The sequence below is a fragment of the Anastrepha obliqua genome, chromosome 5 (assembly GCF_027943255.1).
Source record: "Anastrepha obliqua isolate idAnaObli1 chromosome 5, idAnaObli1_1.0, whole genome shotgun sequence".
Lineage (NCBI taxonomy): Eukaryota > Metazoa > Arthropoda > Insecta > Diptera > Tephritidae > Anastrepha > Anastrepha obliqua.
In genome coordinates, this window is record NC_072896.1 from 34,674,399 (window position 1) to 34,746,487 (window position 72,089).

Here is a 72,089-nt window from a genome sequence, read left to right on the forward strand (position 1 = left end):
AAATCATGGATTTACTCTATGCCACCGAAGAGTCTGCTTATCACAAATAGAGAAAACAATAAAGGAGTTAGGTGTTACATCACTCTGATTAGACCCATTATTATATACACCTTCGGAGTCTGGTGGAAGACTACTATGGCTAATTCCAGAGTTTAAAGCCTAACCAGACTGCAGAGAAATGTGTGCTCGGGTAACACAGGTGGGTATCACATATGGCGATGTGATCTTCAAATATGACAGGAAGCGATGAAGGCGACGTACAGGCTCAAGCCAGATATGCTACCAGTTGTTGGAGCGGTGCACACTTTTCTCGATGCCAGCCGACAATCGGGTGCCTTACGTTAGCTTCGGTAAGAAGCATGATATTTTGAACCCAGATATGCATCAATGATTAAATCCAGAGAACCTATTTCAAACTTTTTTTCTTCTGCTGATCTTTTAAGATTCATCGATGAATCCAAAAGTGCTGCTAAAGAGTGGCCGCAAACCAATTTTTCCGTCGTATCATCCATACTGTATTTACCCTGTCGGTCTATTCTTTCCACTGTTATCTATCCGTATGTAGTGCAATGGTATTCGTGACTGAGTGCTTGGACTTGTCCAACTCCCTACAAATCTAATCTAATCTAACCATGGGTGGCGTCAACTAATCGGTTGAATCTTTCAAATTTACTTTCAAATTTATGAACCGTTAGAATACGTAAGTATTGGGATGGGGAATTAATTCATAGCGTTTTTACCGAAGACTTTTATTTGAGCAAAAAACAGTAATTATATCAATAAGTTAATAAATGATATATTCGCCGTTACTGTTCACAAGCCCTTCCCACCCCTCGACCAATTTATTGACGCCGTTCCGCCAAAAATCGCTTGGTCTGGTGTCAAAGCAATTGTTGAGTCAGTTTTTAAGGAACCCTTTGTTACCGATGGTTACACCCTTCATATGGTTTGACAGGGAGCGAAAAAGATGGCGATCGGTCGGTGTAAGGTTCGGAAAATACGACGGATGCTGATGGACCTCCCATTCGAGCTCTTGGAGTACGGCTTTGACGACTTGTGCAACCTGGAGCCTGGCGTTGTCGTTAAGGAGTAGGGTTTGACCATGTCGATGAGGTCTTTTCAGTCGAATAGCCTCTTTCATGCGGTGCAACTGAAAAATGTAGAGCCCCTTCATGACCGTGGCATTCCATTCGGGCATTTCTCAGTGCACCATGTCCTCCCAGTCCCACCAAACACATATCATGATCTTCTTTGGATGAAAATCCGGCTTAACTCTCGGCTTTGGCGTATCTCCTGGAGCCACCCGCTCCTGTCTTTGCTTCATATTGATGTATAGGCACCTTTTCTTATCTGACGATTTGGTACAAAAACCGCTGTTTATGACCGCGTGTTGTTCGATGGCGGGCGAGATGTTGAGAAGCAATTTGAAGGCGACTTTCTTTCTCTTTTCCATTGAGCACGTGAGTCCTTCAGTCTTTCAATTTTTCGGTAAATCTCATTGAATGAAGGTGATTGAGAATCGTTTTATGATCGCAGTTAATTTGTATCGCGAATTCATGTGTGTCATCGATATCTAAGTCACCAGTTTTGAACTTTGCAAATCATTTCCGTGCTAAAGACTCGCCTTCTCCATTCACTTTGCAAATATCTCGGGCTGCTTCAGCAGATTTTTCACCTCGATGAAAAGCAAAGAGGAGCAGGTGTAGAAAATTTTGATTTTTGTCGTCTGGGTATGCCATTTCTAAGCCTTAAAAACAATAACGAATTAAATAATTCAAAAATACAATTAACATGGTTTTGTAGAGCAGGAGGAGTTCTATCGAATGAATAAAATAAAAGAAAATATAAAAATGGCATCAACTCGTTCATCTACCCAATAATGGCTTAACAAAATACCAAAAACAAAATCCGATTATTGTACTAAAGGTGAAAATGTGATTGTATGTGCATCCTACCAACAACTATTTAAATTTTCTGAAGCTCAATAAAATACAATTTGCATGTAAAGTAGCTATCCAAAAATTAACCGGAATTGTGGTGCGCATTTTAATTACCTTTGATATACATAATTACAAAATTATAATGAATTTAATATTTTTTCTTTGCACACGAAATTAAATAGGCATTATCGCTGAGCGCTTAATTTTGCAATTTTACTCGCAACCAAAATCCTATTATTGTAAATTGTGCGGCTTTCGTATAACTTTTTCACCCGCAACCCGCAAACCAACTGAAAACACTTCCCCGACAAATGAAATGCTTAATTAAACACCTGCCACCACAAAGGAACAATCAAAAGGCAAAAAGCAGGGAATAAGTGATTATAAAGATGGTTGATGATGAGCAGAGAAGGGCAGGAATTTGTCTAACGTACACTTTTGACGCGCTGACCACCCACTTCAGCACACACTTGAGCACTTGAGCGCTTGAGCGCTTGAAGTTTGTCCCGCAAAGAACTTTGCACACTTATGTTGTGACACACACACACACACAAAGTCAAATACAAGAAAGTTAAATGAAATGTGTGTATATGTATAATGGAGTATATGAATGGCATGGAGCAATACACCAACCAATTTCTGAAGCCGTTTAAAGTCGTATTAAATTTAGCTTCAGCCAGCAGCTTTTTCCACTGCTTCTCTTTTTCCATAGTTACTCTATTATTTCCACTTTTCCACCGTTAAATGCCACACTTTCACTAACCTTTTCTTTCATTCATTTAGCATCTTTTCTGTTTGCCTTTTGTTTCATTTAACTTTGTTACAGATTTTCACTTTTTCACCCGGAGCAGCCATCGCCAAGCCCCTTCTATGTCAGCTCAACTCAGATTGCCAATATTGAAAACAAGTTTGTGTGCTTTTTTCGTTATTTCATTTTAATGTGTTTGTATATGTATGTATGTATGTACTTTTGAAGACATCGAGGAGGTGAAGTTATGTCGTTATTGAAAATTTATGAACAACTTTTCACTTCATTAAATGTAAAGAAAGAACAAAGCAGCGAATTGTTGTGTAGCTAAGTAGAAGGGTCTTCGAAAACTTGGCTAATAATAATGTCATTTAGCCTCTTCCCACTTAAAACAAACTCTTAACTTAGATTTTCTTAAGGCACAACAATACAAGTACGAGTCGATGGAAAGGGAAAATTGCTTAAGAGAATAGTAACGATTTTTTTTGCTCTTGTTTTTATGCAAAGGGGTTTGTAGGGTGAGTTCGCACAGGCTAAGATTGTTTGAAAAGGAAGATTTTCAAGTTTATACTCTGATTTTTGGGCTTACAGTGGCGAGAAGAGCGGAGTGCATGATTCTTTCTGATTTTTCTAATAATTAATTCACGTAACTTAGCCAAAACCAAGTAAATCAAAGCTACAAATTTACCTATATGTAGTAAATGTGGAGAAATCCTAAAATTTTGCATTTAATATTTGAACTTCTTAATCCAATTTTTTTTTAATGTTGCCTTTCGCACTTTATTATAAGGTCCTTCTTTTTCAGATCCTTAAGGGCCATAGCGCATTAACCATACCTGCGCGCCATCTTGTGCGATTTTTGGCCATGTACTTCAGTTGGTTCCAGCTCTTTTCCATGCTTCCACCTTCCCTTTCAACTGTTCCCCTCCAAGTTTCCCTTGGTATACCAGGCTTGGGACCAACATCAATGAGACTTTCGTGCATCTTTTTGCGTAGAGTGCGGCCCATTCATCTCAATATTTTGGAGTTTTATGAGCATTTCGAATGGTTCAATTTGTACCTTGTAACTCAAAATTGTTTTGGGCAAGTTCTTTTGACCTGATTCATTCATTGAGCCAGTGTGCGATGCTCTCGTAAGTGAACCGCTCTCCAATAGGGGCTGATTACATTAATCGGAACAGATGGTAATCCGAAGTTGCAATGTCTGAGGAATACAGCGGGTGGAGCAAGATTTCCCATTTCAGTTCTTCTAAATATTTCTGGACTGGTTTAGCAACGTGTGGTCTGGCAATGTCATGCAGCAAAATCAGTTTGTCTTGTCTACCGTCCCATTCCGGCGGCTTTCCTTTGAGAGCTCAGAGCTCGATTCAATTGCATTAGCTGCAGTCGACAACGATTACCAGTGATGGTTTCAGATGATCTAAGGGGTCCATAATAGATGACACCCTTTTGATCACACCAGATACACAACATAACCTTTGAAGCATAAATATTTTTTTTGTCGCTGTCGATGGCTTGGTTCACCTGGTAGGTTTCAGCATTTTCGACGCTTAGGGCTATCATAATAGATCCATTTTCCATCGCCAGTGTCGATGCGATGCAGAAACCCTTTTCTTTTTTTCTTTTCAACGTTTACCACATCATCAATAATAATTGTTGTAGTTGGGTATCTTCCAATTTCGAATCGATGCCCCTTCGCGATCTTTATCACTCACATCAAAATTTCCATTTGGGAAGCGTCGAAACTGCTCGTTACAAGTTGAATTAGATGGAGCGTAATTACCGCAAACACTGATTAAAATACGACACACTTCAGCTGCACTTTTCTTTAAAATGTAATAAAGAGGCATGACTTCCAGCAAATGCTGTTTTTTCGAGAAGAACTTAGACATTTTTGACGTCAGAGAAAAAAGGATCTTCACGCTTCAAACGAATGTCAACCTCTGTTCCGAGACCTCACAAGTACACCTTGAAATCACCAGTATATTACTAGAGCGAACACAAAAATAGTATCAGCAGCGACACCTCTTTTACGAGGGCGGAAACTTATTTACATACCCAATACTCATTCTCATGACATCGGCACCTAAAATTCTTAGCCTTGCTTTAGCAAAGGTAGGACAGTCACATCAAAAATGCTCAGTGCCGTCCGCCTCCTCTAAGCAAGACAGGCAAATCGGATTCTCAATGATTACAATGGTGGTCATATCCTATGATCCCATGAGTTGTGTCGAGCAATAATACCGACCATCAACAAAACGTCTTTAATACTAAGTTTTAGACGAAAGTTCGACAATTTTCTCCTTGAAGTTCTCATAAAATACTTTGAAATTTTGCGGTGTTCTAGACTAGGGACGGGCAGCAGAGTGGCACGCTCACAGCAGAGCGTGCTAGCAAAGTGCTAGATGGAGGGGCGACATCAGAAAGGTAAGCAATAGGCGTGTACGTATATTAATCACTTCTGAGCAACGCATATGTGTTTGTAAAAAAGAGAGTGAAGCTTCGCCAATAGCAAAGTTACCAGATAAGGGTACTTCATTCCATGTTAGGGGATTTCGAAGTGTTGATCGTTCATATTAAATAATAAAATGCTTTTGGTTTTTTTTATTGGAAACGCTTCTTTGAATATTAACATCATCTTTGCAAATTTCTATTTTATTTACTTTTATAATTTTTGTAATCAAGAAGCATAGGCGATTTTATAATCAAGAAGTTTGAACATTCGCATGTCAAAGTTTCATAGTTGCTAAACTATGTGGAGAAAAATTTGTACTGACAATCGGTGTATATTTTTCTGAATGAAAAAATTGTCTTCGTTTACATATAAGTATGTATGTATATCGTATGTTTTTATGTTAGTGCATTTTTTTAAAGAATGCTGGTCACAACAGCGAACAGTAATCTCAACCAGCCATATTTTATTTAAACAATGCATGTTATACATTTTATTTTGTTAAAAAGGACAATTCATACATGTTTCCATTAAAAAAATAGAGGATTTTTTCAAAAAACATTGAGGAAATTATCATAGCAGAGTGGATATTCTTGGTGAGTACTTAGTTGCTCTCAAATTCAAATCACACGCATATGGCAATGCGCACAGTATGACAAAATACACAAAAATTATTAGAGAAATTTTTTTGCATCCGCTCATGGATTTCGCACCATCGGTGGCAACGCAAACCACTTTTCGCCATGAGACACCCATGCGTTCAGTACATTCACTAACACATTGAAATAAATCTTCACCTTTAGTCGTCCCTTTCATTGGAATAATGTCCAAAGGTTCTTCACATATATTTAGGTGGGCATCAACTCCTCGGATAAAAATCGCTAATTGGGCTATGTCAGATATATCTGTACTTTTGTCAAATACATAATATACAAGACTTCACCAATTCGCCATCCGAAAATGCACGATTCTCAAAAGAAAGGTTTAACGCGATTTCATAAGTTACACGCTTTGCATCTCAGCGCAATCTTCGCTTTCCTAAGAAATTAAAAAAAAATTTTACTAATTTGAATTTTTCCGACCTTCTGTAATTTGGCACATCGAATCGGGCTCTTCGTTTAGACTTAAGGATTTGTATATACTTTTCCTTTCTTCTCCTACATATTCATCATATTCACTCCTGTGCAGCTCATAATGTCTCTTTATGTTAAAAACCTTACACACCACACGTTTTTCACATGCAAGGCATTGTGATTCTCCGTCTACATATTTGCATAAAAAAGTTACACTCCACTTCGGCTTCAAATTAAACAATGTTCTTTTATTTTAGCTCATGCTGAACCAAATGTTTTATATTTAATATTTTATTTAACTTTGCTTATCTAAATTAAAAGTTAAAACAGAATAATGTATTACACATTAGAAATAAATTTATGTTTTTGTCGGCAGTTGAACACTGTGCACTTTGTTTTGACGTTCGCCGTTTCAAATTTTTAAATAGAATTTTCAGCACTTTCACTGCATCCACACCATACAAATACACTTAAAATTAGTGGTTTTTTATGCGACAATAATATGTAACTTACGGTCTCAAAAAATATCGTCAAAAAATGAAGAAATCACGAAAAAACTGATTTTATTTATGAAATGTCAAAACTTATTTATCTTTAAACGCGTTCCCCCGAAAATCGTGTTTTTTAAGCATTTTGGTCACACTTTTCATAGTAGTTATACTCCGATTTCAATGGTTTTGGTCTTAAAAGGTTCGGAAAACTTACCGCTAAGTTTCCCCGTGTACGATTTTTGAAATTTTTTTTCATTCCATTTTTATAACCTTTTAAAGTTCAAAAAATGAGCAAAAAAAAAATTTTTTTGCAAATTGTTGCATAACTTTTGAAAAAAATTTAAAAAAAAAAAATCTGTCACGGGAAAACTTAACCAGGGCAACTCTGAAGACAACGCATATCTAATTTTTGCTTTCTGATTACCCAGGTGGAAAAACCGTGACCAAAATGGAGACCTGTTTCGTTTGGAGGTGGACGTCTTCAGCGCCATTTCAAGGTCGTGGGTGTTAATTTTTTTCAAAGTCAAAACCATTTTTTAAAAGCCAAGACATGTACCTTTAAAATAAAAAAAAATTTTTTTTTAAATATTTACAGGATTTGTCACAATCAATCCCCAAAAAAACCCTTCATTTCAGGGCCTCGAGACCAGAAGACCCCCTTAAGTAATCATAAGATAAGTGTAAATAATTTACAGATTCGTCAGTATATGCAGTGATCAATATTATTGAAGATTTAACTGTCATTGCTTTCCAATATGTAAGATCTTAATTTAATCTCAAATTGAATATTTTCAGAGGTCTTAATCTTCTTTACATATAGCAATTAAAAAACAGTATTACGCAAACTTTTGAAATGTTTAATTGCTTGTTTATTGTGCTTCATTATCTTAATTCATTATTATAATACAAAGTTTAATATGTATTAAATTTAGTTATTGAAGAAAAATCTACCAAAAAAACCTATTTTTTTAGAAATTTGTTGATATGAAGTTAAAAGTTGGCATCCCTGGTAAGAATTCATGAATAATTGCTCTCTCATTCAGGATACAAACACAGACACAACTCGCTCAATTTTTCCGTTTCTTCCCTGTGCTCTGTTATCCCCCTTCACCTAGCACTTTTAAGCACGTAGAAGCACATGCTGCCGCACAGTGCAAATGTGCTGAGTTTGCCCATCACTATTCTAGACTGAACCAATGCTCTTATGCACAATCACAGAAAACTATTGGGCTTTTGTTCGCTTAGGTTTCGGCTCGGCTTTAAAACTCGATGTTCGGTCTTTGCGAAAACACTTTCTTTACCGCAAACACTTTGCAATTTTTTTACTTTCAAATCCGAGGAAACAAATTTTCTTTACTTATTACATCAACTGACGAAATTCGTTTTGAAGTTATTTTTTCTGGTTTTCCTTCAACAGCTAAAATACTTTTAATGCATTTATATATTTTTTTAATTTTACTCGTGGCATTGCCATTTAAACTCGCCAATGCATATTTTTATTGTGGTGCAGAAAATGAGAAGAAATTATGTAAAACAAAGAAACATATTATCTGCCATCCTGACACTTTGGTAGGTATGGATGTGTCTAAGTGTGTATATTTAAAATAAAGAACAACCCAAATTATAAATTTACTTAAAATCAAAACCTTAAAATATTAATATGCGCACCCTTTGCAACCACAAGCCTCTCGAAGGTGAAGTAAAAGCTTTCGCTCCTATGACAAACAAATTGAAACGTATGTTTCTTGATCACCACAATGAGTTTCGCAACAAACTGGCTGGAGGGCAGCAGGAATTCAAGGGAGGTGAAAAATTTCCTAATGCCACTCGCATGCGTGAAGTTCTGTGGGACGATGAATTGGCTTATATAGCTGGAGAGCATGCAAAACGCTGCCATATGGCGCACGATGAATGTCGTTCCACCGAAAGATTTCCAAGCGCCGGACAAAATCTTCACTCAAGATATCGTGATGATGAGAGGTACACTAATGTGCCTGACGTAGTACTCAGCGCTGTGAATGATTGGTGGGGTGAATATAGTCTTGTGGAGGATGGCAATAAGTTGACAGAAGAATTTCCTGGAGGGTGAGTAAATATGAAGCAAATAAAGAGTTTGTTTGATTTTGGAAATTTTTAGTCTAAGTATATTAGATTGAGTCGGAAAATTTTGTTGTTGGTGTACTACAAAAAATAGATTTTAAGCAATCCAACTCAGCTCCATACTGACTTAAAATATGGTAAAGGATATGTTGGACCCCTAAGCCTTTATTCTGAAAACAAAAGAAAAAAATCAGCCTAATATACAAGCGGGCCTCGAAACGTTTATGGAATGAAAGAGGAACGAATGTTAGCTTGAAGATGTTGTTTTTTTGTTTTTTTTTTTCAACAAATTTTTATTTTCAATCTATTGAGTGACCATTTGCTTTATTTTTGGATCGTATATGAGGAAGTTTAAATGTCTAATGCATCATCCATGCAGCCAGCGCAGTCGTGGTATGTCATGAGACGTTTGGCATCGTCGCCCACCCTGGAACCGCTTTCGCATTACTTCAGAGTGGCGTTCCATATTTCTCCCTACACTAGCTCTGCAAATATTTCTGAAAGTTACTAGAATTTTATTTCTTATAACTCTTATACCTACTTCTTTTACTTATTATGAGATTTCCTCCTCATTTCGGGTATTTTGAAGGCAAGCTGAAATGCCTTTAATACAAATATAAATAAAAAAAGAAAATGTATGTCTTGCGTATGGGAATACGTTACCGCTCTCGTAAAAGAGGTGACGCTGCTGATATTACTTCCCGCTCCATCAAATACAATTTGTAAAGAGTGGTCTCCACGCTTTCAAAGTGGCATCGACGTGCGTGATAAAGATCGCGAAGGGGCATCGATTCGAAATTATAAGCTACCCAACCACAACAATTATTAGATGAACCTTTGATGATATGCCTAAGGAGTTGGATGTTGACAGGTCAACCGTCGGTAAGCGTTTGCACGCGAGGGGAATGGTCCAGAAAGCATGTAATTGGGTGCCAGATCAATTGAAGGAGAGGAATATCGAGATACGTTTGTGTGAGATGCTTCTTGAACGGCAGACAAAAAAAGGTTTTTCATCGCATCGTCACTCACTATGAATAATGGATCTATTGTGATAACCCTAAGCGTCGAAAATGTTGGAGCCACCTAAGTGTATCTGTGTCGATGGAGACAGCGAAAATTATATTCATTCTTCAAAGGTTATATTGTGCGTCTGATGGGATCAGAAGGGTGTTATCTATAATGGGATCCCTTAACCATCTGAAAACATCACAGGTAATCGTTGCCGACTGCAGCTAATGCAATTGGATCGACATCTCAAAGAAAAGTGGCCGGAATGGGACGGTAGACATGACAAACTGAATTTGCTGCATGATAGTCTGGCGTTATCACGTTGCTAAATCAGTCCAGAAATATTTAGAAGGGCGGAATTGGGAAATCTTGCCTCACCCGCTGTATTCTCCAGACATTGCACGTTCGGATTACCATCTGTTTCGATCAATGCAGTCAGCCGCTATTGGAGAGTGGTTCACTTCTTACGAGAGCAACGCAAACTGGCTCAATGAATGAATCAATTCAAAAGAACTCGAATTTTCGTCAGAGGAATCCGTATGCTGTCTGAAATATGGAGTAAAGTTGTAACTTCCACTGGCACATATTTCACATAATATCAGGTGCTACATAATTGTTTAAATAGCTCGTAACTTCGGCTACGGAAGGACGGAAACTTATTCCCAACTCTTTTTTATAACGAATGTATTAAGAGGCTAAAAATGTATGAAACAAATCACACTGTGCGATACTTCTAATGCGCAAGTAGTGACCATTTTACAAGGTGGCGCAAAATTAATCACTCCATCGGAAAATGTATCATGTTTGCAAATAGCGTTGTGCGCCAATCACATTTCGCACTTATGAACTGGGCATTACAGTGTACAAACAGATAAGCACTGGAGTGCATAAAGATCAAAATAAAGATTTCTATCTCAAACTCATTTTTCTTTTTTGTTTTTAATAAAACACAATTCAAGGAACAATTGAATGATTAATTTTGGGCTGCTTTGTAGAAGCATCCGATTACCTCACACGCGTTTCGCTTGTTTGCCTCAACAACGCAAGGTAACTCCAGAATTCGAAAAACAGCTTCCAAGCTTTCAATTTACTATGGCTCCCTAAGCAAGCAGAATGGCATAAGCGTTCCTTCATAGATCAATGCTTAATACAAATAGAAACCACTATGAATTTTTTACGCAAAATACTTGTAAATGAAATATTCATTTCTGCTAACTTACATTCCTGGCTTTAATTCAGCAAACGCGCGCTATTTGGTATTTATATGAAAGTCATGAGCTATTGCTTTACACAGCTGAAATCACTGAAATAGGCATTAACCTAAAACAATGTAATTTACATATGTCAATCCTTATTTCTAGTGTGGCAGACTGGCACAAAATCGGTCATTTCACGGCGATGGCAAACGAACGCGCAGCATTTGTTGGCTGTGGTGTGGCATTTTGTGATAACTGCACTAGGCGAAAGTATTGCGTGATGGTCAGCTGCAATTACTCAAAGACAAATGTGCTAAGAGCTTTTATGTACAAAACAGGCGATAAACCAGCATCAGCATGCGACTACTATGAGACTACACCAAGCCAAAGATATCCGAATCTCTGCATAAATAATGGAAAATTTTATAACAAAGTCAGGTAGAATTGCAGATGTACAAATGTTTTGCTATCACATCAATAGAATATGTTTGTGAAATTGTTTGTATGAAGATTAAAACGAAAAAGAGAAATATTGAAATACCTATTATTGCGAGATAATTTTTTATGTTAAATGTGATATCGCTGGTTGAGGCGTGGGAACTTACCAAAATGCGGTAAGTGGCTTGGAAAATTGTTATGCATACATAAAATTGTGTCTGTTTTAATTTGTTATTTTTGATCTTCATTATTTTGCTTCTTTTCCATATAATAGTAATTAATTTTAAACATTGGTTGAAAATTTATTTATTTACTTATTTATTTAATAAACAAAAAATAACAATAAATTATTATTTTAGAATAAAAGCAGCATTAGCTGCCAGAGCTTACGGCTCACTGCTCTAATAAGATTATTTTTTTACTAGAAAAGTTAACTTATTAGAAAGCCAATTTTCTGGAAAGGATTATTAAGCACTATTGACAAATGAATTACTAAAGAAATTAAGTAGTGTGGGAAGTAAATTCAGAAGATACACAAAGTGAAGTCCAAAATATAATATACAAGACTGAGCTAAAATAGAAACGACAGGAGCTTTGTTCTGATAACTTCAAGTTTATTTATTCAAAGTAGTCTTCTCTGGCCTCCATACACTGTTTTGCGCGATATAAAAGCTTTTCGAAAGAGGTTTTCAACCATTGTATTTTTGAGCGTTTGCAAGAAAATGACGTGATTCTGGTGTTTCGCCACAAAGCAATGAATGCAATGGCTCAGGTGGCGGAGTCAATAATGGCAATTTCACTCTTTCACTATGGCAGCATAATCCGGACGTTTATCCGGAAAACTTCAATGCGCCACAATACTCGCAAACAACGTTCATTGGCCCATTGCAAACTCTAGGATGCAAGCAGTAATCAGTGTTGTAATCATATCGAAACGATGCTCGATTAAAATCAGCACTTGATAATTCTCTTCTTGATCTACTTATTGATCTCTGTTATTCGCTCGACAATTTCGCATTGCCAACCGAGCCGTTTCACGGGCTGCCTCGCTTTGCTCTTGTGATTGAGAAGCACGAAGTCGAGCCATACTAACGCGGCGCTCTTCACGGCGTTCTTGTCGGGAAAGATTCGATCGTCTTGGTCGCGGCATTAATAATGATGATTCAAATAGAATACAAATTACTGTGAATATATATTTCTGATAAAATTTATATTATCAAATTTTCTACTTAACCATAGACAAAACTACGTTTAGCTGTCATTTGCGTTTTGTTATTCCATATCAGGGTTTCAGGTCATTGACCGGAATGGCTTTCAGGATGTCGGTACAAGCCTTTTAGATGGTCTCCGCGGACGCAAAAAATTTTCCTTTCATAGCCAAATGCACTTTTCCGAATAGGTAGAAAACACAGCGAGCCATATCAAGTGAATGCGGAGAGTGACTGATAGTTAAAATGCGATTTTTAGACAAAAAAAAACAGTCACGAGAACGGATAGATGAGATGGTGCATTATCATGCAATAAGCGCCAGCTTCTAGCTTCCCAGTATTAAGGGCGAATTCGATGCAATAAACGCTTCAAAACGCCAATATAGAAAATTGCAATGACGATTGCTGCGTAAGCACGAAATCTTTGAGGACAATTCCCTTGCAATCGTAAAAACAAATGAGCTTCGACTTGATTTTTGACTTCCCCAAACGCGATATTTTAGGTGGTGTCTCGTCAGGTTCATGTTGGAAACACCACGTTTCATCAGCAGTTGCAGTGTTGTAAATGAAGTTCTCGTCTCTTCTCGCCTCTTTAATGAGGTCTTTCGGATGTTGAGTTCTGAGCCATTTTTGGTCCTCAGTTAACTTGTGCGGAATGAAACGTGCACAGACCTCTCGTAAGCCGAAATGATCAGTTAGTTATGCGATAAATCGATGTTTTGGAGATATTTAACTCCGATTCCATGAATTTCCACAATAATTTTGGTTAATTTTTTTTAAATTTACGAACAATTTCGATGGAGTTTTCGGTGATCAGTGATTTCGGACGTTCGTTCATTTTCTTTTATGTCCTCACAACCCTCTCTCAAACCAATCATGGGACAAGATAAACAATCATCGCCATGCACTTTTTTCATAAATGTTTCGGTAAACGTTTTAACCGATTTAAAAAAAAAATGATTTTAGGTCGTTGAAACTCATTTTTGTAACTTCGCTTCCACTGAATCGAATGTCACCAAACTTTCATTGGAACTCAGCTAGGGATGTAATTTTTAACGCACTAACTCGTTAAAGAGATGGCGCCATCGAAAACATTTTTACGACGCCAGTCTTGTTTATTTTGGACTTCACTTGTACGAAAGCTTATTTAAATAGATATTTAGGTAAAGAGACTTATAGTACCTTGTTAATTCGTGGTATTCTGAGTTAAGTTTTGTAAATAACCAGCGTATTGCTTGGGGACAGGAGCCTCTCGATTTGCAGCAAGGTGAGTTTCTTGCAGAGAAATACCATTTAGTGACTGTTCTTTGATGAGTATTTCAAATACTGTATAGTTGTTGTATAACCGTTCAGGTTCCACTGTACAATTTTAAACGTAAAGAAAAAAGAATGAAAGAGTGAGAAGAAATTAAAATTCTTCCTCTTCCTCAATCGAGTTGAGTAGGTTGTTGTGTTGATGTTGAGTTAGTTAGTGTATTGCTGAAAGTTGAGTTTAGAGTGTGGTGAGATTAGAATTGCAGTTCGCTGATGAATTGTGGTAATGTGTTACTTATTTATGAGCAGGAGTTGATAGCCATCATTATTATGAATGTTGTTGAAGGTGGACTGGAGAGAATCAAAGACTTGAGGTTGAGAGATGGATCGGAGAGGAAGTTTGATGATCTGAATTGATGTTGAATTGTCGAGTAAGATTTAAAATAGTATTTTTAGGGTTGGTAGCATGATGGAAATAATAATGAGATAGCGCCTATCATGGTGCTGTTACTTTGCTCTCAACGAATTTGAGAATGAGTGACGTCATATTAGCACCAGTATGCCCAGATTGCTATATTCGTAACTTGATTTAGCATTTGTTTTTTTGTTTTTTTGTTATTTAGTTTCGGAGTTTTAAAACTTTCTTCACGACATTTTTCTAGCCTGTTCTATTTAAAAAGTAATGTTTATTATTTTATAAAATATGCATTTGTTTAAATTAGTTCAATAATCCACTCAGTTTTATTTAGCTTTACTTTTCTTAACATCTGGACACATTGCCCGAGTTAACGACGTTAGTCACATATACATTTATATTTAATGATTACTCATCATTGTCTATACCGACAAATAACAATACTCATATGCACTTTAACCTTGTGTGATAACGATGCACAAAACAACAAACTTATCTCTTATCTTATGATTCACTAACGAACTACGGACAAACAACATAACAATAGAAATACACTATCCCTAAGACAAACAATAATAACCTCGACTAGTAAACAGATAACGACCTATGTACGCATATCAATGGTATAAATAGTTCTAAGATTCATGTAAACTAGTCAGTCTAAGATTATAAATAAAGAATGCACATCATAGTGCTCTAAAAATAGTCTTTTACTCAAATTATCGATCCAAGATAATAACTGGGGGCTCAACCGATTTAAGCCATATCTATTTTTTTTTTAAATAAAAAAAGATAGAAAAAATCCCACGGGGAATAAGACTCCCAACACTAAATTCTTGAAAAAAGTGTATAAACAAGCAGTAACAAAAAAGTTTCTAAAAAATTTTAGAAAAAAATTAAAAGAAACTGGATACCGTACGGAAGCTCCGGTTAGCAGACAAACATAAAACCCACGACGCTCTCAGAAGACTAAGTAGAGCTACAATGGAACAACAAATGGCCCAACTAACTGCCCAAATTACCATGCTGAGGGACCAGATGCAGCAACAAATAACGGATTTCACGGGGAGAATAACTATGCTGGAACAACAAAATGCTCCACAAGAATTTGTTTTATACGACGAAGTAAAACTAAACATCACCGACCCCAAGGATATCGACCTTGAGTTATTCAAATCTCTCCCAAAATTTGACGGAGATAAGGACCAATACCGATCATGGAGATCACAAGTCTGGACCTTCATGGAAGCCATAAAGACCTTCCAGAATCATCCTAAATACTATAGCGCCCTGGGAATAATGCGAACGAAAATCACAGGACCAGCTGCTAATATCCTTACGAACCACAACACTAAATTGAATTTTTATTCAATCATAAACAGATTGGACTACACGTATGCGGACCAACGCCCACTATATGTGCTTCTTGACGAATTGAAGAAAATCACACAAGGAAGAAAAACTCTTGCAGAATTTCACAGTGAGGTTTCTAAGGCCCTTAACTTAGCCTTATCGAAAATTGAGATGTCTAGTGATGACAATAGCGAAGGAATGAAAACATACGCTAATCAAGAGGCAGTACGAACATTTATTCTTGGGTTAAACTCCAAATATACCAGCGGTACATTGTACAGCCATAACCCAGGGAATTTGGAATCAGCATATGCAACAGCCTGTACCATTTCCCACGACAACGTGAACGAGGAGTTTGAGACGCAGTTCAGGCCTCTAAATCAACGCCAACACTATTCGAACCAGAATCGACATAACTACCCACAACCACATAAAGAAGAGAGGGAGTACAAGCCGAACATAAGGTTACAGAGGAGCAACTATCAACCAAGAAATTTTTACCAGCAGCAACAACAACAACCACCACAACAACAACAACCCACGCCTATTCCAATGGACATAGATCACTCCAGGCAGTATATGCAGACAACCAGGTACAACAACGCGGTAAGTCGAAATCATTTTAAACCAAACAATGCGTATAAGAGAGATAAGGCATCTAACTACAATAATACGACTTCCATGCAAGATAGGAAGTTCCAAAGAATAAATCAATTAAATAGAGAAGATCTAGAGTCAGTAGATGTATCAAATTACGAAGAACAATATGAAACAGGCAGTACTTTTTTAGGCGAGTAAACGGGTTGCCTTGCTTACAAACAAAATGCGGCCTAACCGGCACACCCGTTACCTTATTAATCGACACAGGCTCTACTAACAATTACATAAATATAAATTGTAATATAGGGAAATCTATTAAATTGAAACCATTTAAAACCAAAACCTTGCATGGCTACTCAATTATTAATTCTAAAAAAATAATAACGATGTACGGACATCATTTAACATTCTATGAAATTAAGGAGTTGAACGATTTTGACATGATACTTGGAGAACAGGGATTACGCCAAATAAAGGCAGAAATTAGTTTATTTGACTATAGTTTGAAGTATCAAAAAAAGAAAACCTTAGAAGTAAAACCAAAGATTAATTATACAATAAATAATGAAAAGTTTAAAGATCAAGTGGAAGAGCTAATGAATAGAAATAATAACACTAATGGGAAATTGCCCTTTACAACCACAATACAAGCAACTATCAAGACTGAATCAGAAGACCCCATATGGACAAAACAATATCCATATCCCATGTCCGATCACGACTTTGTCAAGAAAGAAATTGAGAAACTTTTAAATGACGGTATAATACAACCAAGCAAAAGCCCATATAATTCACCTATATGGACAGTTCCAAAAAAAGGCACCGATGACCAAGGGAAGCCCAAGCGAAGAATGGTTGTTGATTTCCAAAAGATAAATTCTCATACGATTACGGACAGATATCCAATTCCAGATGTCAATATGACAATACAAAACCTCGGAAAAGCAAAAATTTTTTCCACAATAGATTTAGAATCAGGCTTTCATCAGATACTAATTAAAGAACCTGATCGAGAAAAGACTGCATTCTCTGTCAACGGCGCGAAGTATGAATTTATAAGGATGCCATTCGGATTAAAGAATGCACCCTCAATCTTTCAACGATGTGTTGACGACATACTAAGAGAATACATTGGAAAGTTCGCATATGTTTATATCGATGATGTGTTAATTTATTCATCTACTGTAGAAGAACATATGGAACACATCCGAATCATAATTAATGCCCTTCACAATGCCAACATGAAAATTTCTGACGAAAAGTCACATTTTTTCCAGGATTCAGTTGAATACCTTGGACATATTATAAAACATAATAGAATTACTGTAGACCCAAAAAAAGTCGAAACTATAAAGAACTACCCAAAACCAAAAAATTTGAAAGAATTGAGATCTTTCTTAGGACTCGCTAGTTACTACAGGAAGTTTATAAAGGATTTTGCTAAAATCACGAAACCTTTAACTATTCATTTGAAAGGAGAATTGGGAATGGTGTCAAAAAATCAAAGTGCTAAAGTACCGATACAATTAGATGTAGCAGCAGAGGAAGCCTTGGAAAAAATAAAAAACTCCTTACAAGAGCAAGTTGAACTTTTCCAACCCGATTTTTCTAAACCATTCAGTTTAACAACCGATGCTAGCAATTTTGCTATCGGGGCAGTTTTGTCACAAAATCGCCACCCGATCGCATTCATTTCACGCACACTAAATGAAACAGAACAAAATTATAGCACTAATGAGAAAGAACTACTAGCAATCGTTTGGTCCTTACAAAAACTTAGAAATTATTTATATGGTGTAGCAAACTTGACAATTTACACGGATCACCAATCCCTAATATTTTCGATTTCTGAAAAAAATCCGAATGCGAAATTAAAGCGTTGGAAAAATCTAATTGAAGAATATGGTGCCAAACTTGTTTATAAACCGGGTCACCAGAATGTCGTTGCAGATGCGCTTTCGCGTCAGCAAATCAATAATACAACAAATTGTTCCGATCATTCACAACAAAGTTCTCCTGTCGAAACTATGAAAAAAGTTAAACAACCACTTAACTCTTTCAGAAACCAAATAATTATTTTACAAGATAATGAAAGGAATGAAGTCCTCAATCAAACAATATTTCCCGGTCAATTTAGACACACAATATTTTATAGAGACACCCCGGATTTACTATCTAAACTTAAAGATGTAGTTAATCCAAAAGTTACTAACGCGATAAAGGTAGATGAAGAAATACTGTTTCACCTAAAACAAGAAATTATCTCCGCCTTCCCAAATTATAACCTGGTACTAGCCCAAAATAAGTTAAATGACGTAACATCTTTAAACGAACAAAGAGAAATTGTCACACAAACACATAAACTTGCACATAGGAACTACAAAAATAACACACAAGAAATATTGTTGACCCATTACTGGCCCAATATTAAGGAAATGTGCCGTAAACTAGTCATAGGCTGTGAAATTTGTTTACAGCACAAATACGAAAGACAACCAAATAAACAACCGATTGGAAAAACTCCAATACCAACACAAGTAGGAGAATACATACAGATGGATGTTTTCCATATTAATAACAAACAGTACCTTAGCTCCACAGACAGATATTCCAAATATTGCTTCTTACGAAAACTAGACACAAAGATAAACTGTCATGAATACATTGAAGAAGTACTTACACAAGTTTACCCAAATGCCAAAAATCTTATGACTGATAACGAAAGCATATTTATCGGAAACATAGCAAAATGCTTGTACAGCCGGCTACAAATAACGCACTCCGTTACGCCTATACATCATTCGACATCAAACGCCCAAGTTGAACGGATACACTCTACTCTAATTGAGCTCTGCCAAAGTTTAGCCGCAGAAAATCATACAGCTCCCGGCGACGAATTATTCAACGCAGTTCGCCAGTACAATAGAACAATCCATTCTTCAACAGGACATAAGCCCGAGGACGTATTTTACAATCGCGAAAAATATCCTGATATCAAGAACATACTTGAAGATAAACAGAAGAAACTACTCAGGCATCACAATAAAGGGAGACAGGCCATAACATACAAACCAGGCGACACAATTTATAGCCGAACGGATCGGCGTAATAAGCTTGCAACCAAGTACAATAAACATAAGGTAAAAGAAGATCGTGGGGACACAATTTTAACAGTGAGGGGGAAAATAATACATAAAGACAGCATTCGAAAAAATAGCACACCATGCAACGAATCGGCTTCCTAATTTTAATGATAGTTACTTGCGGATTTTGCGATAAAATAACAGATTTGACTGGTAAAAAATATGTACTTACTGAAGTAGATACTGTGTATACCTACGAGAGCTCATCCTTTCTTTACCACGTATCGAACTTACCCATAATATTAGAACCATATGAAAGAATAGTGCGAACTAAGTATGAACCAAGTCAAAACGAGGAAGAAAATATACTAATTGATAAAATAGAAACTCTGAAGTCACAATTAATACCATCCGAGTATCGTGCCAAACGTGCCCTTAATTTCTTAGGTTCTGCGTTAAAATTTGTAACAGGAACACCAGATCACGACGATCTTGTTGAAATTAAAACAGGACTGAACCAGCTTATTGAAAATGATAATCAGCAAAGGAAAATAAATTCCCGGTTTGAAAAAATTTTAGCAACATTAAATCCAGAATCAATTTTTAATCAGTCAGTACTAACAGAAATATATAACGAATTAATAACTATTACAAACACCATTAACTTTGCAAAAACCGGAAATTTCTTCTCTGGCACACTTAATTTTGAAGACGTACAGCAGGTAATAAAAGGCGAAATATATGATATTCCAATAATAAATATACTAGAGTATTCTGATATCCACATATGTACTTCTAATAATGCTATAATTACAATTTATAAATATCCCATAATAACAAATAAGTGTAAAATGTACAATGTAACCCCACTAGCCTTTAAATACGGAAAATACCAACTTTATAATAAGATTGCTTTGTGTAATAATAATTTCACTAATTTATCAAAATGCAAAAACTATGTAGGAACACATATTTGTAAAAAAGAACCAAATGATAATTGTACTATCCCTTTATTATTGAAACAAAAAGCCCATTGTAATATTATTCAAGAAAAAAACTTTCCCTTACAAATATTAGATAATGGCAATATACTTATCGACAACGAACACACGTGGAACGGAATTAGGATAAATGGCCCACATTTAATCCAATTCCATTTCAACACAACTATTGATAATAAAACATATATTAATCATAATCAAGAAATAAAAAATGTAATACATGCTCATCAGAACGAAAAAGTTAATGTACTGAGAATCTTAAACTCTGAATCAGATTATAAATTTACCAATATTCAAGAAATGTATAAATTATTTTTACCAATTGAAGAACATCCTTGGAAATTTACTCTATATTTAACCATAATCATAATTATATTAGTTTTAGTCACGTACTTAATTATAAAATTATATACATATCGACAACTACAATTAAACATCAGACACCAAAGAGAGTTCGAATTGGCTTATCTAACCGAGTTACAACGACTACAAAACCTGAGCCCTTAGAAATGAGGACATTTCATTTTTAACACAGGGGAGAGTTAACGACGTTAGTCACATATACATTTATATTTAATGATTACTCATCATTGTCTATACCGACAAATAACAATACTCATATGCACTTTAACCTTGTGTGATAACGATGCACAAAACAACAAACTTATCTCTTATCTTATGATTCACTAACGAACTACGGACAAACAACATAACAATAGAAATACACTATCCCTAAGACAAACAATAATAACCTCGACTAGTAAACAGATAACGACCTATGTACGCATATCAATGGTATAAATAGTTCTAAGATTCATGTAAACTAGTCAGTCTAAGATTATAAATAAAGAATGCACATCTTAGTGCTCTAAAAATAGTCTTTTACTCAAATTATCGATCCAAGATAATAACTCCCGCGATTGCTGTTATTGTTGCTGTTCTTCTCCTTCCAGCGGTCAAATCTCTCTCTCGCTGCTGCAATGTTGCCTAGCTTTGGATATAAAAACGCACTAAAATGCCCATTTAAAGAAAGTAAAACACCAAATTTGTATTGAATTACTTCAAGAGCATTGTATGCGTGTCTTTAATATGTGCGTTTTTTTTTAAATAAATGTGTTATGGTTATGTACAATTTAATTTATAAGTTTTTTGTTAAGAGAACAACTTTGTAAATATCTGAACTGGAGAGAATCAAAGGCTTGAGGTTGTGAGTTAGAGATTAAGTTGGTGTTGTTGCCTCGTATGAGGTGAGATTGGATCGGAGAGGAAGTTTGATGATCTGAATTGATGTTGAATTGTGGAGTAGGATTTAAAATAGTATAAATAGTATAGGGTGGGTAGTTGTGTTGCAATGAGAGACCTGCTGAGAGTTACTCCCAAGTTTGGAATTTGTAGGAGAACTAGAAAACGTAATTGTGTTGCTAGAATTGGTCTGCTTCTGCTACTCACAGCTTTTTAAAAGTTGAGCGAAAGAGGTATTAGAGAGAGAGAGGGAATTTAACATTTGTGTATTTTTATAGCTTCCCGCGTGGAGCATTTATTCTCAGTCTTTATTTTCAAAACCTCTTTTATTTAAAGGTATTTTGGGCAAGTGTTCAATGACAATGGATTTTCTCCGAAATAGTTGGCAAATAAACTACGCAAACAGTTCTCTTCGCCGTGAGGAAGGAAATTTGCTAGTGACACAAGCAGGATTGTTGTTGTAACTTTTGATGGCATGACCTTAAATTTGGCATGATTTGCAACTCATGGGATTTGGAAAATGCGGTTTTACACGTGCACTGCCCCATAAAAATTGAACTTTTTCTGGAAGTTTATACAGATCAAACATCAAAAGAACAACGCCATTTGGTACATGTGCTTTATTTATGATGTTTTTAAATTTAAACACTGGTGTAGTAAGTCTTTCATATTTTCTAAATTGTACCTTTAGAGAATTTTAAATTTTCCTGAAAGTTTACCTTCTCACATCACAAATTTCGTTCAACCGCTTGACAGTTTGCCTTTTTTTTGCAATCGAGGGAGTTTTCACTAGCAGAAGTATATTTCCGTCACATAATTCGGTGATAGAAATTATTTCTTTGCTATTATCTCAATTGCTTTGTGTAGAACAGAAAATAGTGATCAATTTGGGGTTATCTTGTTTAAAAATATGAAACGCTTCACGATTTTGCGTGCCATCCTTGCGCAGAGCCATGCCAATCTTCTCTTCCAATCTGCCGAAGCAAGAACAGCTTGGGAACTAATCTCAATCAATGGTACAATTTGGGTTTTCATAAAACAAAAGAAAAAAATGTCCAAACTTAGAGCCAATTTACGCGATGCTTTTTCACCCTGGGGTTTTTCAAGAAATTTTCGAAAATCTCCGTGCATTTATACGAAAATCTTTCTGAATTTATCTTGTGTGTTTTTTCGATTTTCAAATGGATAATCTTTTTTGGTCATTCATTCGTTGAGCGCGAGCCCAAAGTGCGCTTAAATAAAACCATGAAAATGTCAATAAAATGCGAGCGAAATGGCAAAAAAAAACCCTCATCCCTACCTCGTTTTACCCAGGGTGAGAAGACATCCTGTAAATTGGCTCTTAAAACATAATTTTTTTCCTCAATCAATCAAACGAGACTCAATATGGCCGGCGTTGGTTAGAAATGGAGTTCCCGCTAAGATAATCCGCCTCGTTAAAGCCCTTTCCGAACTGGCAGTGCTCCATAAAGTCAGCTACCCATTCACCACCACTAATGCAGGCGTAAGGCAAGGCCTGTCGCCCTTTCTCTTTGCCATCGTCCTAGACAACTGGGCAGATCAACGATTAGGATACTCATCCTATGGCAAATCAAACGCAGAAAGTGGCGATAGATAGATCACATGCTTAGGAAACCACCAGATAGCATCACGAGAATGTAAATGGACGGAAACCCGCAAAAATCACTTGGAAAGCGCAGATACGAACATCACATGGGACGGCGCAAATACAGTAGCCCCGACCCATGTAAGATGGGCGAAATTTGACATCTTCATCCGTACCGCCAAAACCATAACGTTGAACTAAATACATCGTCGGCATAATCAAAATGTACAAGATAGCGAGACATGTCCGCAGTTTCGATGCTGTAGCAGGGCAGCATTCAAGACGTCACCAATAATAAGCAAGAACAGCACAGGTGATAGAATACCCCCTTGGCGAGCGCCACTTTGTGTATCAAAGGGGTCAGACACTTTCTTCTTATGTAGGACGCGGCTGCAAGCATTTTCGCATGTTGTCTGTATCAAAGATATACAGGGTGCGGCACTCAAAATGTGACCAATTAAAAAGGCCATAAATTTAGTTTGGAAAATTACTTTTATTCAATTTGAAGTAAAAAAGTGTGAAAATAATACTAAATTTAGAATATTTACTGTTGCTCGATATGACCACTTTTTGTCTCGACTATGGCCTTGAGATAGTCCAGAAACGAATTACAAGCTGTCCGAATGTGACTTGCAGGTATATTGGCCCACTCTTTTTTCAGCGTCGCGAGACTTATTTCGGATCTTGCTCTCCAAAATGGACCAAAGAGAATAATTTATCGCATTCGCGTCTGGTGAATTTGAGAGCCATTGTATGGGCGTTCTGAAGTTTGGAGCGTTGTTTTTTAGTCATTCTTCGTTCACTCGAGCTTTGTGAGACGGTGCCGTGTCCTACTGAAACGTCCATGGCCTCCCACCGAAATGTATGTCGGCAAGCGAAGCAACTCCTTCGATCTCTCAAGTCTGACTTATTGCTGCTTTGGTGTGAGATCATGCGCCTTTTGCATCTTGTACGGCTTGACTTTGAGATCATTTTCCAGTATGCGGCGAATGCTGCGATCAGATATTTTCAGTTCTTTTGCCATTTTATTAGCACTTCGTGACGTTTCGTGATGTTACCAGTATTATTGTAACGAGTAATGGTGCGATAACCGAACACTTTATTTACTTTAAGGTGCTCGGGCTCATGAACAATCGCTGGTTGCGACTTTCCAGGAGGTATTCGTAAGGAGACTCAAATTCAGATTACCGGACTACTGCAGTGTAAAAAAGCAACTGATTCACTGATCACTTGTGTAATAACTGTCACGGAGGTTAATATCTACTATGACAACCAAGCGGCAACTAGGACCCCGGGCTCGATGATGGTGCTCTCGGAACTTGTTTGAGTATGCCTGACTCATAAAGAGTCTAATCTAATGTCTGATTTCATTTTTGTTCATATCCGAATTCTTTGATATAAAGCTCATCTGGGTATTTGGTCATAGCGACATTGCAGAAAACTGCGAGGCGGATGAGCTGACCAGACAGGCGACCTGTGCGAGAGTTTCCCTGCGAAATGAGAGGATTGGGATCCGTTGACTACCCGCCGTCTACTCTTGGAGAGATGAGCCTCACGTCAACCCAACAAGGACTGGCCAAGTACAAAAACATGAAAGGTCGCGAAATCTCTCTTGCCACGTGTGAATCAGGGGCGCTAGAGCGATCGTCTGAGGTTAGAAAAATATTAGCTCCCAAATTTTGTGAGTGTCCTTACGGAACACTGGTTGCAAGGTATAGATGCTGCGAAATTTGACATTGAAATTGAAACTTGAAAAAAAAGCGAGCCACGAAGCACCTAGACAATGGTAACACCCAAAATACTCAGGCTAAAAAGCCCATTATATTCAAAGCACTGAAAAGTAAAGACCGAGATAGTCAAGTGGGAAAGGAGGAAAGTGATAGAGAGAAAGAGAGAGAAATGATTGGAGACAGAGGCAGATATAGCTTGAGAATAAACCAGATTCTTTGGCAAATCTGAAAATATGCTCCAGTTTGAGAGAACGAATTTTACTTGTTCTGAAGATATCGGCACCTAAAATTCGTAGCCTTGCTTTAGCAAAGGTAGAACACTCACATAAAAAATGCTCAGTGCCGTCCGCCTCCTCTAAGCAAGACTGGCAAATCGGATTCTCAATGAACACAATGGTGGTCATATGCTGATCCCATGGGTTGTGTCGCGCAATAATACCGATCATCAACCAAACGTCTTTTGTACCAAGTTTTAGAAGAAAGTTCGACAGTATTCACATCACGAAAGACTTTGAAATTCTGCGGCGTTGTAGACTGAACCAACGCTCGTTATATAAATTGCATGTATAATCACAGATCCAATTCATGATTCCTGCATAACTGATTTCAATTAATGAGTCTGGTTGCTGTGTGATAAACGCTAATCCGCAGTTGGCCAATTCATCGGCAATTACTTAGAGTATTTTTTGCATAACTTTGTATTGAGGTAGAGGTGGAACCATCTCAGTGCCTTCTACTTAGGTGTTCGCTTTAAGGGGGGTAAGTTATAAGTATCTTGGTTCGCATCTGCTTGCAACGCTTACTAATATAGCAGGCATTCATATTAAAAAACTGATAGACTTTGGCGGCAGTACGAAGCGGTTAACATCACCGTAACTCAGTCATCGTTCGGTCGTCAGCAATAAATACACATCCAAGCCCCCCTCTCTCTTTCTTTCTTCCTTTCTTCCCACCCTTCTTATGTAAAGGAGCATTGGTATCACAAAGGATGTATTTTTTTATTTCGCCCTCTATGGGCAACCATTTCAATCTAACTTAGTTTTTGTAACATTGGTTTGATAACATGAATAATGTCCTATAATTTCTGTTCAAAAATATTTGCTTTGAAATATCTAACTGCTCCTCCATCGATTGTGGTTTATGCTCAAAAGTTCAGTGTTGCAGGTCAGCTCTAGCGCGAACAAGGCAAAAATTCCAAAAACTATTGGGCTTTTGTTCGCTTAGGTTTCGGCTCGGCTTTCCGAAAACACTTTCTTTACCGCAAACACTTTGCAATTTTTTTACTTTCAAATCCGAGGAAACAAATTTTCTTTACTTATTACATCAACTGACGAAATCAATTGGTAGTTATTTATTCTGATTTCTGATTATTCAACAGCTAAAATACTTTGAATGCATTTAAATATTGTTTTAGTCTTACTCGTGGCATTGCCATTCAAACTGGCCAATGCATATTTTTATTGTGGGGAGGAAAATGAGAAGAAATTATGTCAAACAAGCAAACATTTCATCTGCCATCCTGAAACTGTGGTAAGTAGAGATGCACGTGTGTGTGTCTATGTACTTAAAATAAAGAACAACCAAAATTATGCATTTGCTTAATTAACTTTGCAATCACAAGTCTCGCGAAGGCGAAGTGAAAGCTTTCGCTCCTATGACAAACAAATTGAAACGTATGTTTGTTGATAACCATAATGAGTATCGCAACAAACTGGCTGGAGGGCAGCAGGAATTCAAAGGAGGTGGAAAATTTCCTATTGCCATTCGCATGCGTGAAGTTTTGTGGGACGACGAATTGGCTTATATAGCTGGAGAGCATGCAAAACGCTGCCATATGGCGCATGATGAGTGTCGTTCCACCGAAAGATTTCCAGGCGCCGGACAAAATCTTTTCACAAAAAATCGGGATAGTGAGATGTACACTAATGCGCCTGAAGTAGTGCTCAGGGCTGTGGATGCTTGGTGGGAAGAATGTGCTAAAGTGGAGGATGGCAATAAGTTGACAGAAGAATTTCCTGGAGGGTGAGTGAATATGAAACAAATAAAGAGTTTGTTTGATTTTGGAAATAATAAAAACCAATAAATAGATTTTAAGCAATCCAACTCAGCTCACTGCTGGCTTAAAATATGGTAAAGGATATGTTGGACGCCTAAGCCTTTATTCTGAAAAAAAGCCTAATATACAAGGGGTGCTCGAAACGTTTATGGAATGAAAGAGGAACGAATGTTAGCTTGAAGATGTAGTTTTTTTTGTTTTTTTCCCAACAAATTTTTATTTTCAATCTGTTGAGTGACCATTTGCTTTATTTTTGGATCGTGTATGAGGAAGTTCAAATATCTAATGCATCACCAAAGCAGCTAACACAGTCGTGGTATGTCATGAGACGTTTGGCATCGTCGCCCACCCTGGAACCGCTTCCGCATTACTTCAGAGTGGAGTTCCATATTTCTCCTTCCTATTTAGATCTATGCGTGTGTCTCTCTTTTTCATCTGGAGTATATTTTCCGTAAATCCGCTGATGATTTCCCACATTTCTTCACTGCTTAGCATCTTCGGGATTACATTTTCAGTGCTTAAATGACTGACTGCATTCTCCAACGTTCGACGTTGCTTCGAAAGTGCGAATTGGAAAAAGGTGTGTTCAGCATTATCGTCGGCTACATCACCGTATATGCCTGGGAGTGTTAGAATTTTTCTATTTTGAACAAGTATTTCTGGAAATTGGCCTATACAATTGTGTACTCAAAATTAAAAAAAAAACCAGAATTTTATAAAAAAGTGCGAAATTTTTATGAAAATTTAACAATTGGTACAATGTTTGAAACTGAGTTAAAGAAATGCCGCGAATCGTTTTTTCGCAAAACAAAAAAATTTTTTGCAGATGATACCCGGCCCTAATAGCTGAAACTAGGGCCTTGTGGTCTTTGTTAAAGGATGAAATATATTTTTAGAAAAACTATGTTAAATTAAAATAATTGCAAAAACTTACTCGACTCATTTACTGTCTCCGAAAATATTTCTGAAAGAGACTAGAGTTTTACCTCTTATAATTCTTATACTTCCTCATTCCTTATTATGAGACTCAAATGCCTTTAATATAAATATTTAACTAAACTTTATTAAAAAAAGAAAATGTATGTATTCGGTGTGAGAATAAGTTTCCGCTCTCGTAAAGGAGGTGACGCTGCTGATACTATTTCAAGCACCATTAAATACAATTTGTAAGGAGTGGTCTCCACGCTTCCAAAGTGGCAATTTCGACGTGCGTGATGAAGATCGCGAAGGGGCATCGATTCGAAATTGGAAGATACGCAACCACAACAATTATTGGATGAAGACGCATGTCGAACCTTTGATGATGTGTGTAAAAAGTTGGATCTTAGCAGATCAACCGTTGGTAAGCGTTTGCACGCGATGGGAATGGTCCAGAAAGCAGGTAACTGGGTGCGAGGTCCATTGAAGGAGAGGAATATCGAGAGACGTTTGGTGACATGTGAGATGCTTCTTCAACGGCAGCAAAGAAAAGGTTTTTGCATCGCATCGTCACTCACTATGAATAATGGATCTATTATGATAACCCTAAGCGTCGGAAATGTTGGTGCCACCTAAGTGAATCTGTGTCGATGGAGACAGCGAAAATTATATTCATTCTTCAAAGGTTATATTGTGTATCTGATGCTATCAGAAGGGTGTCATCTATTATGGGCTCCTTAAACCATCTGAAAACATCACAGGTAATCGTTTCCGACTGCAGCTAATGCAATTGAATCAAACTCTCAAAGAAAAGCGGCCGGAATGGGACGGTAGACATGACAAACTGAATTTGCTGCATTATAGTCTTGCGTTATTACGTTGCTAAATCAGTCCAGAAATATTTAGAAGGACTGAATTGGGAAATTTTGCCTCACCCGCTGTATTCTCCAGACATTGCACCTTCGGATTACCATCTGTTTTGATGAATGCAGTCAGCTCTTATTGTATCACAGTTGACTTCTTGCAAGGGCATCGCACACTGGCTCAATGAGTTGATCAAGTCAAAAGAACTCGAATTTTCGCCAGAGCAATCCGTATGCTGCCTGAAATATGGAGTAAAGTTATAGCTTCCAATGTCACATACTTCACATAATATTAGGTACTAGCAAACCCGGCCCGCTTTGCTGGGCAAATACACGGTGGATCCACGTTTTGGCATATATTTCGAGACCCTAGTCATCAATAAGTATGAAAATTACCCCATATTAAAGCACTTATCAACAGCTTTCATTTGATACCCATATTGTACATACACAACCAAAGGTTACCCGGGTCCACGTTTTGACCTATATCTCGAGACCCTAGTCACGGAACGGTATGTAAAATAGTCTATACTATAGAAATCATTAACAGCTTCCATTTGCTACCAATATTGTACATATACGTCCGAAGGTTACCCGGGTCCACGTTTTGACCTATATCTCGAGACCCTATCTACCAATAGGTATTCAAACTATACGGAAACCATCTTCAATACCTACTTAACAATGTGTGTAAGTTTGGTTTAATTCGGTTTAAAGACACGTCGGGTCCACGTTTTGGCATATATTTCGAGACCCTAGTCATCAATAGGTATGAAAATTAACCCGTATTAAAGCTCTTAACCACAGCTTTCATTTGATATCCATATTGTACAAACATATTTTAGGGTCCACGTTTTGGTCTCTATCTCGAGACCCTAGTCACGGAGCGGATGGAAATACTCTGAACTAAAGCATTCACCAACAGCTTCCATTTGATACCCATATTGTACATACTCATCCCCAGGTTACCCGGGTCCACGTTTTGACCTATATCTCGAGACCGTATCTACCAATAGGTATCCAAACTATACGGAAACCATCTTCAATACCTCCTTAACAATGTGTGTAAGTTTGGTTTAATTCGGTGCAAAGACACGGCGGGTCCACGTTTTGGCATATATTTCGAGACCTTAGTGATCAATAGGTATGAAAATGACCCCGTATTAAAGTACTTATCAACAGCTTTCATTTGATACCCATATTGTACATACACAACCAAAGGTTACCCGGGTCCACGTTTTGACCATTTTCCCGGCAATTATTCGAATTTTTCTCACCTTTTAAACCTTCCCTAGACCTCCACGAATAATTCAAGACCAAGATAAGATAAATCCGTTCAGCCGTTCTCGAGTTTTAAGCGAATATAGGGACAGATTTTCACATTTATATATATAGAAGATTATTTAATTGTTTAAAAAACTCGTAATTTTGGCTACGGAAGGACGGAAACTTATTCCCATACCCAACACTTTTTTGTAACGAATGTATTAAGAGGCTAAAAACGTAAGAAACAAATCACACTGTGCGATACTTCTAATACGCAAGTAATGACCATTTTACAAGGTGGCGCAAAATTAATCAATCCATCGGAAAATTTATAATGTTTGCAAATGGCGTTGTGCGCCAATCACATTTCGCACTTATGAACTGCGCATTGCAGCGTACAAACAGACAAGCACTGAGTGCATAAAGATCAAAATAAGGATTTCCATCACTCAAAATCAGTTTCGTTTTTTTTTTATTTTTAGTAAAAAGCAATTCAAAGAACAATTGAATGATTAATTTTGCGTCACCTTGTAGAAGCATTCGATCACATCAAACGCGTTTTGCTTGTTTGCTTCAACAACGCAAGGTAACTCAGGGCTAAACAAGAATTCGAAAAACAGCTTCCAAGCTTTTAATTTACCATGGCTGCCTTAGCAAGCAGAATGGCATAAGCATTCCTTCATAGATCAATGCTTAATACAAATAGAAACCACTATGAATTTTTTACGCAAAATACTCGTAAGCAAAATATTCACGGCCACTTCTTGTTAACTCACATTCCTGGCGTTCATTCAGCACACGCGCACTATTTGCTATTTATATGAAACTCATGAGCTATTGCTTTGCATGGCTGAAATTTTTTAAATAGGCATTAACCTAAAACAATGTAATTTACTTATGTAAATCCTTATTTCTAGTGAGCCAGACTGGCACGAAATCGGTCATTTCACTGCGATGGCAAACGAACGCGCTGCATTTGTTGGCTGTGGTGTGGCATTTTGTGATAACTGTACTACGCGCAAATATTGCGTGCATGTCACCTGCAATTACTCACGTACAAATTTAGCAAAAAGTTTTATGTACAAAACAGGCGATAAACCAGCATCAGCATGCGACTACTATGAGACTACACCAAGCGAAAGATATCCGAATCTCTGCATAAATAATGGAAAATTTTATAACGACGTCAGTTAGAATTGTAAATATATAAAAGTTGTACTATCATTGTTTGTATGAAGATTAAAATGAAAAAGAGAATTATTGAAATATTATTGCGAGATAATTTTTTATGTTAAATGTTGAGGCGTGAGTACTAAGAAAAGTGCGGTAAGTGGCTTGGAAAATTGTTATGTATATATAAATTTGATGTAGTCTTAATTTGAACATATATTTTGGTCTGAAAAATGAGAGCTCAATGAGGTAGTCGTATGACATCCTGTAAACGTGCTCTTGGTGGGCATTTAAATGATGGCATTTTCACATATTAATTGTTAAGTGCCATATTTTGGACAAATATAGTGAAACGTGCATCTACATTTTTTCCTGTTTCATTTTAAAACAACATCTAGGTGCGAATTTTGAAAGTTCCTTTATAAATATCGACGTGAAATCGTTTGCTTTGGATATATGGACAATTTTCCTTGAATATATGGGAGAGAAAAAAAATTGTCTTCCCCTCCCCGTGTATTTTTTCTTCTGATTTTCCTTAAAAAATATTGATAGATAGAAAAAATTATATTTCACTTGCCCTTATGAGCGATAAAACACCGTTTCGAAATGCTCTAACACTGCTGTTCTCTTAGCATTCACATAACATTACGTTTATGCATATGGCATAACATTACTGTTAACACAAATGTAGGTCCTGCTGTTATTTGCATAAGGCTGTGAACACCAACTTTTAGCACCAACAAAAACATCAACCTTCCGTAACGGCACTTCATTGTCGCTGTTGCTGTTGCCATTTTCACTAAACTAAACACAGATGATGTGTGGGTGTGTGCGTATGCATGAGTGGAAGCATTGTAATCGTATGCTTAAATATAGTATTTGCGTGGCACCTTCATCCACCTGCTGTCGCATTGCAATTGTGACGAAATGCGGTCGTCTGCTTCGACTTGATTGCCTGATCTCCCAAGCGACATTTATTAGCTTGAATGTTTTCACACCTTCGCGGCACGTTAATAACACGACAGGGACATTTTAGTTTGAGTAGTCAAGTTAAGAGGCTTGTAGCGGTAAAATACTACTGTGGCAAAGCAGCAGCATTTCAAACGGCATGCTTACATATGTATGTACACAGTTACCTGTGGTTTGATGGTGCAGGTGCAGGTTCAAGTGCAGATTCAGGTGATGAGTTGTTCGCTTGTCGTACTGCTTAAAAGGTAGTTTATTGCTGTCATTTTTTGTTTTACTGCTGAATGTTGGCTTCTATCATCGCGCGCTTATTCTATTGAAAGATGGCACAAGCTGGATTCTTCCTCTTATAATTAAATTTTTTCGTTCATAACAAGTGTGTGCACAATTAAAAAAAATTTTTTTTCTCCAGCGATTGACAGAATTTGTACGTACATACACACGTATTCATAGCGAACCTACGCAAAGTGGTGTAACCAGACCAATAACATCATTTCGTACATAAGAACGACATCTCTTCGTTTTGTGCTGACATCCAGATGTTGAAGGCGAAAAACAAAATTAATCAGCACGTCCACCGACAACACCTTGTATAGATTTGGCTTGTTTGTATATTTTCTTTTAGCGAAAAGGTTCACTAAAGTCCTCCAAAAAAACTAAAAATTGGAATACGAGGGGTGCCTTTTATATGTCGGGACTAGAGAACAAAAACAAATTTTAATCATCGAAAATCACTTTATTGTTTTTCAAAATATTCTCCATGAAGATCTATACACTTTTGCATGCGTTTGAACCAATTGTCGAAGCACTTTTGCCACTCTGAGTGAGGTACCTCCAAAACATGCATTCTGAATGCCGCAACCGCTTCTTCAGGTGTCGAAAAACGTTGACCTCTCAGTTTGTTTTTTACGTACGGGAATAAAAAGAAGTCATTCGGTGCCAAGTCAGGCTAAACGGCGAATTCGATGCTTTGGGTGCTCAAAAATGCAGTTGTTTGAGCCGATGTGTGAGAGCTCGCATTGTCCTGGTGAAGAGTGATCCGTCTTTGGCGATTGGTTTTCCTAATTTCTTGGAAGACAACTGGCAAACAAATGGTTGTGTACCACTCAAAATTTACTGTTCTGCGTTGTTCCAGTGGTACGGTTGCGACATGTCCAGTTTTTCCGAAAAAACAGGCGACCATTTGCTTGGAAGTGCTTCGTGCGCGAACAGCTTTTGTTGGATTTGGCTCATCTTGAAACACCCATACAGTCGACTGCTGTTTACTTTCGGGCTCATACGCGTAAATCCATGATTCATCACCTGTCATGATGTCATAGACGTGTTTCGAAGCCCCGTGATCGCATTTTTTGAGCATTTCCTTCGACCAATCGACACGAGCCTTTTTTTGAGCAATTGACAAATTGTGTGGGATCCAACGCGAACAAATTTTTTTGACAGTCAAATGTTTATGCAATATTGGATGTATGCTGGTCCAGCGAGTCAGTCATAATTGGTGTTTACGGGTGGCTGAATTATGGCGCAGTTCCGACCAACAGTTGAAAGGGATTATCTTTAAAAAATTAATGTCATGAATGGTTCTATAGAAAAATAATAAATTTGAATTTTCGTTATTTTATTTCAATTTAAAATCTGAGATCTCTAAATTGACGCCCCTTTATATATAGTTATTAAGAAACGACTCTTAAGAATTATATGTGCAAAATGGCTGCACTTACATGTCCATCGTGAACAAATCCGCCAAATAGTCGATTCATGAATGGGCAATTGTTGAGAGCGTCAAGATATCGATGTTGAAGGCGGTATCGAAAGTTGTTCAGGTACACTTTGCGCTATAGCGACAATATTTTCAGCAGAACGTCCAGTTTTTGGTGCATCAGTCCTTTTTCTTTACTCGACAGAACCAGAACCAGTTTCTTGAATTTTTTTCACGATTCTTTGAATTGTCGACGCATTCGTATGATTGTTTCTACCAAAAACAGCAAATTTTACTCGTTGCTCCTAAAGAGCGGCGATTTTTATAATAAATTTCAATAATTTTACTGCGTTGCTCTATCAGAGATAGAGCATAAAGATAATATTGATAATTGACTTAAAGATGGCATAAAAATGGTACCGTCTAAGAATTATTCACTGCTGCTTTTCGGCTAATGGGCGCCTTTTTTGAACTAGAATCTCTGAGATAAATCCATGATTATGATGGTTGCTTAGTTTCTGATGTGTGCTGATGAATCCAGGTTTCATCAGCGGTGACAACTCGCGGCAAAAATTGCTTCGAATCTCGCTTAAATTGCTCCAAAGATTGCTTCGAAGTTAGCAGCTGCATCTGCTTGTTGTCCACTGACAATTTTTTCATTCCCAACTTATCATGTAAAATATTAACTGCCGTGCACTTTTGTTCGTCAATCAGCGAGAATCATGTCGTGGACTTTTTGAATAATTTCCTCGGTAACCACGTCTGGCGTTGGGCGTCCTGGTCGCTCCTCGTCAAAAACGGATGTTCATCCACATTTAAATTCTATCTAACTGTTGTCAAAGACGTCGAAGCGTCCCCATAGACAGCATCCAACTTTGCTTTCATCTCCTCGCATTTGTTCTCATCACAAACCAAAAAGCGAACTACCGAACGCTACTGGTCTTTTTTCAACTTAACGAAAATCACGAAACACCCGAATATCTGCCAAATCCAAACGAGCCTACCAATCAGTCTGAAAATCGTTTTGGCGTCGTTTGTTATGCCTCTGTCATCAACACGGGTACTTATTGAACCTCCCTCGTAACCAGGTAGATACTATGAGCTCATGTACAAAACAAACTTCATCAAAGCGAAGGTAAGTGGAAGTAGTCGGCCTACATGGCAATATTCCTTACGGCCGTGAAAGTACCAATACAATTTACCTTCCCTGCATATCTCGTATTAATAGATAATATTGTACAATTTGAATTTATTGTAATGAACTAAACCAAACGAAAATTAAAAAACGAAAATTTAGTAGTCACCAACAATTTTTAATTTCTACAGCAATGCTCTGTGTAGGCAAAGAGTAGAAAGCCTTGCAAGGAAGGAAAATTTTGCAGCAAAACCTTATTGCACAGAGGAAAGAATCGATTGCTTAAACATATAACAGATAAAATTGAAAACATTTACGCCAGCCATTTCAACTACATCTCGCGATATTCGGAAAACTTTTTCTACTAGCTATTTTAAATATATTCATATAAATAGCGCATACCACCTCTTTAGGTGTTTGGTCGAGCTCTTCCTCGCATTTGTAGCGTGCGTCTTGATGTTGTTCAATAGTTTTATGACGCCTCCGAATGGTAGATAACTTTTTTATGAGGAACTTCTTCATGGCAGAAATGCATTCGAAATTCTAAAACTTTTGCACAAAGACACAACAAACCAGATCTGGCTGCAAGAAGAACTCTCTTAATCTAAATGCAAGGGCTTTTAAGTCTATTTGAACGGCGATGTCGTTAGCTGGTGGCTCAAATACAGGGCTCTTATTCTTAAGGATTTCTCATAATCTGCTTGTAATTTGTTGTATACTGATTAATTTATATTTTCATTTTAGGATCAGCTTTTGAATTATTTAATATTGAAGAAAGAAAATCCCCGACTAACAACTTCTGTTCTTCTACTCGAACTACTACTTCTACTTCTACTTCTACTTCTACTTCTACTTCTACTTCTACTTCTACTTCTACTTCTACTTCTACTTCTACTTCTACTTCTACTTCTACTTCTACTTCTACTTCTACTTCTACTTCTACTTCTACTTCTACTTCTACTTCTACTTCTACTTCTACTTCTACTTCTACTACTACTTCTACTTCTACTTCTACTTCTACTTCTACTTCTACTTCTACTTCTACTTCTACTTCTACTTCTACTTCTACTTCTACTTCTACTTCTACTTCTACTTCTACTTCTACTTCTACTTCTACTTCTACTTCTACTTCTACTTCTACTTCTACTTCTACTTCTACTTCTACTTCTACTTCTACTTCTACTTCTACTTATACTTATACTTATACTTATACTTATACTTATACTTATACTTATACTTATACTTATACTTATACTTATACTTATACTTATACTTATACTTATACTTATACTTATACTTATACTTATACTTATACTTATACTTATACTTATACTTATACTTATACTTATACTTCTACTTCTACGGCTATGCAAGACGACGTTGCTCAATACCAGCAGCGCCACAGAATTAAGAAAGACCTATCCGAGCCGTTAGATAGCAAAGGGCGTTTCAAACAGATTGACTCGCTGTCGTGTGACTTCTTTAACCTGACATTGGAAAAGATCTTGCGAGCCGTAGAACTTAATCGTTCAAGCACAATTTTTATATGAGCGTACAATCGCTCGCGTATGCAGACGATATTAACATCATCGGCCTCAACAGCCGCGTTGTTAATTCTGTCTTTTCTACACTGTATAAAGAAACAAAGCGATTGGGTCTGGTGCTGGGACAAAACCAAGTACCTCCCGTCTTCAAACAAACAGTCGGCGCACTCGCGTATCGGCACCCTCGTCACTATTCACAGTTATGATTTCGAGGTTGTAAAAGACTTCGTTTATGTAGGAATCAACATGAACACCTTGAAATCCAACGTAGAATCTCTCTTACCAACAAGTGCTACTTTGGACTAAGTAGGCAATTGAGTAGTAAAGTCCTCTCTCTACACTCATAATTAACTCTCTCCAAGGCTCTTATCATGCCCATCCTAACGTATGGTGCAGAAGCTTGGACGATGCCAACATGCGATGAGACGACGCTTGGAGTGCTTGAGAGAAAGATTCTGCGCAAGATTTTTGGGCCTTTGCACGTTGGCAGTGACGAATATCGCAGGCGATGGAACGATGAGCTGACAAAGCGCAGCGAATAAAGATCCAGCGGCTAAGTTGACTGGGCCATGTCGTCCGGTTGATGACGAGAAAGAAACGACTGGCGCGCTTTGTTAAACTCGGCCAAAATCGCGTAAGCGGTTATCGTACCAATTAAGAAGAAGAAGAATCACGCACCAACCCATTCCGCTATGGCGGCCGTTAGCTCTTACAAGCTAAATTTATTTAAAAGCTTTGAAGAATTTCGCCTCCGCCCCCTCCCAATGCTGCAAAGTACAATTTGTGGCGGCTAACCGACTTTAAATTACCCCACTGCGGCATGTAATTTAACTTTCTCGCTTTTACCATTTCTCTGGCACTTTTATGCTTTAATTTTTAATCTTTCGCTGCTATAACAAACAACACTAACAAATTAAGAACGGAAATTAAAGGAACGACTTGATTTAAATTAGAAAAGTTTTGGACAATTGTTGGCGTTTTTCTAGTACTGTTGCTAATGCTTGTTGTTATTGTTTTTGAGTTACACAGACTAGGCGAAGAAACTTCGCTTAGGCGCACCCAACAATGCACGTCGAGAAAGCAAAGCGGTGGGGAGTAATTTGTGCAAGAAATATTTATATAAACGAGTAAAAGAGCTTCATAGCGAAAGTGGCAGGGCTGAGCAGAGAGGGGGCAGCTAAGTAAGGAAGTGCATATGCAGACTTAAGTTTAAAAGTACAATTACGAAAAGCATAAAATTGTACTAAAATAGAAATTAAATCTATTTTTCAAGATGTCAGCGCTCAAGCAGAAATAAATTCGTTTATTTTTTAAGTTAGTTTTGTTAGTGAAAGTGGAAAATGAAAGCATAGCATTTTTTTAGACTGCAGCTGATAATTATTTTGCCGCATTTTAGTTACGCAAAATTTTTAGTTACATTTTATTTGCTTGCACTTGCAGACACATTTTAAAAGTCGCAAAAGAAATGCTTCAAGTGATTGTCAAAGAGTTTAGGCAGCGTTGCCGGAAGGGAGCACAGATTAAATTTCCTCACTTTCAAGAAGTTGCTTGTCTGCTTGTCTCCGTTTATTCCTCACTGCTTCTCTCCTCCTCAAGTTGCTAAGTATTTGGTTAAGTGAGTGTTTGAATTTGCATGCCAGTGTTTGCCTTCAGTGATTTCTTTCAGGCGTTGCATTTTCGAATGTTTTTTTTTTGTTTTTGTACACAAAAACTAAGCTGATTAAAATTCCACAAAATTTCACAAACTGTGTGAATGCAATTTTGTTGCCACACTTAAGTGACTCTGAAGGTTAGAAAAGTCTGAGCAGAGGTGAGGTCAGCAGTTGAGGATGCGGTAGAAAGTTTTATCTAAAAACTTGCCATTGTGTTTCGAAAAAAAAAAAAAAATACATATATATATACCAGTCAGATAGCGCAAATGTCCTTGAGCTTTCAGCTCAATTAAGCTACACAAGCACTCAACTGCCTACATATAAACATTTGCAATTAACGTTTTCGAAAAGACATTCAAGTGCACTAAATTGCCCGCCTTTAATTGGACTTTAACAGCAGAGGGAAAACAACTGCTTATATTCGTGCTCACTACATTGGGTAAAGTTAGAGGTGTTGGTTTCACTTGGTGTCTCCAACTGGCGCCAGTTAGCACGAGAAAGAAATGGCTGGCGCGCTTTGTTGAACTCGGCCAAAATCGCCAATCAAGAAGAAGAAGAAGACGTGTTCAACGTTTTCCAACTTCATTTCAATCATGAAATTAAGAAGATGCCGCGGATCACATTTGAACGATGCCATCTTCCATATCTTATGGCGCACTTGTACCTTTCAAACAGAGGCCAAAAATTGTTAAGGAGGGTAAAATATTTAAACATTTTTTTTTATATTTTGTTTTACTTTTTTAAAATTCATAATCAGGAAAATAGTTTAAAAATTTCAAATTGCTCAGTGCGAAATTGTCTAAGTTCTGGGCGTGTGTGCTTCCATTTCTTCAGTACGGATCGATTTTAAAGGGGTTTTTTTCGTCCTTTTTATTTTTGAAGCCTGTATATGACATAACTGAAAATCAACTTTCTGGATTTCAGAATAGATGAACATAGAGAGAAAAGAAATTGCTGACGAGCCTGCCATGTACGGAACTGAACTGGTCTCAGAGACCTCCTGCCAGGTCTTCGGCATCGCCCTGATTGTTGTTAAAGGGGAATTGCACAACTTGTTCCCTAGAAAAGCGCAGGGCACATGAAGCTCAATTTCTTCGTGAGCTATTTCGAAAACCCTTTGGTCCCATTACAACAGACGCGGGACATGGAAAGCTTTAAACAAATTTGACCGATTTTTATTTTCAACTCTATTGTTTATTTTTTTACATATTAGTCGTCTCCATTACATCAATAGCTCTGATTAGTTGTATATATCTGCCTGTTGGAGGTCCCGCCATTGTATCAAAAAGGCGCTTTAGTGCTACTTGGGGAGTGGCCGAGTGGTACTTCAACCAATTCACCTACCTACCTACCTACTTGTTTAATTTTTCACGAGGTATGACTGGAAGCTTTTTCAAATACTTTTTAAACTTACAGTAATGGATTGCTCGATTTTTTTTACCGGTTGTTTGGCTTCCAAGCGCTACGAAAAATTAAAAAATTTGAAGAAAATCCGCTCAGCAGTTCTTTGAGTTCACATGGTTTCCTGTTCATAGATTTATTGCAGGAAACTGCAAGGCTAAGGTAGACTAAGTTGATTAAGGAAGTTTCTCTGAGCAAGGTTAGTATTGGCCTCTCTTGGATACCTGTTACGGCTGCAAAATCGGGCTACATATCAACTTAGCGAGCGCTCAGGCATGCAAGATGGTGGAATCCCTCAGGATGTGTGGATGCTGGAATGGAGGTCCTGGAGAGAGCTGCTAGGCCTAACAAAATTTGAACTCTTCATTATGATGGGAGTACTAATCAGGAACTGCCTCTAGAGAGAGTCTTAGCATTACTTGGATTTCCATTTGGTTGAAGTGGAATCGTCTCAGCCCCGTCCTGCTTTCGTGAAACTTAGGTTTAGTTATCTTACCTCTGATTGTTTAGACACGCCTGATGAGGCAATACCTCTGGCTGGCTGTTAAATTTAATCGTCAGCCCACATCCGAATTCTTCGATATAAAGCTCATCTGGGTACCTGGTCATAGTGACTTTGCAGAAAGCTGCAAGGCAGATGAGCTGATTAAAGAAGGGACCTTTGAGATAGTTAACCCGCGAAACGAGAGGGTTATCATCCAGTTTACCACTTATGGCCTGCTCGTGGAGAAGTGGGCTTCGCGGCAACTCAGCGAGCAGTGGGCAAGTACACAAACTTGTAAGGTCGCGAAATCTTTCTGGCCACGAGTGAATTGGCGGCGCTTGAGATTAACAAAATCTCAGCTCTAAAATTTCGTTGGTACCCTTACAGGACATTGGCCGCGAGGTATATATGCTGTGAGACTCGGCATTACTTCGAGTTCTTTTTACGTCAGTTGTGTGGAGGATGAGGTGGAATCAGCTCAGCACCTCATCTTGACTCTCATCTCTTTGCTATGCCTACTGATATAGTAGGAATTGATATTAAAAACCTGATGAATTTGATGATGATGACGAAGCGGTTAATACAACTGTAAATCAATTAACCTTCGGTTCACTTCACCAAACACATAGCCCCCCTCTCCTTCTTCTTCCCTTCCGAACCTTCTTATCTCTTTTCCAATGGTATCAGTAGGAACGATATTTTGATTTTGGTCCAATTGTGCCCCTTTATGCGCAACCATTTCAACCTACCTTATCCTGAAGTGGTTACCAAAGCCATTACTAGTCATCGTTTAGAAGATACGAAGTTTTGATATGAGAGTCATCCAGTTTTCGATGTGAAGAGAATAAGCAGGGCTCTTAGCAGAGCTCGCTTCAATGTGGTCAATATTAAAATATTTATTTAACTAAAGTTAAACTAGCGTCAGCCGTAGCCGAGTGGTTTGTGTGCGACTACCATTCGGTTGGGCCCGGACGCGAAACCCACTATGTGCATGAAACACAAAATAATAACAACAACAACTAAACAACAACAACTAAAATAAATTTAAGAAAAATAACTTTAGAAAAAAATCAGTACACAAATATTTTCGATCAACACAATGAATTAGTTCGGTTGTTTAAAACCGCCATTCAACGAATGCCAGCCGATAACTACGCAGTTGTAATTCGAGCAGACAAAAGACCCGTTAGCCAACACGAGAGACACTTCAATGCACCAACAATCGATGAAGTGGCGATCACGATCGAAGTTGCCGAAGAATTTTAATCGTGCGACTTAATTCTTCATCGCAGAAGTGGTGACATTCAGCGAGTCTCCGAAACGCATCTCTCATACGACGGATTGCAGTATCCGATTCTGTTTTGGCAAGGACATGATGGATATCATTTTAACATCAAAATGAGAAATCCACAAACAGGTGAGGGAACGAATAAGAAAGTCAGTACCATAAACTATTATTCGTATCGATTGATGATTCGTCAATTGTTCCATCAATATATCGTAGACATGTACGCGAAGATTGCGTTCTGATCGTTATATTAATGATGGTAACGTCACTCCAAACGAATTGGGAATAATGGTCATATTACCCTCTACATTCACGGGGAGTCCACGGCACTGTGAACATGTTATATTCAATTCCTCTGTGTAAAAATTTATGGTCATACTAATTTTGGTGGCGAGCGGCAGCAATTAGCATATTCTACAAACATTCTCCGTGGAAAAATACATATACCTACCAAATTTTGTAATAATCGGTCCAGTCGGTTTTGAGTTCATCGAGAACATACAGACAAACATACATTTTTTTATATAAAGATTAGCCATTAAAAAAACAAAAATACAATCAAAAATTCAATAAAGAAAAATATTCTTAGGGTATGAATATTTTACGAAATTTTATTGCGTATGGAGAATTTTTTTAATATACTGTCTAAAATGGGCAAGTAGTAGTACAATTTACTATATATATATATAAATATATATATATATTTATACATTAGTATATATAATTTACACACTAACATTTGTATACAATTTTGTGAATCATTTCAACATCACTAGACTTACGCCTTTCGCTCATTACCTTCATGCTCGCCCACGTCCGTAATATGTCAAGTGCGCTTTTTCCGATACCGGCTAATCATTTTGATTCAATAAATAATTACATTTATTAGATTTGGTCGAGTTGGCTTGGAGTAATGCCTAATTATGTGCTCTTGTAGCATAGCAATAAGAGGCCTGTAGGAAAATGCACTGTCATACAAATAATGATGCTCTACAACTCCATCTGTAAATTAACATCAATTACTCTGAGAATCGATTAAATTATGAGCAAAAGAAACAACTGTGCTTCTTCGAATTGCTGAGCTAAGATTAATGACTATTTAACAGCTATTCTTCTGAATAGGGCTTAATCCTCTCTGCTAAGGACGGATGTGCTAAGCGAAGCTCTACTGCACTTTAACTCAAGGGGATTAAAGTCCATTTGCGTAGCCAGACTGTTATATGATAGTATAGGTACAGGATGATTCAAACGGAAAGCAGTTATTTGTGATATGCTAATTTATTTAATTTTTTTTTTCGACAATTGGTTCTTCAGTCTTTTGCAAATTTAGTCATAGAGAAATATTCATTCGAATAATGCGTTAGAGTGATCCAAATCATAGGTCCGAGCATTAGAGTTTTGTTAGAGGATTACATGCAAACTGAAAAATAACAAATTCTGAACATTATTGTAACCTTTTACACCAGCGGAAGGAAAAAATTCGTAAAAAAATACCCAGTTTGCAAGAGAAAAAAACTCCATTCATCAGGACACTCCACCGCGTCTTAAAACAATTTTGGCATAGGCTAAAATCCATAAATTAAAGATCGAATTGTTGGAGCCGCCACCGAATTCACCTGATTTGGCTCCTAACGAACTTCATCTGTTTCCAGAGCTAAGAAAAATCATGCGTGGAAAGCGTTTTTCATCAAATGATGAAATCATAACAGCTGTGGAAATGTAAAGGGTGGTTAAATTTTAACGGTCGATGTTGAATGTAAACCACCCCTAAACGTTAAGTTTTTTTCTGCATTTCAATTGATTTTTTTTTAGATTAATTCAATTTGAACCGTGAACCATAACAGGAAATGGCTACAGTGAATGACCAATTATCGAAAAAAATCATCTTCAGTAATTAGGCACATTTTCACCTCAGTGGATTCGCCAATAAGCAGATTTGGCCGATATTTTGTTCCATGCGTAATTGAGCCATATCAGTTTTATCATAATAAAGAGAAATGGCAATAATTTCCTAAACAAACTGTATTTTATTCAAAATCAACACCGGCCTTTGAAACTTGACCACCCTTTATTTTGCAGCTCTTCCAGATTCACATTTCAGGGATGGAATTCATAAAGTGAAATCTCGTTAAAATAAGTCTATTGATCTTCAAGGAGAGTACACGGAATAATAAAGTGTTTTTCTAACCACAGAAACTTATTGAACAAAATAGTCCTTGTGCAAAAAATGCCGAAGATCTTAATCAAAAATCGCCCATTTGCGCCCACAACGAATCACGGTGTAGTTTTCGTGCTGTACCCGATGAGTGCGGCCGTAATACTTCGAAAATACGATGCGTGGTTTTTAAAGTAAGTACCGTTTTGACATAAAAAAATAGCAAGTAAATTTTTTCCACAAATAATTTATTCTTTTGAAAGGCCATACTTTACTTTTCTACATAATTCCCATTACTATTGAGGCATTTATCGTACCTTGGGACCAGCTTTTGTATGCCATCGGCAAAGAAGATTGCCGCCTGATTAGACAACCACTGCTTCAAAGTCGTTTTCACTTTTTTTTTGGCACCAGCGTGAACACAATTTCCGATAATTTAAATGTTCGTACACAATTTCGTAAAGAGCGTAAGAGCTAGGGATGAAATCGTGAATAGTCTGTTCTCATGCGCTAAACGGCGACCGCAGCGCTGGGGTGGTGTAATTTAAAAACGTTACATTGTTTAAAAACACGTCTCGTAGTTATTTTCATTATACGGTTTACTCTAACTAATCTTGTTGAGTATTGTTTGAATAAACCATATTTTAATAGGTTGTTTAGTTTTAGCATTCCAGCTAGACGTGAGTTAGTTGACAATATACGTGGTCGGGAAAACTGCTTACGGTTCTTTACTAATGGCTCTAAGTTTGACGTCTACTGTAAGAAGCTAAAAATAAGCGTTTTAGCTCATTTTCCTCATCACTGAAGCATATCCGACTGAAATTCTAAACAGAAATGAGGCAAAAATGTGACTACATTTAGAGAAATCTATATTTATTCTGATAGCCAAGCGGCAATTAAGTCTCTGGGTGGGCTTGTGACTAATTCCGAGTTTGCTCGCAAATGCGGGGCATCTCCTAATGAGGGAGCAGAATATTTCCGCAACCACCTGGTATTGGTGCCAGGGCATAGTGACATACAAGGGAATTATAAGGGCACTACCACTCGCTTCCCTCATGACATGGAGATTGTAGGTATACCCATCTCATCCTATAGACTGCGTGGTACAAATAGCAATATCCCTTCAGCCTACACGAGATATACTGATAGGCTGACATGTAACACTACAAAAAAGGAAAGAATGGAACGTCGAGTGCTTAAAGGCGCTACTTCATCAGTCAAGAAAAAACGTTTCTACGTTAGTTGCTTTGATCAGAGGCCAGTGTCTCCTAGATCGACATGTTCAAAAATTCCACGTACCTATAGTAATTTCGACTATTGCAGAAGCTGCAAGAATAAGGAGAAGAGTGTATGTCAGACATATACGTATTCTTTGTCACTATTCTGGTTCAGATTATTTAGCTCACCGTTTTTGAATGATACTGGTAACCTTAGGGATATAAGTGTCGGCCAGATCAATTGATTTGCATTTAAAACAAAATGGTTTAACGAGGCGTAGCAAGTAACCAACTACTGTGGTATCACAATAGATCGGCAAGGGTCTAAGTGAATTAGTTGAAAGATCGACTGTCGCTTATGGTACTTCGGTGAACAGTAAACGTTATCGTGAGTTTTTCGTGAGTTTTTTATGACCCGAATTACATAACATGAACTTGAAAAATATGTGTTTTCTACAGGTCAGCGTCAATAGCTCCAAAGTACATATTAAAAACGAAGCACCCAGAATGCATTAACTTACGAAACAACAACGTCGAATGATGAAGTGATTTTGCGAGTTGACACCACTGGACTTTTTTTTCTGGGACTAGGTGAAAAGTATGGTATACAGGCCAGTAAGCTCGATATTACGCCAGAGCTGAGAATCGATGTGTTATGATATGCCAAAAAGGCATGGGAAATTTTGATATGTGCAGAGGAGCTGTGATGGGCATATAGTGGCTTGGGCGTCAAACGTTTTGCTTCATACATAAATGCCATATACTAAAATATAATTGAAATAAAAAAATATCATTTTGGTTAGCTTTATTGTACCTTATTTCGGCCGCCGTAGCCGAATGGGTGGGTGTGTGACTACCATTCGGGATTCTCAGAGAGAACGTCGGTTCGAATTTTGGTCAAACACCAAAATTAAGAAAAAACATTTTTCTAATGTCCCTCGGTAGGCAATGCCAAACCTCCAAGTGTATTTCTGCCATGAAAAAGACCCTCATAAAAATGTCTGCCGTTCGGTGTCGGCTTAAGTTAGAGCCACCACACTCTACACTCTTCAATACAAGGTATCTTTGCCTTCGAAAACACAATCTCAAGCTGTTCTGGTTTCAAGAGCAAGTTGTGTCCTGAGATATGAGGAAGGCGCGAGCATGAATGGAAAATGTGTAGAACAGGAGTTGATGAACCCCTTCAAAGCATAGAAGTTATTCTGGATTTTCTCCACAAGTTTTTCCTGTTTCTGCCATGAAAAAGCTTCTCATAAATAAACCATTTGCCGTTTGGGGCAGCATAAAATTATAGGTCTCTCCATGTGTAGAACAACATCAAGACACTCGGCCAAATGTTCGAAAAAGGGTGCTTAACTTCTAGCATATCACGTTGACCTCAGCCAAAACGCAATAATTGGAGAACACAAATTTGGTTGAGGTTCTAATAATAAAAAACTTATATGTTTTCAGAACATTTTAGTTAGTACTGAGGAAATCTTTTCTGATCAAAACTTGAGCCTTTGTGTTTGCCAAGTGGGTTTACCAAGTAAAACATTTTAGTCAGTTCAAAAAGCCATTAACGGAATTATTTTCTTATTTCAGTTTTTCCCTACAGTGCCGGCACTCCCACGCACACATAAAAATCGCTAACAAGTGTTGACACGCTCTCCTCATTTCACTCTTTGCATTCGTCAAATTAAGATTAATGTTACTAATACCATAATAAAATTTCCTGCTAACATCAGACAGCAGACAAATAATTGCCTCTTTATGCAATAATTACTATAACGAGATGGGCTATAATTAAAGTTGCTTAAGCAGGTCGCACTTAATTTCCTTACCCCCTATAAGTAAGCAGAATCTCTTAAGGTAGAGATAAAGAATTATCAGTTGTCCCATTCGCTTTAAACTACTCAGAAGCTGTGGCGTCGATTTAATTATATTTTTCAGATTAAAAAGAACAAGTTAGAGGGAGCCTTACAGTCTAAAAAATATTTCATTTAAATTTTGGCTTCAGCTATCGTTGAAGATCTTCACATCATTCAAATTCATGCAAGCCAAATTATACGATGATCGGGGGGTAAAATGGGAGAAAAATATACTGAAGGTTGACGTCAATCGAACAATTTTCCAAACAACAGATATTCAGCCTTGTGAATCAGATCCAACGATCCTTTTATGTGTAAATGGGCTGATATTTTCTATAAAAATGTTCCTCGTGAAGCTTTACGATATTCACACGAACTATGGATTTTGGCCGCCATAGCCGTACCTACCATTCGGGAGTTCGTAGGTTCGAAGCTACGATTATGTAAAACCCAAATTATTGAAAAAGGTTTTTATAATAGCAGTCGCCCCAAGACAAGCAATGTCAAGCCTCCGAATGTATTTCTGCCACGAAAAAAAGCTCCTCATAAAAACCCATTGCCGCTCGTAGTCGGATTAGAACTGTAGGTCTCTGCATTCTGCATTCGGAGGCGGCATATAACTGCCTCCATTTGAGCAACAACATCAAGGCGTACCCCATAAATCAGTCGAGAAGCTTGAACACTTAACAAAGGATGCATATGAATTTCAATCAGATATGCGTTTTGAATGATTTGAATTTGAACAAAATCGAATTGGAATCAATCGACAATGACTCAAAAAATATTGAAATAAAATGCCGTTTCCAGCTGAAAGCCTCCGTTGCTAGCGCTGCGTTATCTTTTTGTTTATTTAGCAATTCTATTCTTATTTAAGCTTTAAAAAAAAAAAATATATTAAAATAAAAAAAAATGCCGTTTTTGAAAATTTTTAGAGAGAGAGAGAGAGAAAGAAAGAGAGAGATAAAGAGTGAGAGAGAGAAAGAGAGGGAGAAATAGAGAGATAAAGAGTGAGAGATAAAAAGTGTGAGAGAGAGTGAGTGATAAAGAGAAAGAGAGAAACTCAGTATTGTAGCACTTTTGCCGTTGTCATTAATTGAAGGGTGATTGGTTCTATTTAAAACTGGCAATGGCTGGTGGGTCTTACTACAATTAAAAGGATTTTGTTTTCAAATTGTTTTCAAATGCATTTTATATTTAAAATTCGCCCTGCGTCAAATAAAAAGCATAACAGAGCAGGAAAGCTTGATTTGAGAGATTTGATATCGCAAAGGCACCTTTGGGTTAAATGCTGCTTTTTTCTACTCAAACGCCCTCTAATGGGTGTTTTTCTAAGTAAAAACACACTAAAGCACATTAGCTTTAGCCACCGTTATTGTAGTTTAACGTTAACTGTAAATATTGGGTTGGGGAACAAGTTCATATCGTTTTTACATTTTCTTTTAATTTACAAAGATTTGTTTGGTGTTTAGCAAAAGGTAAGTATTCATTCGATAAAACTCTTTCTTCTGTGCAAAACTAATATATGTTAATTGTGTTTTTGAGTTATTTAATTTTTTAGGCTTAGAAATGGAATACTGAGTCTTCCGCACGTAAATCGTTTGCAAAGTTCAAAACTGGCGTCTTTGAAGTCGCTGACACGTCCTGCAGTGAAAGGCTTTTTGAATTCGATGAAGAACGTCTCTAATATAATTTTTCAAAAGAACGCCACCGTCAGCAAGAAGCTCTATATTGCATAGCTATACCGCGGAAATGACGCTCCTTCACGAAAACACCAGCCGCATGTTGCACACGTCGTCAAAACCGCACTCCAAGCGCTCAAATGGGAGGTCCTTCATCATCCGCCGTATTCTCGGAACCTTGCACCAACCGATTACCATCTTTTCCGCTCCCTGTTATATGGTTTCACGGGCGTTACCTTCGATAACAAAGAGGTCCTTAAAAGCTGGCTCAACAATTTCTTTGACACCAGACCAAGCGATTTGTGGCGGAACGGCATCAAGAAATTGGTTGAGAGGTTGTAAATAGTAACGGCGAATATTTAATTGATTAACTTTTTGATTTAATTATTGTTTTTTTGTTTAAATAAAAGTCTTCGGTAAAAACGCTACGAACGTCTTCCCCAACCCAGTATAATTGCTAATAAAGAAAAATTAATAGCAACGGAGCGCAAATGCGTGTTCTTGAGAAGTATTGAACTGAGTGTCCTCTAGTGGGGTAATTTCTTTTAACATATTTGTTTTTACCCAGACAAGGAGCTCAAATTTTTTATTATGAGTGGAACGGCCATAGGAAAGGAATTTTGAAAACATTTCGCCACCAGTGCCACCTGGACTAGAATGTTTTTATAGAAAAAAGTAGTCTGCTCAGCAAATTTCTTCGTGCACTAGAGAACATTTCGTCAAAATTGGTGCATCCGACCTGGAGATTAAGGGAAACAAGGGACTAACAAATACATTTTTTTCTAAAAATGAGTTTATTACACCCCGAAAGGCAGATATTTTTTATGAGGAGATTTTTCACGGCAGAAATTCACTAGTAGGGGCAACCGCTATTAGAAAAAGCTTTTCCTTCAGTTTGGGGTTTCACGGTAATTCGAACCGACGCCTTCCGAAGGGTACTCGCGCACCAAACGTTCGTCTACCGTAGCCGCCGGTATAGATGGGATAAATAATTTAGAACCATGTTTTAAACCCTAATTACTTAAGATACCTTGTATTGAAGAGTGTAGAGTGAGGTGGCTCTAACTTTATAGCATGCTGCCGAGTTTTTCTACGTAACAAAATCATGAAAATCTTTTTCTAAGATAAATAATTTTGTATGAAGTTCCATTCATGATGTTTTCCTGCTGGTAAAGCAACCAAGATTTTGTTTGCCCACTCCAAAAGGCAGACTGGCTTTTATAAGAAACTCTTTCAAGACAGAAATGTATTTGGCGGTTTTGCATTGGATGTCGGAGTCCACCAAAAGCAAATAGTCACAGACAAACCCTCTCGGCTATCTCTTTAATATTCTACTTCTTTCAACTTCAAACAGCGTTTTTCAACCTGAAGAAATTTTCTCAATATTACACGCAAATTTTCTTCCACCTCTTTTTATTTGCTGTACATTAATCTTAAACACAAAAAGTTGCTCTACAATTCGCAAAATGTAATAATTAAAATTTAATAAATATTTCTTAGGGCGGCAATTAACACTTTAACACCTCAACAACTGCCTTCGATTGTGCGAGATTACATCTTTACATATCCTATTGAACTTACAAAGTCGTTATGCTGGAGGAGTTACGTGTATTGGTGCTTACATCCACATCCCAACGTACTTACAAACATCTGATGCTGCTTGTAGGTGAATGTACTTGTACTTGTATGTTCATTTCACCGTCTTGAGAGGAGTAAGACTCTAGGCACCGCTGCATATGCCAGCGCGCGACATTTTTAATTACCTGCAAAGTGACAGCTGTTAAAATACGCTTCCGCATCGCAATGATGACGCAAATTATTGTACATCTTTCTGCCTGCGTTTTCTGTATGCCCGCCCATGTTCGCGCTTTTGCCTACCTTGTCCGATGAGTTGGTGGGTGATGGCGGCACAGTGATTGGAATTGCAGATAAATGGAACTGAAGTGGTGAGTTGAGGTGACACGCGTCATGTAATATATATCGTTTTCATTATTAATATTAATATTTTGTAAGAGGTAAAAGTGCTTGTCGTCGCCGAATGGTGCGTGAATACCATACGGTAGTACACGGGTTCGAAACACCTGGAATGAAAAAATACATTTTTTTAATAGCGGCCGTTCGTTGGCAGGCAATGGAGAACCGCCGAGAGTATTTCTGCCATTAAAAAGGCTTTCATAAAAAACCATGTGACGCTCGAAGGTGGCATAAAACTGTAGATCCCCCTATTTGTGGAAAACAATGAGTCATCAATCGAGCATCAAATTCCGTCCTTCAGTTCATAAATCATTTTGCAATTATTGGTACAAATCTCTTCCTTTAAAACAAAAAAAAAGTTAAAAAAACTAAATCCAACGCCGTCAAATACAGGGTAGCTATCTCAGCAAGAATTTATGTTTCAAAACAAAATAAAGCAAATGAAACAGATTCAAGCTTTAATTGTATTAGAGAGAGTGGGCTTTAATAATTTTAGATAAAAAATAATATCGAACCGATTTCCACAACGACTACTCTTAGAAAAGTCGAATCTTTCATCAAAATTTTAAATCATTTTCATTTCAAAATACCCACTTCCCGAAAAAATGCTATAATAGAAAGGGAGCTCATTCAGTTATTCTACAAATACACATTTTAAAGCCTCCGTTCAACCTCTTTAATATAAAAATCTATTTGGTTTAGGCTACTTGCCATAGAAAATAGCGCTTTTAGGATGTCTTCATCGAGTACTCCGGCAGCTGCCATGACGCCATTGTACGAGAAATTAGTTTCATATCTAAATCAATATCCTTGCGCAAGTTTCTGGCGCCTCGCTCGCTTGGAGCTCGTTAGCATATACAAGGGGAAGTCCAAAATAAACAAGACTAAGCTAAAATAGAAACGACAGCGGCTTTGTTCTGGTAACTTCGATCTTATTTATTCAAAATAGTCTCCTCTGGTCTCGATACACTGTTTTGCGCCATCTAAAAGCTTTTCGAAAGAGGTCATTGACCGGAATGTCCTTTAGGATGTCAGTACAAGTCTTTTGGATGGCCTCTACGGATGCGAAATGTTTTCCTTTCATGGCCCAATGCAATTTTTCAAATAAAAAGAAGTCACAGAAAGCCATATCAGAAAGCCAAAAATCAGTCACATGAGTTGATCGATGAGATGTTGCATTATCATGCAATAAGCGCCAGCTTCCTCCTTCGCGGTATTCAGGGCGAATTCAACGAAGGCGATGCCACAAGCACTTGAAAATGCCAAGATAGATAATTGCATTGACGGTTTGGCCTATTGGCACGAACTCCTTGTGGACAATTCCCTTGGAATCGTAAAAACAAATGAGCTTCGACTTGATTTTTGACTTCTCCAAACGCGATTTTTTGGGTGGTAGCTCGTCTGGGGCCGTCTATTCGGCACTTTGACGTTTAGTTTTAGTTACAGGTCCAAATTGGAAATACTACGTTTAGTCACCAGTTACAATGTTGTAAAGAAAGTTCTCGTCTTTTGTCGCCTCTTTAATCAGGGCTCTTGGATGTTGGATTCTGAGCAATTTCCTCAAATCCTCAGTTAACTTGTGTCGAATGAAACTTGCACAGACCTTTCTTAAGCCCAAATGATTAGTTAAAATGCGATAAATCGATATTGTGCAGATATTCAACTCCGATTCTATGAACTTTAAGGATTATTTTGATTCACTTTTGTTAAATTTACGAACAATTTCGATGTAGTTGTCAGTGGCTACTGATTTTGGCCGGCCCGATGTTCATTGTCGTTAATGTCCTCACAACCATCTCTAGACAATCATCGCCATGAACTTTTTTCATAAATTCAAATGTTTCGGTAAACAAAATTTGATATTAGCTCTTTGTTCGAAACTCATTTTTTTAAAGATGACACAAACTTACCGACACTTTAGACGCAATAACTTCGCTTCCACTGAACCGATTGTCACCAAGCTCTCACTGGAAGTCTGCTAGCGATGCAACTTCCAACGCACTAACTCATGAAAAAGATGACGCCACCAACAACATTTGTATGATGCTGTTGTTGTTTATTTTGGACTTCACCTTGTATATGAGATTTAGGCTACTGGCTTTTCATGGGAGATTTAGGCTCTGATTGGCTGATTGCACTTATATCACCCATTCTCAGTAACGTCTGAAGGTTTTCTTTTTAACGTTTTAGGTAAAACACCAAGTAAGTGGGACTTCTGCTCGCTTGCAAGTGCTATAGAAGTTCGTAAACTTGCGATAAATTTCTTCTCTTTATTACCCCTAGTATAGGTTGTAGATTTAGTCAAACATCCTCAATCCATATATCCTTCATTCCTTTCAAATTTTTTACGAAAAACCAGAATGCTCACTGTAGTAAAAATTTTTTGTATTTCCTCTCTTTGTATAAAACCTCATAATTTCGTGACACTGTAGTCAATGTTAAGTTTTTATACCTTGTTTTACAGATAATGAAGCATTATTAAAGAAAATGTCTTAATAGGAAATACTTTTGAGCAAATTTGTAGAAAAAATAACTGCTGAATTAGAAAATAGGTAAAAAAAAGTTATGTAAACTTCAAATTGATTGCAAATTTCTTCATAAAGTCGAGCTATATTCATAAAAGTCAGTGCTAAGGTGAAAAATGTTCAATATTTTGCTCTCCAGAGGCATATGAAGATTAAAAATTTCTATAGCATTAAGGGAGTTAAAGCTTGTTTTGTAGGGGAGGTCATACCAAGTTGGTCTCTTAAGAAAAAAATTCAGAATTTGAGGGAATTGAAAAATTTCCATACCTATATTTTTTTTATACACGTCCAAATCTACGAACTTCACTAGGTCACTTAAAAGACCCTGGATTTTTTTTTGTTTTTTTTATAATTTTTTACCACTGAGTAACTTCAACTCACCTTCACGTTTTCTCATGATTCGCAGCACTGTAGATAGTAACTAATAAAATGTGTTAATTTCCGACAACCCCCCGCTTGCAATTTAAATTGTTGTGAGCCTCTATTGAAAAAAAAAAAAAACACGTCTTCTACTCCATTCCTCGCACGCTTGCTGACATTGTAGAAGCGCAGTTGTACCCACGCAATTGTCTTTTAATTATTAAATTCCCCTACAAATATTCATAGCAAAAACCGATATCGCAAGAAGTGTACGGTTAAGGTGATAGAGGAGTAAAGGAGTAACTTCTTGTAGCTTCAACCATTTCACTTTGGCGGGGCACTCATGCAGGCACTTGAGCAGGCAACAGCTGTTACCGGTGCTGCTAATGTTGAAGCTGTTAGCGACACTGGGTTTGCTGACTCGCTGCTCTTCGCACTGTTACAGCCATTTCGCCATTGCACTCCTCGCCAACGTTGTAGGAACGTCAACACTTTAGTCGTTATCATCTTTTACGCTTATTTGCGCTTCGGTTAATTAAATTTCATTTCATTTTAGGTGACTGGCGTGCTTATGGGAAAAATAATAAAAATTCTAGTATGACGCATGTAAACGCCTTTTTCTATATCCAAAACTTAAGCATAGTCAAGTTTCAAGTGTGAGTGCCCATATTTTCTTCTTCCTATTTGCAGAGTGCCAACAAAGAGATTTTGCTCGAGATGACCAAAGCCACGACCATAGTTGTCTCTTCTGTCTCGTGTTAACTGGCCGCAATTAGAAACACCCAGTGTAGCCAGGGTCTTAGCCATTTAATATTTCCACTGAGAGAAAGTATTCCTTTTTGACCTTCTTTAATACTTTCAGAAATGGTAGGCACTCGTGGGATATACTCTAGCCAGAGGCGCTCCTGGCTATTTATTCGCTGAACTTTGGCTACGACGCAGTCAAGCTCATACAATTCATCGTGCCATTCGCTTGCGATATTTGTAGAATCTTCAAGACTTCAAAGATCGCCTCATCAATTGTAGCCATAGTCCATATTTTTACGTCACTTAATAAGGCTGGCTAATGAGGCACCTCAGACCGCGCACCAGTTTCTGTGCATTTGCCCGGCCTTCGCTCGAATCAGGCTTGAGGTCTTTGGCACCGATGTGTTAAGAAGCGATCACCTTGGCTCCTTGGCACCACAAGAACTACTCAGATTTCTGCGGAGTCTGGGAAGATTTAAAGAAAATTTAAAAGGAACCCGAGTGCAGTACAATGGACTTAATTTTGTCTGAGTGCTGTACTTGCTAGTCTGTCCCAACAAAAAAAAAACAAAAAATGGGCGACTCATAAAGTGAAACTTTTGTTCACCGAAAGAAGACTTTACTTCTCCGTTCCACAGTTTTAATAACTCTCTCAACTGGCGAACCGCTTTCAATTGGGGGTTCAGATTCAACTCCCTCATTAGAGTGGTAAAGTATTAGCTAAAATAATTGAGGTTTACTCTCGGCGTGGGTTTTTAGTTTGCCATTTATGCTATTGTCAACCAGGCACAGCCCAGAGTTCTTGAAAATGACATCTAAGTGAGGTGGAAAAAATACAATAATTGAATTTGTTGCTTTGTTGTTAAACCTGCTATAAACTTACAAAATTATAATACAAAAACATTTCTGCAGGAATTGCACCTGGAATTAAATGTTTCATCAGTCATGGAATCTTTTGCCAGCCAGCAAGTCAAGGCTCTTTGTCTTAATGATTATTTGACTCTCTTACTCTTCCATCTTCGATATTCTTAAAAGGCGTCTCTCTTCCAATATTATTTCATGATACTACTCGTATATAGCTCGCGGAGCAAGAGTCACTAGTAAGACCAGCTGCGCTACTAGTTTCTGGCTGACTAAAATTCGGATTCGACTTTATTAAAATCTCTCAGATTCTCAACGGCTGTACGAAGATAATAGGGTGACCCACTGCCTACCTACTCCGGGTTGTTAAAGAGTGCTCTGAGTCGAGTGTTATAGTCGGGGGGGAAATTTCCTGGCTTTCGCTGTAGTTATAAGATTTTGAAGTCAAACTTTCTTTGTGATGCTAGACGCACAGATTCTGCTGCACAAAATATTAATCCGAGTCGGTGTTTAATTCTCGGAGCGCACATACAATTAAAACTTTAGAAGTGTACCTTCCACCCTGGAACTTCTAAAAGCATTTCATTAAAGCGGAGCTACATTTGTGATTTTTAGACACACCAGGTCCAGTTTTCTCTCCTAGCTGCGTATAGGGGTTAAACACTATCAATAGCCTCCTTTACCACTTTGTGACCAATGGGGCATCGGAAAGTTGCAATATCGTTGCTCGATATCGACTTGTCGTCTATTTGGGTTCTTCTTGAAGCTTACCGAAAGCGTTCGTACTTCTCGTCTGTTCATAAATAAATTCATACCCACAGGAGATCTGCTTTAACAGAGCTTCTTTTGGATGACGCATCTGTTGAATGTTCCAGCTCAGTCACTTGCCCCGCTTTGCGCTCCCGTTCTATGTTTTGGAGTTCTATTACAATCCTTCCTGCAAACTTTTTTACTGTTTCCCATTCGAGTTTGGCAAGCTCTTCATAAAATCTAGCGTAGTAAAGAGTCATTTGTGCTATACCCTCACCTTCGATGTGGCATTCCGGGCATGTCGAATTATCTGCTAAACTAAAACGGTGCAGGCACGCAAGAAAACCACCATTTCCACTGAGAATCTGGGTTAGATAGAAATCTGTTTCGCCATGTTTTCTAATTGTCCATACATCTAGTGGGGATTCAACTCGTTTAGATTTCCTCGATTTTCTATTGGGAAGCAGACACGCTAAAGACTAACATGTTTCCAGCCACATATTTTCCTACTCCGAGACTAAAATGTGTTTCTTAAATATTCTCGCGTGTAAATCGACACAAAGGCTTTTCACATTGTGAAGTGGGCAGTGCTCTAGAGCGCGCTGATGGAGCCGATCAGCAACAATCCAGTTTCTCAACTTTTTCCAGACTACATCAAAACTAGTGCTGGAATGTCTTGATAAGCTGAATATATAAGGCCAGAACAACTAAGTATCCCATAGATTACAGGTTCCAGGGCACAAAAGAATTACTGTGAATGAAAAGGCAGATATATTAGCCAAGAAAGCGTCGACCTGCCCATTTATAGACCCTGAGTCATTTTTGACCAAGGAAAAGGTAACGTCTCCTCTTTTATTCTCTCATTCAGGAAGTAGAAAAAAGACAAAGAAGATCATACTAGGTCAACCTACTGGGTTTAGCGCAATCGAGATCAATGATAAGTAGTTTAACCCAAACTGATTTAAAAATTGCACGGAGTTAAATAAAAGCCATTTTAGAATCGTCACAGGCTTTCTAACAGTCATTGTGTATTGAATTATCATCTAATTAAGCTGACCATGAAACTTGCAGGTTCTGTAGGGGAAAAGTTGAAATCATCAAGCATTTACTGGTGTCGTACCCAACACTGATTAATAACACTGTGCGACAATTTTGGGGTCATCAAAATCAAACCACACCGGACCTTTTTTTTCTGAAAATATACCTATTCAATAGCAAAACCCTCGCTGGGTTTTTAAAAGTTAGCTCGATTTTTTTTTTTTATTGCGTTTTGAAGTTTTCTATTTTCATGAGATTTTGGAGTTTTACCTGTACGCTAAATTTGACTTATAAATCGACCTTTGTTTGATTTAATCGATTTATTTTGTCATAGCTTGATGCAGAAATTTCGTACATGTACAAATAAACTTATTTTGAGAAGAACCTATATCTCAATACGCAATTTTGAATACCAAAATTTCGAAAAATTTTATGTTTTTACCATTTTTTACTGTAATTATGAAAATAATTAAAATTTCTCACTATTTCTTCTAGCAAAAATGTTGCAAAATGTACTAAAAAAGTCATTTATAAGATAAAAACATAAAACTGAACTTTAAGTTTGTTATTTTCTAAAAAAATAAATTTTTAACAAGATTTTTCTTCATAAAAATAATTTTTTTATACTCTGCTTTAAATTTTTTTTTAAATATCTAAAAACTCTGTAGGTAAAAATATTAAATAGATTAAGTAAAAAGAATATAGACTTGAATTCTTATAATTTTTTTTTTTTTTATTAAAATAAAGAATTTTTACGTACTAAAACCTTAGAGACGAGCTCTTTTCGACACTGATTGAATTTCAACATCATCATTATCAGAGTAATCAGATTCATCAGTAAAGAATTCCATGCCTGTCTCTTCTTCTTCTACCTCATATTCTTTTTCCTCCTGGTTACTCCATTTTCCTTCATTTTCTTCCTGGTCGTATTGAAAAATATGTTTTCTCCACCAACATATTTCGGCTAGTATGGCACCTGGAGCTCGTTTTCCTCGGTATCTTGACTCAAATGGCATCGCAGTTTGATGGTAGCGCTCTAAAACAAACATTTCCTGATAAGACAGACTACAACCTTCTTTATACTTTTTATTTTGGAATGTGTGCTAGCCACTTTTCTATGTACTTAACAGGCTAAAAGTCTTGTGAGACCAATCTTGCTTTTCACTACTCACGATCACATTTTGTTACATCCAATATTCATTGGAAAACCGTATCTGGAAAAAATACTAGCAAAAATAGAAAAATCTGAAAATGTGTATAACGGGTGGTTACGTATAAAATTATTTTCATAATTACAGTAAAAAATGGTAAAAACATAAAATTTTTCGAAATTTTGGTATTCAAAATTGCGTATTGAGATATAGGTTCTTCTCAAAATAAGTTTATTTGTACATGTACGAAATTTCTGCATCAAGCTATGACAAAATAAATCGATTAAATCAAACAAAGGTCGATTTATAAGTCAAATTTAGCGTACAGGTAAAACTCCAAAATCTCATGAAAATAGAAAACTTCAAAACGCAATAAAAAAAAAATCGAGCTAACTTTTAAAAACCCAGCGAGGGTTTTGCTATTGAATAGGTATATTTTCAGAAAAAAAAGGTCCGGTGCGGTTTGATTTTTGATGTCGCACTGTGTAAGCGGGGCAATAACCTGCGTAAACATATTTTACCAGGGGAGGAAATAAATCTCGATAAAAGAGGGCAAATATGAGCTGTGCTCAAAAAGTATCGCGAATTTTGAATTTTTGCAGGTTACGTATATTCGCGTTTCGATTTTTTTGTGGCGATATGTTGGTGTTGACTGTGTCATACGGAGAAGCTACTTTGGACCAAAGCAACGTTTATCGGTGATACAAAATGTTCTCAGAAGCCCGAGAAGATGTGAACGACGTAAAGCATGCCGGATGCCCAAGCACTTCAACAACAGACGAAAACATTGATGAAGTGAAGAAAATGGTATTGGCTAATAGTCGAATCACCGTTAGAGAAGTTGCTGAGGACCTAGACATATCGGTTGGCTCGTGCCGTTCAATTTTTTTTTAACGTTTTGGGCATGAGATGGGTCGCCGCAAAATTCCTACCAAAACTGCTCAGTTTCGACCAAAAGCAGCATCGAATGCACATTGCTAATGAGATGTTAAACTCTGTCCGTGACGACCCAAATTTGCTCCAGAGGCTCATAACTGGTAAGGAATCGTGAGTTTTTGGTTATGACGTTGAAACTAAAGCTCAATCATCTCAATGGAAGCTGCCGCTCGAACCAAGACCGAAAAAAGCGCGCCAAGTTCGATCGAATGTAAAAGTTTGGCTTACCGTTGAGTTTTTGGTCAATAAGGAATATTGCCTGCCCCCGACGATTTGAAAGTTCTAGTTCCGTGTTGTGCTGAAATTTTGCTCTACTTCGGTGGCTCATCTCAAACCAAGCGCACAGCCACATCACAAGTGTTTTTATATGTAAGATTCGTTTATATAGCAAACCAACTGCTTCTAGTCAGACATTAAGTGCTGCTAGAAGTCACATATACTATTTAGTAAACAGACACTGCGGACCCTGGCAAGCCCTTTAAGAGGAGCCCATCTGATTGAATCTATGTAACACTTGGGCTAAAAAGTCCAAGACCTTCCATATAGATGGCACTAGTTTTATTACAGTTAGTACTAACCTTAAAAAGAGAGCAGTTAAACTTCCATGATATTCTATGCATTAACTTCTGAGTTATTGTGCTAAGAGTAGCGCTTCATTTATTATTTTCAAAACAATGGATCAAAAAGAATTTCGTGATTTGTCCATACCGTAGAAGCTAAGTAATGGCTTGAAAGTGTTAGGAAGGACTTCGCTCCATCAGAAACCACAACAAACAATAAAATGATGGCTTGCAGACTTCAAACGTGGTCGATGCACAACGGGGTGGACGTCCAAATGAGGAGGTAACACCAGAAACATCAAAAATTCCATAAACTCGTTTTGAATGATCGAAAAGTGCAGTTGCGTGAGTTGGCAGACATCGTGCGGATATCAAAAGAACGTCGTGGCTATATATTGCATGAGTATGAGAAAGCTGCTATGAGAAAGCTCTGTTCAAAGTGGGTGCCGCGTTTGCTCACTGTTGAACAAAAACAAAAACGTCACAAATCAATCAAAGCAATTGAATTGAACTTTGAATTGCTTCAAATCCACCGCAGTTGCCAGACTTGGCTCCCAGCGACTACAAGCTGTTCGCAGACCTAAACAAAAAAATACTTATATATATATATAATTGGCGCGTACACCCTTTTTGGGTGTTTGGCCGAGCTCCTCCTCTTATTTGCGGGGTGCGTCTTGATGTTGTTCCACAAATGGAGGGACCTACAGTTTCAAGCCGACTCCGAACGGCAGATTATTTTATGAGGAGCTTTTTCATGGCAGAAATACACCCGAAGGTTTGCCATTGCCTGCCGAGGGGCGACCGCTATTAGAAAAATATTTTTATTAATTTTGGTTTCACCGAGATTCGAACCAACGTTCTCTCTGTGAATTCTGAGTGGTAATCACGCACCAACCCATTCGGCTACTTGCCGACAAGAAATTTGAAATTTTGCTCGAATGCAGAGATCATCGCTGAAAGTGATGCCTATTTTGAGGCAAGAGATAAAGGGTGGTATTGAAAAGTTAGAGCAGCGCTGGAATGGTTGCGTTGCTTTTGATGGAAGGAAGGAAGTTGATAAATAAAGCTAATTTTAAACAAAAACAAAATATGTTTTCTTTGTTAGTCCCGGACTTTTCAGCCCATGTGTTACTAAGCTTGGTTTTCTCACTTCAGCATGACTCTTAAATGGATGTTTATTTGCTATGCAAGGAATATATGACCGATTTCTTAGGCTTCAGGTTTCTTAAATAGCTCGCTAGAAATCATTTCTGCGCATTTCCAGGTGTATTACAATCAAAAACCAATCACTGGTATGGATTCCTACATGCGTAATCATGCTCGCAAGTATATCGCCTTTAAAAAATATTTTTGTCACCAAATTGGTTGCCATTCTCTACGATGAAAAACATATTTTTCCAATCATGCATATTTTTGCTTACCTTTTTGCCAATTAAAAAAATTCCTCAATCACTTCCAGCGAATTTAAAATTTTCTTATTTTTTATTTGATCCAAAAAGTGCAAAACCGTATAATTGCTTTCACGCCTAAATAAATATGTTTATATGCAATAAATACAATTAATATAATAAACACAATGGCAGAGCGTGAAAAAACGCCTGAGTAGACAAACATACCTCTACGCATTAATTCGCACACATATGCTTGTATTGGTGTTCATTAAAATTTCACACTTGACTGCAATTGGCATTGACATGTGTCAGTGGCTTTTTAGCAAAAAAAAAACAACAAAAAAACAGAAACAGAAGAAGCAAAGGAAAACCCAACAATAACACAGTGTATTTAAAGCAATAACAAATGCCAAATTTCGCTTCAGTAACAGCTGTTGCTGCCTTGCGCATTGTTATTTCTGCCATTGTTATTGCACTTACACATACACATGCAACTGCTGTTGCTGTCATCACCGCTTCAGCTATTTGTGATGTTACGGTTGCGCGATTCGGTTGCTATTGACAATTTACAATTTACTAGAAAATAAATTTTCACATAATTAAAGTTGAAATAGCTGAAATAGCACCAGCTGTGAAAAGGGAAAATGAAATAATGAAATTTCGCAAGAGTTTCTCAGCAGTAGCTGATACTTGGAACTGCTCTAATTTTTTTTATGCTATGGAAAATTCAGAAAACTACACCTTTTCTATAGTACTTCGAAAGACGGCAAACAAAGAAAATTAGGAAAATGTGTACTTCAGAATAGTGTTTGGCATTTCAGAATCTATAGGGTGGTTAAGTTTCAAGGGCCGGTTGATTTTGAATAAAATATAATTTTTTTAGGAAATTATTGTCATTTCTCTTTATTATGATAATATTGATATGGCTCAATTACGTATAGAACAAAATATTGGCAAAATAGCATCGACGACCTCGGCGGTCCACCACCGTCCGATGGTCCAAATTTTCGATGACGCTGAGGCATAATTGAGGTTTTTATCGGCGTATACCTTTTCTTTCAAATAACCCCAAAGAAAGAAGTTCAACGGTGTCACATCACATGATCTTGGCGCCCAATTGACATCGCCGCGACGTGAGATTATTCGGCCATCAAATTTTTCGTGCAAAAGAGCCATTGTTTCGTTAGCTGCGTGACAAGTGACACCGTCCTGTTGAAACCACATATCGTCCACAACCATATCTTTCAATTCGGGCCATAAAAAGTTCATTATCATTTCACAATAGCGAACACTATTCAGAGTAACTGCCTGACCGGCCTCATTTTGGAAAAACTACGGCCCAATGATGCCCTCGGCCCATAAACCGCAGCAAACAGTCACTCTTTGTGGGTGCATTGGTTTTTCGGCAGTCACTCTTCGATTATCATTCGCCCAAATGCGGCAATTCTGCTTATTGACGAATCCACTGAGGTGAATCACTGAAGATGATTTTCTTCGAAAATTGGTCATTCACTGTTGCCATTTCCTGCCACCATTCTCAGCATTGACGACGCTTGAAATGGTCAAGAGGCTTTAGTTCTTGAGTCAATGACTCATTGTAAGCGTTTTGCTCAAACTTTTGCACAATTTTTCCGATTGTACGCACATTTGGAAGATTAAATTGACCGAAAAAATCACGAAGTGCGCGATATGCATTTTGATTTGAACACCCGTTTTGATAATAAGCCCAAATAACTTTAACGCATTGATCGATTATGTATTTTTCTATGGTTCAAATTCAAATAATCTGAAATTGAAAAATTTCAAATGAAATGCAAAAAAACTTGACGTTTATGTGTGGTTTACATTTAATATCGGCCCTTAAAATTTAACCAACCTTTATATCAGTATCCATTTGATGTCCAAAATTTTTCTTTTGCTTGTTTGAAACATTTTTTTTTTTTACTTTTGTTATAATTTTCTGTAAGACTCTTAATATTTGATTTGAGAAAACACATTTACTTTTTTTGGGATTATAAAAATTATCTTCTCTGCAAATGGCCACCGCAATAGATTGGCTGCTAAACGAGACAGTTTCTTTGCGATTGTTTTTGTTTCTGGTTGTTAATTTTTCTTCATTATTTTCTCCAATATATGGATCATCAATCGAACTGTTTGAAGTAATCGCTGTGGACGATATTATATTTGCTTATATATTTGCCTCATAATTCTTTGCTGGATTACCATTCAGTACTTTTTGCACTTTAAAATTCTTTGGGATAGACTTTTGATATATTTTATTATTTGATATATTTTAGTAAGCCAATGTAGTTAAAAAATATTGTATTTCTGTACTCTGTAAATGTACTTCCTCTACTCTGAAATGGCATTGATCATCCTGGAGTTCGAAGGGCTACTGAGGTACTTAGCAGTGAATCATAATCTCGCTATCGAGTGCACATAGGTCCTTTGTTTTTTTTTTTTTTGTTTTTTTGCTTGTTGGCTGTTATTCTTGCGACATTCATTTAATACACTGGGTTGAATTCCTTGCCGACAAAACACTAAAAAAAGTGCGTGTAGCGTAGTACACATAACATAAGTGAAACTTTCAAGGTAGACAAAGAAAGAGGGACCCGAGAGAGAGAGAGAGAGAGGAAGAATATATATATAAATAAATTCACAACATTTGCATAGAATACAAATAAGCAAAATTTACAAATAAATTCTCCTTCATCGCTCGTCATATTGACAACTCACACTTTTACGATAGATAGTTGCATTGTGTGCGGACAGGCCACTAACGATACGACCCGTGTGCGGAGACCCTAACTGCGTTAATTCCTAAACATTCTTCAAATTGAATCTGCCTTGTGAATACCTAGCAGCGACGTTGAAATAAAATTTGCTTTGGCATTAGTGTCATGCTTTTACCTAATAGCACTGCTTACATACTATTCACAATAGAGCAAGCGCATCCAACTTTGCACTAAATATCAATCGGCTTTTTTTTTACAGACGTACACGGGGACAAATTTGTTTCTTTTTCGTAATATTTGAACGTAAATTAGTTAAAAAATTCTTAATTTACGAATTATCGAGGAAAAAAAGAAATACGGTACGCAACGACTATGGATCTGAGCTTGGACGAAATAATTAAAACCAAAAAGATTGCTCTACCATCAGCAAGTCCCTGTATTCAAGTCTGAGCAATCTGAAATCTTTTGGGTAACGCTTTTCATTCATTGCAGCAACAATTCAAAAAACCCACGTAAAGGACTAACATTGCGAAAACCTTAAATAAGAGGATATTTAAACAGAGCGTTGTAACTGATGCCCGTAATAAAATAATACAAAATATAAACTGTCAAATATCAGACGGTCAACAGTAAATAATCAACCGAAAATGGATGGATTTATGATGGTAAACTACTATAAAATATATAAGTATAGCTCTCTCACCCTCATTTTCCTCTGCGTTATATCTTTTTTCTCTCTCGAGGAACGAAAATGCCCAAAACGTTGCATGACCTTGAAATTTTACTCTCCATTCTCGCTACTCCAACGACGCCTAAGAAATTTCATTTCAAAAACAGTTTGAAATATCGCAGCAACGCATTATTTCCAATAAACTTTAAATGCAGTACTTTTTTCTCCATATTCCATCATAAATATTAAAAGTCCCAAAAAAATATTTTGAAGCGTAATACTTGTTTTGAAGAATCGCATACAATTATTTATTTCACTTTTAAAATTCAAGCTGAGAGTTCTAGAAACGCACATAAATGATAAGATTTGTGGCCGCTTAATTCTTTTAGGAACGCATGACAAGTTAATGGGTTTCATTATAAATTACTTTTGTCACAGCAGTAGAGATGAAATGAGGGTGGAAGTCGTCGAGGACAACACTGGCCACTGCCTTGCTCTGGTAAAAAGCAGCATCGCTGTCATAGGCAGTAGTTTGTTGAATGCTTAGCAGACTTCAAATCAATAGAGACTCGAAGTTTCCAGCATTTCTTAAAATAACAGGACCAGAGCCGGCTCACGTGGCAGCAGGATGGAACGTTTGGTCTCCATGAAGGGCGGCAGCCACTATAACTTAAGGTGCACTTTAAATTTACGTATAGCTTATCGGTAGGTTAGTTAAGCTTTATTGGTTAATTATGCTCACTTTATGCGTTAGATTAGAAAGGAAAGCTCACTACGAAAAATATTTTATTTCAATTTTCATTTGCGAGTAGTTATAGTCACCATAAAGTATTCTTTACAGTTGGCTACAGCTGTTTCTAAAACATTTTATTTAAATTACTGTTGAAACAAACGTTAACTAACTTCAGATCGTATTATATTTTCACGAAGTTTGAAATCGATAAGTAATTCAAGTAAAGAACCAGTAGTTACGCTTCAGCAGAGATATGTTTGGCAGAATAATAAAGGGTGGTTAAATTTCAAGAGCCGATGTTGAATGTGAACCACGCCTAAACTTCAACGACACCGTTGCACTTCTTTCTTTGGGGTTATGGGAAAGAAAAGGTGTACATTGAAAAGCCAGCAACAATTCAAAAGCTAAAGAATGAGATAATTCGGTACATTAATGGCATAGAACCTCAATTATGCCTCGGCATCATCGAAAATTTGGACCATCGGATGGAGGTGCGCCGCCGAGGCCTCGGCGGGCATTTGGCCAATATTTTGTTTCATACGTAATTGAGCCATACGAATATTATCATAATAAAGAGAAATGACAATGATTTCTTAAAAAAATTGTATTTTATTCAAAATCAACACCGGCCCTTGAAACTTAACTACCCTTTATAAGAATAATCGATAATTTACTTTAAAACTTGTTGCACATTTTACGCACTCTTGCTGGTATTCAATCAAAAATTGGTTTCAGATTTTTCCTACTGGGATATATGGGTGTGGCTATACGCGTTTATTTAACCTTTCCCCCAATTCAGAGTACATAGATATTCGTCTACACTTATGCTCATAAAATTAAGTTCCTTTATCTTTTCAAAATATTCGGAATGTTTTTCATGCTAAGTTTTTGCGTTCTGTTTTTATAAATGTGTGGATTATTTACAACAAAAACTACTTTAATCAAAGAACAAAACTTTGTATAAAATTCACAAAAAATGATCTATATAAAACAAATTTCAAAAAAATTTTCAACTTTTAAGTTGGAATCTTTTGACATTTTTTAGGTATTCAGTCTTGTATCCCATTAAATTTTGGTGTAATAAGCGGCAAATTTCAGGCCGACAATTTTCTGATTTTGAACAATTTTTTTTGCATGCGATGTTGTCAATTTTCCGCCACATAAAGCATTTGTTCGGAACTCTTTTCCCGTATATGGAAGATAATACGCAAAATCATATGCAAAAAAATTGTCAAAAATCACCGCAATTTTTGAGTCACTTTATTGTAATAAAATAGAATGAACTACAAGATTGCATATCCAGAATTTTTCTAAAAATTCTAATTAAAATTTGACAAATTTGATAATAATTTTTTGATTTTTTTTGAATTTTTTTTGAATTTAGTGCATTGCCGGGAAATTTTTTTTAGGGTTTTTGTTAGGCAATGAACTGTATTTTTATAAAAAATGAACGAAAAAAATTAGCAAAAAATTATTTCAAATATTGTAAAATGATAAAGTGGGTTAATTAAGCGAGCACTAGTGTAGTTATAGGTGCGCTTTCCAGGTGTCAGGTTGAAACGGATTTTATAAATGTTTTACTTACATTTACCGCAACGTTTGCTGTTTTTTTTTTTTTTTTTTGTTTGCGGTCTCCATTCAACTTCTTCTCGGTTTCGTGTGCTGCCCAAAAGTCAGACGACGCGGCATATCGCAGCACTTTTTAATGACGACCTCCACATGAGCAATGACAAAAGCATTAAAATTGAAAGGTCGTTGCAAAAGGAAAAAATAAAGACCATGCGAAAACTTTCTCACTTATAAACTGCTAAAAAACTGCATAAATAAAGACCCATACAAAGTAATCGCTTATGTGCGCCTAAAAGCGTGCGTGCATTTATTTCTTTCAACAACTACAAACCCACGTACGTGAATTTTCTGCCACCGAAGGCAGCCGCGTGTGTGTAGTTTACTTGTTAGTGTGTGCAATGACTTTGTAGCGTAGCTGCGGGCTCTTTTCTTCTATTCGAGTTTTCTGTACTTCAATATGGTTAACTGGCGCGGAAATTGAAATTTTATTGCAATGTTTTTGAGAAAAAGTTTTTATTTATTTATATTTTCTTGTCGGGCGACGAAGTGATTATACGCATCAAAAGCTGCTTATTTTGCCTCGGTCTTTTTTTTTTTTTGTTTGTTGTCATACGCTTGCGGGAATTTGTGCTAGTAAATTTTGCATTTTGTCTTTGTGTAATGCAAACTCACACACACACGCACTTTTCACTCACCTGCAGCGTGGCTCAGTCGCCCTTTAAGTATTTCTAAGGGACCATTTGTTATCTAGAAAAATTTATTGCAATGTTGTCGCGTCAGTGTTACTTGATTTTTGTTGGCTGGGTCTGGAGTTAAGGGGTTGATTAGGTGTAGAAGTTTTGTTAGTCGTTTTTTGTGAGAATTTTTCATCACTAGAAACTTTAGTATTTATTAAGAAATATTATATTTATATTTAATAGAAATCGAGATGTATGAGATTAACAGTTCGACTCTGCGCGCTTGATAAGTTCATCATATTTACCCAGTGCTTATTATATACCCTCCAGCCACCAATCGCTCACATTTTTTGTTACTAAATACCCCTCAATTGGTTTTTTTATTCGACATTTTTCCTGCTTCTAATAAAAATATAAACTACGCTGCTGGAGCAAGTAGCAATGAATTTCTTTCTCATGCAACAAACTAAGCTTTTTGCTTAACATTTTATATTCCGAGCAGATCGCTGTTACTTTCAAAGGACTTACGAAATGTTAAGCCAAACGCAAATGGTTAAAAAAAAGGCTTGGACATTCATGGTAGGAATTTACGAGAAATATTTTCCTGAAATATTTTCGACTAGCTCTCTCGAAATAAGATCAGGCTGACCCTTTTTTGGTGAATTTTCAAAAACGATGCTTTCGTAAGGTCGCTAGAGGGTTAAAATGTTTTGGAAATATATTGCTCGTAAAGTTTGACTATAGGTCTTCTTAGACCAAATCTGCATGAAAATATCGTAAAAGACTGAAAAACCCAAAAGAGCACAAATTTCACCAGAAGGTCGTTTCTCATTCTATGAAAACGTGAAATGAAACGTTGTTTCCCATTTTCATTACACTTTCAATTTGCGAGCCGTGAAAAAATGAAAAAAGTCAAAATGTTTCCATATGAAAACTTTTTTTCACTGACAATTTTGAATGAAAAATGGAGGAGATCCATTGCAAGCGTACAAGTGCAAGTATACATCTTTTGATGACCACCTCCATGGCATTTTGCTATACTACCAGTATCATTGCAACGAGTCAGGGTGCGATAAACAAAAACTTTATTTACTTAAAGGTGTTCGAGCTCACGAACATTCGCTGGTTGTGATTTCCTAGCGAAATAAAATGCAATAACACTTTTACGTTTGAAATCCATTACTGATTTTCTTTTTCCGCGCTTACTTTCGGCAAAATGTCTCCGCGCGCTTGTAAACAATACTCTGGACTGCTGTTTAGCCAACTAACAGATATCTGATGTCCGTGCATTAGCCGCGCGAGCGGTCTGAAGTCGGTTACACTTCGAGTGTCGGACCCTGTAGTAAGCAAATTACTGTAGGAAAATTTTAGAACTTTACAAGCCAAATGTAGGCACTCTACATTCGATTGGATGATTGGTTTTGCATGCCTGCCTCAGTACATAAAATTCTATACTAAGGAGCTGCAGTAGTTGGACATTTCGAAATCTTAACAGATGAAGCGCAAGAGACACGGAATAAAGATTTGAAAATGTTTCGAGAATTTCATATTCGTAAATGCAGCAGAAAACTGACCACTGTGGACTTAATAAACAAATTGTTGATTTCCTCTGATCCATATGTCCCTACTTTAAGACAAACGTTCCACAAAAAAAACCACAAAAAATATCGATGAACGAGGAAGCAATTAATCTACTAATATAACTTTTTATATAATATATAAGTAATTTAATTGTATTTATATATATAAAGGGTTGGCAATATTTGACGGACCCATCTGGCAACCCTGTATCTTTTGACAGAGACGTCAGATTGCTTAATGACATACCGTGTTGGAAGCGTCGGTCCAAGCAGATTTTTACCATGGAACAGTACATGCCACGCGAGTCATCCCAAATTATTGAAATTTACATTCAACAAAAGAAGTCAATTGTGAAAACTCAATGTGCGTGTAAAATATTAAATAATGTGAAAAGTGCGCCTTCAAAGAACACCATTAAACGTTTGTACGAAAGGTTTTCGGCTGGTGATGCTCTTTCTAATCCAAAGAGGCCAAATCAAAACCGACCAAGGTGTCGCCAAGGACATCCCAAAATCGCAGTTCTCAGCAGTTGGGCATTGCTCGGACCACTTTACAACGATTTATCCGCATTGATTTGCATTTATTCCCGTATAAGATTCAATTGACGCAAAGTTTGTTGCCTGCGGACAAGCCTCGTCGATTGGAATGGGCTCAAAGAGTCATCGAAATCCATCGGGTCTGTCGAATATGGGTAGCCCTCTAAATTATATAAAAGTATTATTAAATTATTTAAATTATTGAGTAGGCGAATAAGTTTGCGTCCTTTCTCAGCCAAAGTTACGAATTATCAGTTTGTCATGTCTTCCGTCCCATTCCAGCCGCTTTTCTTTGAGATCACAGAGCCCAATTCAAACGCATTAGTTGCAACCGGTAACGATCGCCAGTGATGTTTTCAGGTTATATAAGGAGTTTATAATAGATAACACCTTGCTGAGCTCACCACATGCACAACATAACTTTTGAAGCATGAATTTTTTTGTTCGCTGTCGATGGACCTGCTTCACCTGGTTGGCTCCAACATTTTCATAAAAGCTCCGTTTTTCATCGCCAATGACGATGCGATGCAGAAAACTTTTTCTTTTTTACCATTCAAGAAGCATCTCACACGTCAACAAACGTCTCTCGATATCCCTCTATGTCTCCTTCAATTTAAGTGGCACCCAGTTACCTGCTTTCTGGACCATTCCCATCGCGTACAAACGTCTGCCGACGGTTGATCTGCTAAGATCCAACTTTTTATACACATCGTCAAAGGTTCGACATGCGTCTTCATCCAATATTTGTTGTGGTTGAGTATCTTCGATTTTTTTTGGTGTCCTTTCGCTCGTTTGATCTTTGCCTTTCACGTCGAAATCGCCACTTTGGAAGCGTCGATATTGCCACTCTTTACAAGTTGTAAAGGGTGGTTAAGTTTTAAGGGCCGGTGCTGATTTTAAATAAAATACAATTTTTTTAAGAAATTATTGTCATTTCTTTTTATTATTATAATACTGATATAGCTCAATTACGCAGGGAACAAAATATTGGCCAAATGGCCACCGCGGTCTCGGCGGCACTCCGCTGGTCCAAAGTTTCGATGACGCTGAGGCATAATTGAATCGAATTATCTCATCCTTTAGCTCTTAAATTGTTGCTGGCTTATCGACGTACACCTTTTCTCTCAAATAATCCCAAAGAAAAAGTCCAACGGTGTCAAAGCACATGATATTGGCGGCCAATTGGCATCACCGCGACGTGAAATTAGTCGGCCATCAAATTTTTCGCGCCAAAGAGCCATTGTTTCGTTAGCTGTGTGACAAGTGGCACCGTCCTGTTGAAACCACATATCGTCCACATCCATATCTTCCAATTCGGGCCATACAAAGTTCGTTCTCATCTCACGATAGCGAGGACTATTCATAGTAACATCCTGACCGGCCTCATTTTGGAAAAAATACGGCCCAATGATGCCGGCGGCCCATAAACCGCAGCAAACAGTCACTCTTTGTGGGTGCATTCGTTTTTCGGCAATCACTCTTGCATTATCATTCGCCCAAATGCGGCAATTCTGCTTATTGACGAATCCATGGTTTTCTTCACGAAGTGCATTTTGATTTGTACGCCCGTTTTCGTAATAAGCCTGAATAACTTTAACGCGTTGCTTGATTGTGTATCTTTCCATGGTTCAAATAGAATTAGTTCAAAATTGAAAAATATTAAATGAAATGCAGAAAAAGATTCGACGTTTATGTGTGGTTTACATCCGTGATCGGCCCTTAAAATTTAACCACTATTTATAACTTGCAGCAAATGCTGTTCTTCGGGACGAACGTAGAGATTTTTGACGTCACATAAAAAGAGATTTTTATTCTTCAAACGAATGTCAACTACTGCCATCGAAACCTCACATATACACCTTCAAATCACCATCGTTACGTTTGTAAAGCGTAATGGCTAATCTCCGATTGTATTACTACCATGGGAAAATTCCTCACAAAACACCTTCTACCGTGCGAAGACAGCAGTAGGTCCCTTCATTTGTGGAAAAAAATATCAAGCTGCACACCGCAAATAAAAGGTGGAGCTCGGCCAAACACCCAAAAGGTTGTAAGTACCAATTGTTAGTAAGTAATATTATTCCACATACTCGTATATTCATTCTCCTCCACCCGACCTACAAACAAATTCACTTCTTCCTTATGGATGAAAAATATGTTTCCCTATTTAATTTTCTTTTCATTTCATTTTTTCTTATCGAATATGTGATGTACACTTTCGCAAATTAAATTCACTTAATCTTGCACCATTTTTCCAATATTGGTGGTACTACCACAAAAACAATTTTCCCGATGCTTATTTTTCAAGTTCCGTTTCTCCATCCCTGCAAGATGAAGCTACTTTAACACAATCAAAAGCAGACGCCAAACAGTAACAACTCAACTTTATTGCAATATCAACAGCATTATCAGCTTCAATAGCAACAATTCCAGCAACAACAATCATCATTCTACGTACGTTTGTGTGTATTTATGTGTCCGTAGTCTAGGCAATGCATTTCACGAAAATCAAAGAAATACACACACACACACACGTACACTCCTGTATAGCTTTTGTACAACTTATTCGTACAGCAAGTCAATTCATAGTCTGTTTCCAATACTTTTTTCTTCCCCTTCCTCTTCCTCTTCTTCTTCTTTACTCTCCTTAAGATTTTCGCTAATCTCATGCTTGCTTTTGTTATTGTTGTTATTGGCCATGTTATTGCTTGACTCAATTGTTCCCTACTTTGCAGCCAACTTTTTCATTTTTATTTCTATTTTATGCTTTTTTCACTTTTGTAGCAATGCATGTTTGTGCATTAGTGTGTGTGTGTGTCCGGCTTGTTGTGCTTATGCATTGTTGCGGTTATCTTTCCACTTGGCGTGTATTGTTAAAAGCATCAAATCAATTTAGCCCCTATGTATCCTTGCATTCAATCACATGTGCGTACACATGCACACACACACAAGTGCTTGTTTGAAATTTTTCCTGGATAAGGCAACAATTCAAAAAAATAAAAAAAAACGAAAAATGC

General features: G+C 37.3%; 2 protein-coding genes and 1 pseudogene across 2 annotated transcripts; 2 read left to right on the forward strand and 1 right to left on the reverse strand.

Moving 5' to 3' along the window:
- The first annotated feature begins 8,062 nt into the window (after positions 1 to 8,062).
- LOC129248501 (antigen 5 like allergen Cul n 1-like) lies at positions 8,063 to 11,568 on the forward strand. Its single transcript, XM_054888070.1, has 3 exons — positions 8,063 to 8,273; positions 8,389 to 8,789; positions 11,174 to 11,568. Exons 1-3 carry the CDS (start codon positions 8,136 to 8,138, stop codon positions 11,448 to 11,450), a joined length of 816 nt encoding a protein of 271 aa, XP_054744045.1. The 5' UTR covers positions 8,063 to 8,135; the 3' UTR covers positions 11,451 to 11,568.
- Positions 11,569 to 22,506: 10,938 nt separating this feature from the next.
- LOC129249632 (U6 spliceosomal RNA) lies at positions 22,507 to 22,597 on the reverse strand (annotated as a pseudogene).
- A 3,685-nt stretch (positions 22,598 to 26,282) lies between these two features.
- Positions 26,283 to 31,312, forward strand: LOC129248502 (antigen 5 like allergen Cul n 1-like). Its single transcript, XM_054888071.1, has 3 exons — positions 26,283 to 26,468; positions 26,560 to 26,960; positions 30,959 to 31,312. Exons 1-3 carry the CDS (start codon positions 26,331 to 26,333, stop codon positions 31,233 to 31,235), a joined length of 816 nt encoding a protein of 271 aa, XP_054744046.1. The 5' UTR covers positions 26,283 to 26,330; the 3' UTR covers positions 31,236 to 31,312.
- Positions 31,313 to 72,089: the final 40,777 nt, after the last annotated feature.

Excerpts from the sequence above, each read along its gene's own strand:
- LOC129248501 (XM_054888070.1), top strand. The coding sequence starts at position 8,136 with ATGCATTTATATATTTTTTTAATTTTACTCGTGGCATTGCCATTTAAA. Across the intron at positions 8,274-8,388 it reads TCTGCCATCCTGACACTTTG|CCTCTCGAAGGTGAAGTAAA; the intron begins GTAGGTATGGAT and ends TGCAACCACAAG. Across the intron at positions 8,790-11,173 it reads ACAGAAGAATTTCCTGGAGG|TGTGGCAGACTGGCACAAAA; the intron begins GTGAGTAAATAT and ends CCTTATTTCTAG.
- LOC129248502 (XM_054888071.1), top strand. The coding sequence starts at position 26,331 with ATGCATTTAAATATTGTTTTAGTCTTACTCGTGGCATTGCCATTCAAA. Across the intron at positions 26,469-26,559 it reads TCTGCCATCCTGAAACTGTG|TCTCGCGAAGGCGAAGTGAA; the intron begins GTAAGTAGAGAT and ends TGCAATCACAAG. Across the intron at positions 26,961-30,958 it reads ACAGAAGAATTTCCTGGAGG|TGAGCCAGACTGGCACGAAA; the intron begins GTGAGTGAATAT and ends CCTTATTTCTAG.